This window comes from Phacochoerus africanus, chromosome 2, assembly GCF_016906955.1.
Source record: "Phacochoerus africanus isolate WHEZ1 chromosome 2, ROS_Pafr_v1, whole genome shotgun sequence".
NCBI classification, from domain to species: domain Eukaryota; kingdom Metazoa; phylum Chordata; class Mammalia; order Artiodactyla; family Suidae; genus Phacochoerus; species Phacochoerus africanus.
In genome coordinates, this window is record NC_062545.1 from 116,225,315 (window position 1) to 116,288,104 (window position 62,790).

At 43.9% G+C, this 62,790-nt stretch overlaps 1 protein-coding gene across 1 annotated transcript; it reads right to left on the bottom strand.

The window, feature by feature from the left end:
• Positions 1 to 51,302: 51,302 nt before the first annotated feature.
• POLR2M (RNA polymerase II subunit M) lies at positions 51,303 to 59,987 on the bottom strand. Its single transcript, XM_047766263.1, has 4 exons — positions 59,743 to 59,987; positions 57,138 to 57,782; positions 54,134 to 54,338; positions 51,303 to 52,457 (listed from the first exon to the last, which is right to left on the bottom strand). The coding sequence occupies exons 1-4, from the start codon at positions 59,853 to 59,855 to the stop codon at positions 52,311 to 52,313; spliced, it is 1,110 nt and encodes a 369-aa protein (XP_047622219.1). The 5' UTR covers positions 59,856 to 59,987; the 3' UTR covers positions 51,303 to 52,310.
• Positions 59,988 to 62,790: the final 2,803 nt, after the last annotated feature.

Genomic DNA, 62,790 nt, shown 5'->3' on the forward strand with positions numbered 1-62,790 from the left:
CCTGGGGAAGGCTGGGGGATCTCTGGGTCTCAGACCTCAGTTGTTCTCAGAAATGTCCATTGTGGGCTGTTGGCTCTGTTTTTTTTTTTTTGTTTCCTTGATCCAAGATCCCATTAAGGAACACACATTGTATTTGGTTAGAACAGCCTGTCCATCTGGCAGGTTTTTAAAGAGGATTTAAATTTATCAGGAGGAGTCTTGCCCCACTGGATAAATAACGTTAAAATATGTCTGGTGACAAGATAGCTATTCAGATGAGCTGGGAAAACTGTTGAAATATTTCAAAGCCTCTAATTGTAAGTCTGCAACCACCTTGCAGAAATCTTTAGAACCTACAGAACAAAGAAAAAACTTAGAAAACACCTAATTTCTTAATTTTACAGAAGTGTGGCCTTATGTAATTTTTGGAACAAGGTGGAATCAGTCATTTTACAGATGGAAGGACTACGGCTCACAAAGACAAAAGGACTGCATATTATAGCTTGCTTTAAAAAAGACGACAGAAGTGCCTTCTTAGCACAGTGACATAGGCTGTTTTAATACAGGCTCTGCCATCTTTTTTATGAGGCTGACGCGTTGTCTCATAAAAAAGATGGCAGAGCCTATATTAAACTTTGATCAGCTTTTTCAGCATTGGGTATCTGGATTTCAATCCAGGGCTCCTCTCACCCTCTAGACCCACACTGGTCTGAGGTACAGTGTTGAGGATGAATGTCTTGGCCGGCTTCACTTCATGGTCGAGATAACTACCCCAGACTCTGGAGAAACTCCCTTAAGGGCGAGCACTGGGGTGGACAACAGCTGAGGGGCCGCTGCAGCTGCCTGTTGTTTCCCATGAGGAGGGAGGGAAAAGCCAGAAAAGCTGTCGGAGGCGTCCCACCTACCAGGCCTCACACAAATGGCCTGCAGTTTCTGCTGGCAGACTGCACTGCTCCACATCCCAGATGATTGACTTTGGACAGAAATTTACTTGGACTTTTTTCATTGCTCAGGAAGGCAATCATGTCCCCGGGAAAGAAGAGCTCTGGTCAGCTGCAGACCATGCAATCCTTTTTTTGGCCTCACAGCAAAGGACATTTCTCAGAAAAGGCCATCACTGGGAGCTGGGCCACAGCAACATTATCAAACAGCCTGTTATGCTGTCTTTAGTCCCTTCCTTTCTGCATGGGCTCCACTGCCCAGGTCCTCTCAACCCCCAGGTACCCAGAGACCCTGTTCTACCCAGGGCTTCTCCAAGGCAGTATCAAAGCTACAAAACCATTTGTATTCCCCTCCCATTTGCTCAATTTTCTGCTCCCTCTGAACTCTTTCAGAAAAGGGTGTTGAGAACTAATTCAGTTGGAAATGACTGGGAAGGGGACTTGCATTCTTGAAGTAAAGCCTTAGAGAAAAGTCTCGCACCTTAAGGCTCTCGAGGGGATTAGTGTACAGCCTCTGAGACTGCGTTCTTTGCAGCTCCAGAGTTCTGCAGAGGGGCTCAGGGGCTGCCACCAGGCTGAGGGCTCTCAAGTAGGCAGGAAACTCCACCTGGCTTCCATCAGAGCACCCTGCTTCTATCTGTGTTTTATATTGAGGTCCCACCCATAATTTCTGTTCAGAGCAGTTTGCTTTTCAAAAGAAAGTTTAAAAGCCAGTGATCAATGCTACGTGAATAAACCTTGAAGACGTCACACAGAGTGAAAGAGGCCAGACACAATGGACAGTATGCATACCCTGTAATTTCATTCATCTGAAATACATAGAACAAGCAAATCCATAGACACAGAAAGTAAAGCTGTGGTTGCAAGGATGAAGAGACCTCTTTAATACCTGCGTACCTGAAAAGAGCACAGCCCAAAGTCAAAAGTGGATCCCTAATCAAACTTTAGACTTCATGGTAGAACTGTACACAGCTTTGGAAGATTTCCTGTGTCCTTCAAATCACATGACAGCCTCATAGAAGGCTGCCCTTAAGCAGAAAGAACAATGGTCCTCCCTATGTCCTTCCTCCTGTAATTTACCCATGTGGCAGAAAGATGCTGCTGTAATGAGAGAGAGCACAGGATCTAGACAGAAGGCCAGGATGAGAACAGAGTTTTGTGTAGGCTTATGCCTGGTGGGAAGAGCAAGTGGGACCTATGCTCCACTCACCAAGCCTTGGCCAGACTGTAGAACTGCTTCTGCACTGCCTGTCAGCAGTCCTGCTCCTGGTACCTGTGTGCTGCATAACTGAACAAACAAACAACTTCATCTCAGAGTTGGGTTCCTTCCTTACAAAATGCAGCTGATAATAATGCCATCAAGAACTGAATGAGTTAAGGGAAAGTTTTAGTGCAAGCATTGTTGTTTTTACTACCCTGTGAAGATGCTTTAAAAGGGCCTCCATGCCCAAGGGCTGTGTTCTGTTTGTGTACCGACCACCTGTCAGGTAGAGACTCAGAATTGCATGTTAAAAATGCCCTAGATCCTAGGGGAAAAGAGAGGGAGCTGGGAAGGGAAAGATAGCTCAGAAGAACAGGATTTGCTACAGGATATAAAAGTTACATTTTTTCAACGTAGAATCAAACAGAATCTCTTTTCCTTATCTTTCTGCCTTAATTATTTAGAGCTGTAGCCAAAGGACTGAGGCGAAAGAAAAAGTCTGACAAGCCAAATTCCACAAGTGCATCTGAGGGCCCCGGGATAGGGTGGTGATGTGGTGGGGGAGGGAGAGCAGGCAGAGCTTTCAAGTAGGTAGTGATGCTTGAGCTGGCTTTGGAAAGACGGGAAACATATTCGACAAAGAAAATTGAAGAAGGCCCAGAGGTGGCAAACTCCAGGAGCACTGCCTGGTTAGAGGGGCCACATCTTAGGATAGCTGGTGGGAAGAAAGCAAAGCAGGGATGCATTTGACTTTCCTCAGGGCCCCTCCGGGACATGCTCTGAATGGTCCTCCCAGATAGAGCAGGGACGGGCAGAGAAGTGGAGCCTCTACTAAATTCTGACCTGAAATCCCTTTGCCCTGAGGGGAAGGACAGGAACCTCCCTCCAGACCCACATGGTTCTCATCCACAATTTGGGGTGTCATTTGATAGATACATTTCTATCACAATGAGCTACCTCCTAAGAATCCACTCATTTTAGGGCATCTTCCCAAAGAAAATGTGGGCTCTAGCCCCACAACTTCAGTCCAAGGGACACCTCTTGGTGCTCGGGGAGCTCCCACTGTGGCAGTGGATTAAGAGTCCAACTGCAGTGGCTCAGATGGTTGTGGCGGCAAGCCCTGCACAGTGGGTTAAATGATCCGGTGTTGCCATAGCTGCAGCTTAGATTCATTCCCTGGCGTGGGAACTTTCATATGCCACAGGTGCAGCCATAAACAAACAAAAAAAGTTATTTCACTATGGTATATGGAATGACTGGCCATTGGGGACCTGCAGTATAGCACAGGGAATTCTCCCCAATATTCTCTGATAATCTATATGGGAAAAGAATCTGAAAAAGAATGGGTGTGTGTATATATATACATATAAAACCAAATCACTTTTTTTGTACAGCAGAAATTATCACAATGTTGTAAATCAACTATGCTTCAGTAAAATTTTAAAAAATGGGAAAAAAAATCAGTGCTCGAGAATGGCCCACATTTCCAAGCTCCCAATAATCTGCTTTCTTTGTGAATGTGAACAGTGGGCTGAAGGAGAGGCCTCTAGGTGTTTTCAGGCATCGTGTGCAAATCTTTTAAATCAACAAAGGGAAGAAACCAGGCTCGGTCTCAATGGGCACCTACACTATAGATTATTAAAGATCCTGTGGCAACCACTCATATCATGACATTGAATCAGCCATGCAGGCCCTCCTTAGCAGCAAAAAGACTTGTGTAGTAATTCCCTGGCCACCTATTTGGGGAGCTGTGTGAAGGGGAGAATCTGCCCTGGCCACCCCGGTTGTCATTCAGTGAGCTTCAGTTGTCAGTAATTTGGTGGGACAGGGCAGGGGGGTGTAATTTACTCTTACGTTTACCAAAGTCAATTCCTAATTTCCCAATGGAGTGGACAATCAGGAGAATGGAATTATCACTCAGGTTAGCAGGGAGAAAAGAACTATAGGAGTTTGCCCAGACTGAGAAGGTGGGGCATCCCCTTTCCATGTAAACCAATGTCAAAGGCCTGTGGCTCAAGGTCCCTGAGGATGGGAATTGTGTACATCCCCCTGAGGACAGGCCTTCAGCACCTCACATGCACTTGGCCTCTTAAAAGGGGCCCAGTGGAGTTCCCTGGTGGCCTAGCATTAAGACACCAGAGCCTGGCATTGTCACTAATGTTTCCCAGGTCACTTTTGTGGCATGGGTTCAACCCTGTCCCAGGAATTTCCACATGCCATGGGTACAGCCAAAAAAAAAGCTCAACCAATTGTCATTAAATTCAGGAACAAACAAGCGGTTGTGTGAAGCATTATTTTCAGACACACATGCACATCCATATGAAATAGAATCAGTATGTTGTATCATATAGGTAAATAAGATTTATTTGGTGCCTTGAGTGTGTTGAGTACATAACGTACTAGGGGTATATAAGTGATAATACGTGTCCCTCTGACTGGGAAGAATGCAAATCAACCTTCTTTTTCTAAATGTCAGCTTGACCACTTGAACATAGAGTTAAAATATTTGGGGCCAGGAGTTCCCACTGTGGCTCATTGGCTTAAGAACTTGGCATAGTGTCTGTGAGGATGCAGGTTCAATCCCTGGCCTCACTCAGGGGGACTGAGCTGTGGTGTAAGACATAGATGTGGCTGGGATACAGTGTTGCCATGGCTGTGGTATAGGCCAGCAGCTGCAGCTCCAATTGGACCCCTAGCCTGGAAACGTCCATATGCCACAGGTGTGGCCATAAATAATAATTTGGAGCCATAGAAACTCAGGACTACAGACACTAGTCTAAGAAATCCCTGAGAACTGATGGCAATCTAACCCCTGCCAAAGATTCATCTGGGATATAGGCCCTCTTGTACAAAGACAACCCAAGAACATGGAAAGCAAGCGTTGTTAGGATCCCCAGACTCTACTCCTTTGATGAGCTGGCTCTGGCTGTCCAGTAGAATAGCCAGTGGCCTCATGTGGTCATTGAATCCTTGAAATGTGGCTAGTCCAAATAGAGCTGTGCTGTAAAATATACATCAGAAAAGATGTCATATAAGAAAAGAACTTAACATACATGATTAGCAAATATTTTATATGGACTATATATTGAAATGATAGTTCTGGCTATATTCAGATAATTTTTAAAATTCCTTATTTCACCTAGTGTTTTGGGAACTTTTTTAATGTGGCCACTGGAAAATCTAACATTACAAATGTGATTCACAAGAGCCAAATGTGGAAGCAACCCAAATGTCTATAGACAGGTGAAGGAATTTTTTTTTTTTTTAATTTTTAAATTTTATTTATTTATTTATTTATTTTTGTCTTTTTGCCATTTCTTGGGCCGCTCCCACAGCATATGGAGATTCCCAGGCTAGGGGTCGAATTGGAGCTGTAGCCACCAGCCTACGCCAGAGCCACAGCAACGCGGGATCCGAGCCGCGTCTGCAACCTACACCACAGCTCACGGCAACGCCGGATCGTTAACCCACTGAGCAAGGGCAGGGACCAAACCCGCAACCTCATGGTTCCTAGTTGGATTCGTTAACCACTGCGCCACGATGGGAACTCCCCAGGAATTTTTTTCAAAATGCGGCGTGTACGTAATACAGCTTTTAAAAGGAAGGAGATGCTGACAAACTACAACAGGGATGAACCTTGAAGATGTTATGCCAGGTGAAATAGGCCAGTCACAGAAGGATAAATAGTGCGTGATTCCACTTAAACAGAGCACTCAGGGTAGTCAAATTCATAGTGATAGCCCAAGGGTGGTTGCCAGGTACCAGGGGAGGGGGCAGAAAGCAGTCATGGTTTAATGGGTGTGGTATTTCAACTTGGAAAGACAAAAGAAAGTTGTGGAGGTGGATGATGGTGGTAGTTTTACAACATTGTGAATGTACTGTCTCTGAGCTATACACTTTAAAATGGTTAAAATGACAAGTTTTTTGTTATGTATGTCTTCACCACAATGCAAAAAAATAAGCATAAAAGGAAACTAAAAAGAATACGATGAACTGAAAAGACTGTGAGTTCCAAAAGTGAAAAAATCGATCTTACTAGATCTTCAGTTTCCAGGTCAATTAAAATGGTAACTTCACTGCTTCTTAAGCATCAGCTCAGGACTCTCTCACTGATAGAAAGCAGAGTTTTCTAGATGGTCCAAGGGAGAATTCCAAAGTTTGCCCTTGGCCATACTGGTGAGGCAGGGGCTTCTGAATGTGACTGTGGGTGAGCTGACATGAGTGAAGATTCCCTGGCTGGAAGGAGGAGGAAGCTGCTGTTGTTGATGGCAGGCTACACTAAGAGAAAGCGATGAGAACAAGAAACATCGTCATGTGGGGCCTGTTCCAGACAGGGCTCTTGGGACTCCAGCGGGGAAAAAGGAGTTAGGGCTTCTGGAAGAAAGAATAAGCTGTTGTCAAGAGGAACTGTGTGAGATGTAGCAAAAGCAGGGCCACTTTGAAACCCAGGTAAAAAGACAGCACAGAGCAGGGGACAGGTCTCTTCTCACTCAACTTGGGCACACCTTGAGGGTGACTGTGAGCAGAACCTCTCTGGGCACAGAGGCTGGCATTGCCACCAGCAGCAGTGACTTAAAGGCAGCAGAGAGAGGACCATGTGGTGACTACAGACAGACAGCAGGTTTGTGGCCTGTAAGGGCTTTCTCTTTGTTAAGTCACAAAACTATTTGGAGAGGCTTTGTAGGAGGCTGGAGGCATGCAGCATGCGGGGGAGCAGGAACAGGAACTCAAGAGTTATTGATGGAATGGGACTTAATTTGTACCCAGGCTGCTGAAGCCCGGGAGAGGGGTTATATTACATGTGAGCTCCAAAGGTGCCCCAGTTTCCCTCTAGAGGGAAAAATACCCCTTAAAGGCCAGAGAATGGTTGGTAAAATAAAGTTCAATTCCTGAACAAACAAAAATCCAAAGGCAGAATGATTTAATTCAGTTTGAAAAGACTGTAATGAATAACAAAGAGGAAATCCATTATCCAGAGGGGATTCTCCTTAGAAAAAAGCGCCAAAGCAGGAAGCTAGGAGCACTTTTCCCAGTGAGAGAAGGTAGACGGGAACATTTTCTAAAGTAGGAAGAGCGCAGATGACCTATACCCCTGGCCAGGGGCAATATGGCCAGAGATGCCCATCTCATCCAGCACTAGAACAGCTACCAGCCACCATGAGCTGTGGCCCAACTTAAAAAGATCAGGAGCAACCCTATTGCAAATAATGCAAATACAGAACAACCAGTCAGAAAGGAAGTAAAAGCAAAAGTGCATACTGGGAAGTAGCAAGATGATAAAACAAAAGGAAATCCCTCTGGTCCTCTCCCCATAGGCCCCTCAGTCTTGTCCAGGAGAAGATACAAATTTGGCTGAGTCAGACCCAGGACCCTGATTGCACCGTGCTTTCCAGGGACTCTCCCTATGTATCAGGAAGAAGAACCTGACTCTGTACTTCTTGTCTTGCTCCCAGGCGAAATTAACCAGGGGATTGGCCTGGACCAGAGAGAAGACTGATGTTTAGTAGTTTCCTCCTTTTCTGCTCGGGGCATCACTGTCCTTTGGCTCTCCAATCCATGTTCCTAATAATATATAGAAAATTAATGTATGCAAATTCTTAATTATAACAAGCAATAAATCAAGGTTTGAGGCCACTACTATTTTCAGTCATTAATATTCCCTTCATGGTGATCATTATGGCCCTTAACAAACGTGTACCAAAAGTCCTGAAATGGGATGTTTATTTCACGAGATGTTTCCACATAAAAGAGAAGAGCAAGATGGTCAGAAGGAACTCAGACACTCTGTTCCTTCTAGAGAAGCCAAGATTTCTGCGTATCATCAGTACCCACTGATGCCTGTGATTTTGATCCTGCAAAACCTTGAAGGCCTTCTGAGTCATTAAAGAAAACTTAGAATGTGCCTAGTTGATTTGTTTAGTGGTAAGCGTATCTCCTAGTATTTGGATTCTTTGTAAATCTGTAATCTGCCTGTGGAAACTGGGTTAATTATGGAATCTTCACTCCATTAGCCAACCAAGCCAGATGCACTTTGATTGTGACCCAGACCACCTGAGTGTTCATGTCTGGCTCCAAAGGCCTCCCTGTGCCTGAATTTCCCTGGCCTTATCACGCAATCCAAGGGTGGGTCCTCAGAACAGCCTTCATCAACATGCAGATTAAATGAGAACAAATCCAGTTGCACAGATAATGTTGCTCTTAATCAAAGCCCTTTGGAAAACCATGGAAAACCATGGCAACAGCACATGGGGTTCTCCAAGTGGGGTTCCTGATCCAGCTGCAGTGGGCCTTCCCTGGGGCTGGCTACCTGTGCACTACAGGCACCCACCACGTCCTCATCCTCTGGAGGTGTATGAGCGTCTACCCACCCCTCAGAGGAGTCCATCATTTTCTTTTCTTTTTTTTTTTTTAATAGTTATTTCCCCAATACGATTTTTTTCCTACTGTGCAGCATGGGGATCCAGTTACACATACATGTACACATTTCCATTTTCGCACATTATCATGCTCCATCATAAGTGACTTGACATAGTTCCCAGTGCTACACAGCAGGATCTCATTGCTAGTCCATTCCAAAGACAATAGTTTGCATCTATTACATTATTTTCCTTTTTTTAAAATTTGTCCATTTAAAACAATTTCAGGTTTCCAAAAGTTTGCAAAAATAATACAAAGAATGCTCACTTACCCCCTTCATCCAGATTCCCCAAATGTTAACAGCTTACCTAACCCCAATACAATGGTCAAATTAAGAAATTAACACTGCCACCAGACTTACTATCTACACTACAGACCTCATCCAAACGTCATCAGTTATCCCACTAATTCTTTTTTCTGGTCCAGGATCCAATCCCAAGTCACATATGGCAGTCAGTTGTCATGTTGCCCTTATCTGATGGAGCCCATGTCTGTCTCCTCAATTGCTTGCACTGTGGCCCCAAGGAAAGTAGACATTTTGTATGCCCTGGGCATCACTAGCGGGAAGTCTCTCTCACCACTGAGCAGGGCAAGTGCTGAAGGGAGAGACCTCTAGCCAGTTGGGGTAGGGATACTCTCCTCGCAGATGTCAAAGAGAGGGTGGATTTCTACTAACCACTCCCACTGCGACACCATAAGGCAGTAAAATTCCACCAATGGACTCTCTTGAGTATGCCAGATCTGGGGAAAATCTGTAGGATTTTCACTCTCTTGCCTTCCAGAGCTCTTATAGAGCACATTACCCCTTTTCTTTTCAAATAAATGGATTTTCCACAGAGACATTTCTCACCCATTTGCAATGGTGTTTAACCAATACAGGCTGCTTTTTCTCCATGCTTTCTTCAACCCTTAATCAGAATATGATGGTGTCAAAAAGTTATACTTACTGTCCCCATTCATATGTACACACAATCTTCTGAATGCATATTAACAAGTTTTAGTTATTGTTAAAAGGCAACACAGCATAGTGATTGAATGCCACATTCTAGAAGCAACTGTCTGAATTCAAAACCCAGCTCTTAGCCTTACAAGCTCTGTGACCTTGTGCTTCAGTTCTCCTTAACTGGGGACAGTAATAGTGTAGACATATGTATCTGTTAGAAGGAATATATCTTTGTAAAGCATTTAAAACAATTTATGGGATATGGTTGACACTATATCAGTGTTTGTTAAACACGTGTTTTTGTTTTTAAAAAGAGGCCAGTGAGATGACTACAACTAATTAGTACCCTTAGTATTAACATGCTTTTGGCTATAAATCTCCCTCAAATGGATCACATCACTTACATTGCTCACTCTTTGGTTGTTGGCAACAGTCGAAACTGGCAGTTCCCAGCATGTGTGTTCTGCATGCACATTTTTTCATTTGTTTCTGGGCCAACATTTAAAATGAGAGATGTCACAAAATGAAATTCTGATGTTTCTTAAAAAGTCAGTGTTACCTACATGGAGCTTATGTTCCCCTCAGAACAACAACCACAAATAGAATTCACCAGAGGCAGATCCCCTTTAGGGAGGGACTGGATAGTGCAGTCAGCCACAGTCCCCACCACTCCCTATAGTCTTCCTGATACTTAAATGACAGTGACTTGGAATATATGATCCTGTGTACATTATTGTTTTTCATAGAGTGGAGAAATAGTTTACTTTCCCTCTATCAAGAGTAGGACAAAGAGTTTAAAAGGCCAACATTTACAAAAAAAACATAGAATGCATAATTATTTATAGTGACAGAACTTTTTCCTACACATTTTATAGGCAAATTGTTTCAGATTCAAAAGAGTATAATCAAAGATGCCATTTCTTATACTGGACCATTTCACTCTCCATTGCATTATTCATTCCTGCCTGCTCACAGCAGGTATTCAATTTGTGACCCCTGTTGCACAGAATAAATCATTGATATTTGGCAGAGGATTTCATGCCTTTCATGACCTCATTCCATGGTGCCCCTCAAATTTACTCCCCCCCCCACAAATATCCTATATTCAGCAATTTTAAACTATTTTTGGTAATGTGACTCCATATCTTTTACTTTTCAGTGATATGCTATAAAAGGAACATTGAGCTACAAAATGGAAATTTTAGCCTGATGTTCAACCTTAAATCATGGGTGTTTGTCAACCTTTACACATTCTGAAATATCCATGAAAAAAAAAAAAAGATGATAACATTTGGTTTAATCATGTACCCAAAGTCATTTTGATGATAAATCGAACCTAGACCATCAAGAGAAAAAAGTGTCTATAAGTCTTCAAGCATAATTCATCCTGACTATCATATAGTAAAAACATGCATTAGAGTGCAAATACAATCCCATGGGCCACACAGCGATTTAATCAACTGACATAGACTATTATGAATTGGAAAATACATATGACAGTATGTATTTTGAATAGTATTAGTAACATGCTGACATTTCCTCTTGGAGGATCAGGCTATGTATATATTACCAGAATCATCTTAACCCAAACAAAATTGATGCTGGTTTAGGAAAGATCTTGACGTGGTGGAGAGTTCAGAGTAAGTGGAGAGGGTGCTGAAAAGAACTTATTTAATGGATATCTGTGGGAATAAGAGGTTGTCTGCTAACACTGTTATCCACATGTCATGTCCTTCAGGCAGTGGAAGAGGCCTGGGGTTGGGGAGGGGAGGGACAGGGCACGGGTTCTTTGCCCAGCCCCTGGCAGCTTGGTGGCTTAACAAAACTACAGTGTAAAATGAACAAAGGTCCCTGAAAGACATGAGATCTGGAGAGACTTCATCTAAATTTACACATCATTTTTAAGTTCTTTTTTCAGATGAGATTTGCACTTGCCTGAAAACCAACAACTAATGAGAGCTCTGATATTTAAACTCCAGGGGGTGCTGATCACAACCCACATTTGCTTCCTTTATTTGCCCTGCAGTAAAAGGGGACATTTCAAAACTTCATCTTTTCTCTCATCTCAAAAACTACTGCAGTGCTCAAAGTCTCTACTTCCTTCATCCTTGGATGACAAATGATACAGGTGTAACATACACCTCACATATGTAAATAATTATCACCATTTATCAAGCGGCCACTATGTGCCAGTCACTGTGTATATGTCATTCCACTGAATTCTCACAATAATCGTATGAGGTCAGTAGTTCTGAGCTCATTTTACAAGAACAGGTTTCAGTGGTAACATAACCTGTCCACAGGACAGTTTTCAGGTTCCTCTGACTCTAAAACCTGTACTCTTTGCCCTTCACTACCCTGCCTCTCCAGATCACAGAGTGTAATAATCATGACTCTTTCTTGACCTTCCCCGGGCCAGGCCCTGGGCCAGATGCTGTACTCTGTCTCTCAGTCATTCCCACAATGCTGTGAGTTGTGTATCATTGCCTGTTCACGTGTAGGAACACATTTTCTATGAGAGGTTGACTCACCAAGGTCCAGAGTGTATTTGAACAAAGATCTCAGGGTCCAAAGCCAGGCTTCACTCTAGCAGGGCTCCCAATGTTTGATGGAACATTCCAAATGTAGCAAGCAAGTTGTCTAGACAAGTGGTTCTCAAACTGACTGCATTTACAATCAGTTCGTCAGCTTTTAAAAATTCTGGCACCCATATTTTTTAATGGGTACAGAATGTCTGTTTGGGATGATGAAAACATTCTGGAAACTGATAATAATGATGGCTGCACAACAAAGTAAATATACTTAGTACCACTGAATTGTACATATTAAAAATGGTTAAAATGGTAAATGTACATGTAGTTCACCACCAAAAAAAAAAAAAAAAAAATCCATGCCCCAGGCCCTTATCTTAAAATTCCAGGTGCTGGCACCTAGATAAGAGGACTTTTGAAAGCTCTCCAGTTGTTTCCAATGTCCAGCCAACATCCATCACTTTTACTTAGCACAGTATCCCTCAGATTTCAGTGTGCCTATGAGTCACCTGGGGAATTTGTAAAATGCAGCCTTAGATTCAGTAGGTCAGAGGTGGGCTTATAATTCTGCATCCCTAACCAGCTTCCAGGTGATGATGCTGCTGGTCCATGGACTGCACTTCTAGTAGCAAGGCTTCAATCTGGTTGCACAGTACATCACCTGGAGACCATTTATTTCCCCAGGAGTGGTATGAAACGCCACTTCCCTAGGAAGCTAATGGTTCACGTGATTTTTAGAAATTTTATAATTAAATGGGGGAGAAACTGGGTTAAACAGAGCTAAGGCAGCATCCTCTCAGATGCCACGGTGATGGGTAGTGTGCAGCATCTCCCAGGCATGCCTGACCCAGAAATTGCAGAGCAAAGAAGAGCTGAGGTGGGTGGTGGCTGCTCTGCAGTGTCATACCCTGAGGAGGCTGTCAACTCCACTGTGAGCTGCAGGAGGATGCCCTGAAATTACTTCTGATACAGAGAGACACACCTTGGGGCAGGGTGGTTGGGCAGCAGGCCAAGGGCAGATCAGGTGCCCCTACCCCTCAGTAAGTGAACACCTCCAACCCCAACCACTCAGGTTCACCTGCCTTTGAGGTCTGTGACTTTAAATGCATCTCTTGTACTAGAAGGACCTCAGCTATTCTATCGGCACACGGAGGAGGGTGGGAACAACTCTGAGGTGTCCCTGTCACAGCATTAACATGGCAGTGTGATTGGGTCCAACACCAGAGCTAGCAAGTAGCACCATCACAATGTGCATATGTGGTGGGGGAGGAGAGTCAGGTCGTGTGGGTGAATCTGAAGATTTAGTAGGTTTAGAACAATGGGCTTATTTTAAGCTGATCTAAAATCCTCAAAGAAGACATTTTAGCTTAGAGGTCTAAGATCAAACTGAGGTGTCAATCGCTGGCTTTTCCCTCTGCCTCACTCCCAACCCCAAACCAAGTCCTGCTGGTCTTACCTGGAATCAAGCTCCAGCATTGCTGGCCTGGAAACCCTACTGGTTTCAGCCACTTTCCGAAAGCCAAACTATCCTCACCCTGCCCAGAGTGCCCTTTCCAAAAGACCAATCTGACCAGGTCTGTCTCAGGCTCAAACCCACCAGCAGGCCCCGTGCCCTCAGGAGAAAGTTAATCTCCTTGGCCTGGTTATGGGGCTTGGCATTGGTTCCCGGATGCTGGGCTCCAGCTCCACTCTGTGTCTTGCAGGTTCTGTCATGGCCTGCCCTCTCACTACCTGGATGACACTGCTGGTCCTCCCTCAGCCTGTCCTTCCCTCCCCCACCACCTTACCTGGACAAGGCTACTCATCTACTAGGTCTCAGCTGAGGAGTCATCCCTCCTTCCAAGTCCTTCCTGGGCTTCCTCCCAGCTCTGGTCAGGGACCAGCCCTGCTCCCACATTGGAGGCCGTAACCACGTTGTACTACTGCCCCCAGCACTCAATTTTTTCTCCCACTGGACTTGGGAACAGGAACTGAATCTCATTCACGATTAAATCTGGAGCCCTGTCCCAGTACCTGGAATAGAGAGGGTGCTCAACATAAACTTACTGATGTGTTCAAATTCTGACTTCTCAAGGCCCTGAGGAGGCAAGATAAAAGGTCTTCTTACCTGAGGTCTGTTGGCTGCCTTCCCTGGAAGTGCCCCGGTCCATCAGCATCCACCAGCGAGTCCCATAAGGAAAAGGAAGGGAAACAGTGGTACCTGGGGCTTAGACAAGACAGCTGAGGGCCTGTGTTGTACCCATAGCGATTTCACCTGTGCATCTGATTGTGCTGCTCCCCTGCACGGGGACAGTGCTTCCCAGATGTACATCCTCCTTCCCTACTCCCACCAGCCTGGCCCCTACACTTCTTGCTAACCTTTGCCCACTCTTGCCTTCATATTCCACAGTCCAGCTAAAGAAATACCTCCATTTTTCCCATGTACCAACAAGTTGCCAGACTCCGAGCCTCCCCTTGGAATACCTGCCCCATCTCCCTGTACAAAAGTCCAATTTTTCTAATTATTTGTTTATTTGGCCATGGCTTGCAGAGGCTTGATGTGGGATCCCAGACCAAGGATTGAACCCCAGGCCACAGTGGTGAGAGCACCAAGTCCTAACTACTAGCCTACCAGGGAATTTCCCAAAAGTCCAAGCTTTCTTATTCATCATCCCTACATTACCTGCACACGGATCCTTTGTCCTTGCCTCTCTCATATTAGTGGCCCTTCTCATAGTTTTCTGTATATTTGTTTTTGTCTCCTACCAGAGCCTTGGTAGGGAAATGCTTTATCTGCTTCACAGCACAGAGCCTTGCACGTGGCAGACTCCAAGATACATATTGAATTAACTAATTCATTAGGTGAGCAAGTTAAATAGTAAGAAGAGAAACTGTGAGAAGGGAGTAAATAATACAACAATCACAACTATAATCATACTTTCTATTTGTGCAGACTTCATACCTTTACAGCACTTTGACCAATATTAAGCCAGGCAAGTCTCATGAATATCTTTAAGGCCAGCAGAGTAAATTCTAGTCTCCCTAATTTACAGGCTGGGAATAATTCTCAGGGGCTCAGTGGCTTGTCCAAGGTCCCCCAACTGGCCAGTGTAGGAATGGGATGGGAATCAGGTCGTCTAAATTCAACCTCACCCTGTTTCATTAAACCATATTGCGCATGTCACAACATTTGGTCCACTCCTACCTTTTTAGTAATACAAGATCTACAAGTATACATTTTGTAGTTCCTGATCCAGGCTAGCAGGAAACCTGAAGGGAAGGTGATTCTCACAGTAGAGTCTCTTAAGTCAAAAGAGGCCCAGCACCATGGGCCGACTAAGCTTTTCTTTCCTACCAGTGGCGCTGCCAGTCCTGGCCTTGGGCCCAGAAGCATGCCAGCTGGGTAATTGTCCAGCTCTGGACAGGATTAGCCTCTGTCTCCCACTTCCCGCAAAGCCTGCCCGAGACAGTTTTTGCACTGTCTGTTCTCCATCCTGCTTAACAAAAAAATAAAGGGGGGAGGGGGTCTGGTTTTGCTTAATTTTAATCCTGGAAATGAAGGAACATAGCTTGCTTTTGGTGTCTACCCAAAAAGGCTGTAGGAGTCTAAATCAGCTAAAGCCTACAAGTAACCTACAAGCATCTCCTGCATTGGGTAATTCAAACAGCCCATCTGCCATGTCCTGCCCTGGCTTGAGTACTGAGGCCCACATGTCCAGCTCTCCTTCCAAGGCCTTTGTCTGTTCCACTCAGACCCACCCGTCTCCACACTCCTTCTTCTAGGAAGGCTACCCCCTTCTGAAGATGGTGCAGGAGAAAACACTGCCCACTTGGGAACCAATGGGCCTCCGAGGATCCCCAGGGGCCCTCTCTGGCTTGGATGAACCTGGAGTTGCATCCTTCCCAGGGCCAGGGCTAGAGTAAAGTGAGTGAGACACCCTCCTCTGACAAAATCGAAGGGGGCACCAAAACACAGTCAGTCATCAAGACATATAATAATTAAATGTAACATCAAAAAATCCAAATTGGAGTTCCCGTTGTGGTACAGTGGTTAACGAATCCGACTAGGAACCATGAGGTTGCGGGTTCGGTCCCTGCCCTTGCTCCGTGGGTTAACGATCCGGCGTTGCCGTGAGCTGTGGTGTAGGTTGCAGACGCGGCTCGGATCCCGCGTTGCTGTGGCTCTGGCGTAGGCCTGTGGCTACAGCTCCGATTCGACCCCTAGCCTGGGAACCTCCATATGCCTAGGGAGCGGCCCAAGAAATAGCAACAACAAAAAAAGACAAAAAAAAAATCCAAATTAATGAAAAAAATCCATGAGGGATAAAATATCAAATTTATAAGTAAAAGCAAGATGGCGATTCCTGATTTTCCTTTTGCCTCAGGCTCCAATATGGTTCGACACTGATACTGACAAGATACTGATCTTGTCTTTAGTTAATAGTTTAAATAGTTTGTTCAGTGTAAATTGTTTGTATTAACTTTATAAAATATTAAAATAGTACTTATGTTGATAACTGTGATTTGAGGTGCCCCCCTAAATCTCATGCACAAGGCAAATGGCCTACTCACCTCAACCTAAGCCCAGCTCTAGGCCTTCCTATACAAGAGTAACGTGCCTTGTGTTGGAAACCAGGCCATATTCCCAGGTCAAGGCTCTGACCATCACAGAAAACCTCCAAAGCCACTTCTTTATACAGCTTACCTAGAAGCCCCTTCTATAGCATTTCTGACCATGGTCATTTGACCTCAAGGTCAATCAATGGATTTAAACCTTGGCTTCACAGTAGAATCACCTGGGAAGGTTTTGTTTGTTTGCTTGTTTAAATCCTAAGGCTCATTTAAAGCAGAATCTCTGAGAATGGAACCTAGCATGAGTCAGATGACCAAGCATCTGGAGTTGCCCAGAACAAAAGGGTTCCCTGGGGCCTGAGACTTTGAGTGCTAGACTTGGGTCAGTCCCTGGAAAACTGGGATGATTGGTCACCCTAGTTGTTTCCTTCTCAGATGATCTCCATGTGCTGGATGGTTGAGAACCACTGAATAAATACTCCTCATGTCAAGGAGCTCATTACCTAAAGACCATAGCAGTAAGTTCTCAAATCTTGGACAAGATCTATTCCCACCAACCAAAGCATAAGTAGGAATGGCAGGAAACCACTGCAGACTTGAAGCCTCAGTGGAAAGCTGTGAGGAGCAGCAGCATGGGAAACATAAAATCCAAGAATCGAGCTCTTGTGAAGCCAAGTTTGGCAGCAAAATTACATAGTGTGAGGGGCAAATAGTATGGAAGTAATAGAGGCATTCCCACATCCTGGCAGTACTGATCTGGCTCAGGCCATACCTGGGGGTGGGGCAGGCAAGAATGCCGAAGGAAGAGGGAAGGAGAGTCAGCTTAGAGATTACATGTCATAAGCAAAACCCTGGGTCAATATCCACATCCAAATAGTATTTGGCCACAAACTCCAATCATGCCTTTTTTTCCCTGAAAATTCTGTCTTATTCTTTGACCTCATTGTAGTTGTCTGTGGTCGCAATCAGAGGGTTAATTGAATACAATGAAAGATAGATTCGAGGAGACAGCCCTAAATTAAATTAGGGGAAAACATTCCCACGGTTTTGATTTACTTCACAGGAAGAAGCAAAATATTGGACATCTTCTATTATTTCACTGTTGCCTGGAGGGTAAATGTAAGATAAACTTGCAGAAAATTCTAAAAAGGTTGCTATAATCCCTACCCATCTCTGAGATGATGTTTTCATTACTGAGAATAAAAAGTTGTCTTTCAAATGTAAATGTGCCCTTGGTAAACCTCTCAAGAATCTACTTCAAGGCCAGTAGATCTCACCTTTTTGGTTCCGGGACTTCTGAAAGGAATTGCAAAGGGAAGGGTTGGTTTTTTTCGTTTTTTAATCAGAAAAGTTGTTTTAAAAGCCAGCCCGCTTCTGCTGTGGCACAGGGATGTTTGCTGTACTGCTGACATCTACTGAGGGACTGTGAGATAGCATTTCTTGAAGTAAAGGAAATTCCAGCTCCGCTTGAGAAAGCTCCATCTCTAACAGGTAATGCCATCTGTAGCGCATCAGGGACCTCTGAGCAAGCACTCATCGATTTCCACGGGAGGTCAGAATCCTGGAACACTTAGCCAGGCAGCTTGTAAAACGAGAATGGGGCTGCGGCCCTTGTGGGAGGAGCGGTTCCCATCTCAGGGGTCTCTGCCAAGGGAAAGGCACCCACCATTTTAACTGCTGAACACTTTGCAGTCAGTCTTCATAACAACCCTTCCAGGTTGTTACAGATGTGAAAACTAAAATTCAGGAATATTGGGAGGCTTGTCTAAAACTACCCAGCTACCAAATGACAGAATGAGAATGGACACTGGCTCCATCCCCATCCTCCGGTCCCTGCTTCCTAGCCCTCATGACACTACAGATCCAAACCAGACCCTAAAACCCCCAGCCCTAGGAAATATGTCTGTTCCACTTCATTCCTGGGAGAGCCCTCTGGAGCTATGGAAGAGAGACAATCACCAAGCAACTTAAACTCTGTGATGAAATCATTACAGGGTTTCCCTCCAAAGTTATTATTTTTTTAATGACAAAGATATGCCACTAAAAAAGGACCTAGACACCGTGACCTTTGAGAAGATCTGTCAGATGACAATCATATTCCAAGTAAGGGGTTGCGGGGACTTGTTTCTCCCTTATATTTTCTTTCTCCCGTGTGACATGGGTAGAAAGTCGATTTTATTTGTTTCATCATTAACCACGTAGACACCTTTCCCCTACCTCTGAGTACACTCTTTGGAAATAAGCTTATCCTTCTGCAGGGGAACCCAAGCAGTCAAGCACTTCTTTCCACATGGAGAGGCATCTGTTTGTAAATGTTAGAGGCCGTCAGCCTAAATGCAAAACCGTTTTTAATATCTAGCATCCTGTTCAGTTTTCTGTATGTGGCATGACTGGTAAAATAAAAGGGCGCAGGGGTGAAGGGTTGAAAGATTTTACTTCTTTATTACAAATCACGGTATTAGGGGATTCTGTTGGTTGGCCTGCCAAGGGGATGGAAAGTGGCTGAGGTAAGAACACTTGTTTCTTCAAGTTGGGTTGGTACGTTTTATTTTCTTTTGGAAAGATGGGCTCTAAAAGACTACACAGAGGAGATAGAGGGCTCAGTAAGTAGTTGTTTTTTTCATTTATTGGTATGAATGAATTACTTTGACGGTGGTAGGTAGTGCGTATACGTAATCTATATGTCAAAAAAAAAAAATACAGAAGGTTCCACAGTGAAAAGCAAGTCCTGCTCTGGGCCTTACTTTCCTGAATGCAATCTTGCCAGCTTTTTTATATCCTTCCAGATATAATCTATACATACAGATACAGATATTCTTAATTTTTAAACCATCTGTACATATAGTGTGCATCGTTTTCCACCTTGCTCTTTTCTCTGAACAATACATCCTGGAGATCCTTCTATCAATAAGTGGACTCTAAACAAGCAGGACAGTCTGCCGTGACTCTGAGAGCACCGGGTAACCTTAGAAGTCTTTATGCTTGGTTGCCAAAATGAATGTTCATCCTGGGAATTAAAAGATCGCTTTCTCTTTTGAGACCCCACTCACCTTTGGCTGCAATGCTCTGGGGTTTTTCTCATCCAAGGTTTCTAATTCTACCTTCACTTATTAGACAGGACAATATATGTCCACTGTATTGTGTGCATTTCTATTTAATTTTCTTCCTCAGTGAACTTAGGAAGAGAGTGACTGTGAATCAACCACTCAGTAATGAAGGTCACATCAAAGTAGACTCGTGTGGGATTTTTAACATTTTTGTTAAAAGCCAGTGGCATTCTCCTGTAGTGAAGCAGGTGCTGTGGGAAGAGGTTTTTAGAAGGAGGCATTGGTGGAGGGGGACAGGGGCACTCTGCAGAAGGTCACACCTCGCTATATCCCTAAGGTTCTTTGGCTTTAGTTCCTCTCCGTTAGTCTATAGAGGCCATGTTAGACAGTTTTACTGAGGCTTCATACATTTAAAAGGAAAATGCGTGAAATATGTATAAATGGAAATCAGCATTTCCAATCAAGGAAAAGGAGTCTGTTTCATTCCCAGGTGATCATCCATGGGGACACTCAGCCCCAGGTCCACAACTTTGTCTTGCTCTTAACACTGACTTTCTGTGACCTTAGACAGTCGCAGAAGGTCCAGGTCTGGGATAATGACAGCTCCAGGTCACCTTGCCTCAGCTTCACCACATGCCCTCAGCCCTAGCTCTTCCACAGAAATGGCACCACCACCCTCCATACTCATCAACCTAGATTTTACCTTCATGAGAGCATTTTTGTTCCTTAAAGCTGCTAACAGTGACAGTGGGTGTCACTCTGCAGACGACTGGATTGTTTTTGCCCATTTGCAAACAGGCCTCTGGCCAAGTCTAGAGAGCAGCTCATCTTCTGAGCTTGGCCTGCTGGAAAATGGACTCTCAGAAGAGAGACCTCAGTTTTTAAGTCCATTCAGATCAGAAAGGGTTAAAAGCCCCCTCAAAATATAATTCCCCACTCTGTACGCAAAGTCCTTCAATTCCTTTGGTTCCGGAATACTAAGTGGCAGAGGCAAATCCTGACCTCTGACCTTTAACCTGCCAATGTTCCCATGTAACAACACCCAAAATTCTGGTTGTGGGAATTTGAAGTGAGCAGTAAATCTGTCATGGTGCCTCTGGGTTAAAAGCACACACAACGTTTCCTCAAAAAAAAAATTAGATGCCCTTGGAAGCATGTCAAAATATATTACATAATCCCCAAAATACTCTCCCAAAGATGCACCCAAAGAAAGTTCCAGACTGTCCTGTGTTCCATGAAGATCAGGGCAGCTCAGACTAATATCAACATTTCACAGAGTCTAATAACAAAATGCTCTACACACACACAAAAAAATGTTGTCTATCAAAAGTACATGAAACAAAGACTTGCAAATATTAAGACCAGATGTCAGAAATGCTGGAGAAGGCGCTTACTTTCGGCATACCCAGTGAGATAGAGAAAAATGTATGCAATAGCAAATGAATATATCTTTCCCTGAGTTTTTTTCTCAAATACTGACCAGTAACAAAGCAATTTGTGCTTAAAGATTTAATCCCCAAAAGGAGGGTTTGGTTTTTTTTGTTTTTTTTGTTTTTTTATTTTTACTTCTTGTCAGGCACCCCTTTTAGCATTAGGCCATAATAGCTCAATAAATAAACAAAGCCACCTTTCCCTGTCCAATGTTTGAAATGTCAAGTGCTAGGGGAGGGCAAATGGTTCACCTTCTCTCAAGTACCCATCGATTGAAATTATAATTAATCCCCTGATGACAGCCCAAGGGGTGATGGAGAATATAAGCAGGGCAGTCCCCAGGGGGCTCTTTCTGTCTCCCTTAAGGAAGATCCCATTAAGAGAGGGTAACCAGGGCTTAGTGGCTGGACTTTCTTTGGGGAGTCAATGCCTTCCCCACAAAGCCTCTAAGAAGGCCAGGGGGGAGACGGGGTCTGGGGCAGTGGGGTCCTCACAAATGGCAGATCAATACTGGGCAAAGAGCTTGGCCCACAGAGAAGCTCTGGGACCAATGACAGCAGAGTCAAGGGCACACCACCACACCCAGAAGCCAGCCCAGCCCCAGCCCGGAGAGAGGCCAAAGACACTTCAGTGGGGGGAAGTTGGAGCTCTAAGTTTCCAATTTCCTGGCTATTGTCAGTTTGTGTAGTGGACCCATATTATCTACATGGAAGAGACTTTACCTTTTTTACTGTGTAAGGTAGTCATAGAATGTGTATTTGTCAACCTCTGTGCTTGGGGCTGAGGGCAGCGTGAATGGACCATGAACTGAGGCTTAGGGAAGGAGAAGGGGATGAGAAGGGGATGGTTTCCTCTTGCTAAAATGTCTGTACCACCCCAAACTCCTCACTGCCCCCCCACCCTCCCCCACCCCCAACCCCAATCCTGCCTGCTCAGGCTGATCTCAGGAACAAAAAGCTGTCAGAAGGAGCAGGGTTCACTCTAGCACACCAGGCCACTTCAACACTCCCCAAAGCTGACCAGAGGCCAAACAGTCATCTGGTCCTGGGAGGAAAGTCCAGAGAGGCCTGCTGGGCAGCAGGGTTTGCTAGCAGATTGGCTCTCAGCTGGAGGAGAGGGTCAGCAAACTATAGCCTAGGGCCGAGTCAGGCTCACTCCCTGCGTTTATAGAGAAAGATGTATCTCAGGACACCAGCAGACTGCAGGATTTGAGAGTCGAGTTGTTGGCACATGGCCTTCAAAGCCTAAAATAGCTGGTATCTGACCCTGAACAAAAAACGGTTGGCAGCTTCGGAGCAGAGAGGATGCAGATGTCAGCTAGAAGGTTGTTCCCATGATCCATGCTTGCTGGAAGGAAGGGTAGTATATTTAGGGGAAGTCTACAAAGAACTGTATTTAAGGGCCTCTGTTGTATCTGTGATCCAAGCCAAAGTGACAGAGGTCACCGGGAACTGAGGAAGCTGACGAAATGACCTTCGGCTTCAGGGACCTTCGGCTTCAGGGACCTGAGCTGGGCAGGAGCAGCATCACCAGAAAAGTCTGGTGTCTCTTGGGAAACAGAGATTGAAAATCCCCCAGACCCATTAGGAGGCCTCTGCAGAGCAAGGGGCCCTTAACTAGGAAACAGTGGAAAGGGGTAATACTAAGCTCCTATTTAGTGCTTACTGTAAGTTTTGTCTATATAAACTCCTTCTGTCTTCGTAACTCTATAAGGTAGGCCTTATTATTATCCTGATTTGACAGGTGAGGAAACAGTCACCGGAAGGGTAAGTGCAAGAGGTCCACAGCCAATTCCACAACAGAGCTAAAATTCTAGCCCAGTGAGCCTGACCCCAGAGCCCACACACTAAACCACTGGGCTGAAATAAGGCTACAGAGAATGGATGGGGCACCAGGGTGGACTTTTTTTTTTTTTTTTTGTGAGAATTGGAGTAAATTGTTGACAGTAGTTGTGTAGGAAAATTAGCCTGTAATGGAGAAAAATTCACAGTCAAGGGAGACAGAGAAGAGAGTCACAGTAATCTAGGCATGAGTGATTTGGGATTGAACCAAGACAATGGCAGTGGCGATGGGGAGGAAAGTCAAGGCCAGCCAAGACTGGGATTTGCCTCAAGTATCAGCTATTGAATGCTGTTGTGTTGAAAGCTCAGCACCCTGAACACCTCTCTCTAGTGACTCCATGTGGTTATATCTCTTCCTTCCCTAGACTGGGTGCCTTAAGATCTCTCAGTGACTGGCATTCATCTCTCTACCCTGAGCCTAAGTGTACTGCCTGACACACAGCCGGCATTCAATAGACTGGCTAGCTGACTCCAAAGTTGCTAACCAAGAATTCTGGAAAGCCCAGCAGGAGCCCTAATGGACATGGAGACGTGGCTGAGGCACCTGCACATCTTGAAGGGGGTGAGCAGGTGGAGAGGGCACTGCAGGCGCATTGAGGCTCGGGGGCTTCAGGGTGTGAGTGGAGATGTCCTGTCAGCAGTTGGAAATGCAGTCTGGGGCACAGGAAAGGGTCATGACTGCAAAGCTAAGAGGTACTAATGAAAGCATGAGAATAGACAAGCCATAAAGACAGGCATGGTGAAGAGGAGGGCAAGGGCTCAAAGCAGCCATTGTTGGAGGGCAGGGGAAGGAGAGGCGCCTACAGGGGAGCAGCCCCAGAGGTAAGAGGAGAAGAGTAAGGTCAGGTTATGGAGCACCCTTCTCTTTGCAAGCTGACAGACACCCTTATCAGCTAGCACAGGAACTCCCTCAGCCAGCAGGGCCCCAAGCTTCCCACCCTGAGATCTTTCTGCAAAAAACCATCCCTTAGGGAACAACAAAAATATCCACGCAAGGATGAGCCTAGTAGCTCTGAGTAATTTCAGGGGGCTAAGCAAGTTCTGCCTTGCCTGAGGATGCCTGAAATCCTTCCAACAAACCCTGACTATAAGGCCCCAGTGCCAGTTCAAACAGGTGGCACCTCAGAGGAAGAGCACTTTGAATTGTTTACGCCTGGGGGTGAACGAAGTCTCTGCAAGTTAAGTGTTGGTACCATGGCCAAGGGCAAGTGATAGGTCCCTGGGCTCCTGAAGGCACAATGCAAAGAGGCAGGACAAGCCACAGAGCAGATAAATGTTGCCTACTTCATCATTTTTCTGAAGTACCCTCATGGCATGATTTTCCAGCCCTTTCTCATTGTTTTTTTATTGACTGTCCAGTCAACATGGCAACAATAAACTCAAGCAAATTAGCAATATTAATTCAAAATACAAAATGCAACAGCCTACATGTGGTTAAGCATTTTTGCCAATCTGTGGCATGGGGCATGTGGAGTTGGCAGGAGGCAAGATTGCACACACACCGCCAGTGCTTTGAGTGTGTACTGCTTGGTGTTAGGAGTCATAGGAGGATAAATTGCTGGACAAGTGCTTGCAGAGCTGACCCTTTAGACGGAAAGGTGAGACCTCTGAAGTGCTGCCAGAGAGTCAGGGAGGTGAGGTCCTGGAGATGGTGGCACAGCTGGTGCAATTGAAGTCAGGTCCTGGTGGTTGCAGGGGTCTTTGGCAGAGGGAGAAGGGCCTCCAGCTGGTGGTGCAGGTAGAGTGCAGTCTGGGGTGATTAGGGGGAAAAGACAGGGGACTGCAGGGGACTGGCTGTTTCCTTGACTGTGGAAGGCCTTGAAGGGCGGACAGAGATAAGGCTTTGGGTGGAAGGGAACTTGAGCATCAGAAATGGCAACAGGTACCTAGGCCTCCAGCAGAAGTAGCATGTAACAGGAACAAGAATATGAAACAGAGTTCAGCCTCAGTCTGCCACTGACAAACTGGCATCTGGGCATGCTCCTTCGCCTTGGAAAGCCTTGGTTTCCTCACCAATAAAATCAGGATGAGTGTAGTACCAATTTCAGAGGTTGATAAAAGGAATGAGTGAGAGAAGGCTATCAAATGCACAGTGCTTCTCACATACTGAATATTCTATCCATGTTACCTGAATGACTGAAACCATCTGTTTATTAAGCAGATGAACTAAGCCCATTGGGCCCTACTTGAAGATTATAGATTGATAGATCACATTAGGAGTATGGAGTTCCCCATGAGGTTGTGGGTTCTATCCCTGGCCTTGTTCAGTGGGTTAAGCATCCAGTGTTGCTGTGGCTGTGGTGTAAACTGGCTGCTGTAGCTCAGATTAGACCTATAGCCTGGGACCCTCCATATGATACAGGTGCAGCCCTAAAAAGACAAAAGACCCCCCCCAAAAAATGCAGAATTCCGTGGTGGCTCAGTTGGTTTAGGATCCAGGGTTGTCACTGATGTGGCTCTGGTTACTGTTATGGTGCAGGTTACATCCCTGGCTTGGAAACCAGCATGCTGTGGAAATAACCAAAAAAAGAATCTGCCAGAAAAAAAAAAAAAAAAAAGATTATCTCTTTGCCCTTTCTACCCTGCAGCTGAGCTAGTCCACTTAGCCAAGTGGGCTTGTGTACTCAAGGACCCTAGCCTGAGTATAATGGGGACATGGCAGAAAAGCATCACTAGGAACAGAGGGGAATGGCTGGACCTCCACCAGGTGGGTGCAGAGTGGAGCGAGGCAGGGGGTGAGCATCTGGAAAGGGCAGTGCACATAGACATTAGAACAGAAGGGAAACTTTTGGACATGATTTGCTAGCTCCTCTCTCTCCTGCCCAAGAGGAAGCTCCTTGAGGAAAGGAACCAGCTGTGTTGGCTCCCTGAAGCATCCCCAGGCTCGGGACCCTTCAGGAGAGCCCTTCAGTGAATTTCACCACCATCTCATGAACTTTCCAGCCCTGCTGCCAAGGACACTTAAGGCCTCCTTCATGGTCATGCACACTGTCCTCAAGCAGCCTTACTGGGTGGCATTAAGTCCAGATCTGGGAGTCTCTGTCCTCGGGCCTAAGGCATTTGGATGTGGAAATGCAGGGGAAAGTGTTGAGGCACAACCACACTGGGTCATGCTTGTAATTAAATGTTGTTAATCACACTAATAAGAAGACCCAGTATTGACCGTGTCTCTGATAGTGCTGATCACTGCACTAAGTGCTTGGTATGAATCCTATTATTTCATCTTCACAAAGCCTATTTACAAGTAAGATAGCCGAGATACAGAAAGACTGATTGACTTGCCCAGGATCAGCCAGCCAGCCAATACCCAGCCGGGACTTCTGATCTAAGGCCCTCTGGGGGCAGGGCCCATGGGAAGCAAGTCAGGGAGGACCGCTGCTGGGACAGAGAGGCAGGCCCCATGTGGGTGGCCTTGGGCGCATCTGTGCTTTACCTGAAAAGATGGGGACACAGGGGACACAGTAAATAGTGGCCCCAGGGCCTCCCTGCCCAGACCACTCCCTCAGTTTTGCTCTGTAAGTTGGCACCTGTCAGGTTTGGGGTCTGCGGGGGTTAAATGGAGGGTCTTGCAGGTCCACCTGTTTTCACTGGATTTTTCCTCAGTTTTTGGAAAAACTCAGAGCTAATAGTTAAATGTTAAAAGCCCAAGGATAGTTCTCAAGGTTTAAAAAAACTATATTTGGACTTCGGTTGGCAGAGTTCTAAAGATAGAACTTAAAATGCATTCTGTCCAGACCAGAGATGACAAAAATCAGCCGTTTTCAAAACTCGTATCCTATGTTATTCTAACCTGCATCTGCCCTCTTTTCCCCTTGGCTGTCCCCACCATATGTAAGAGACCTGGGGAACAAGTCTGAGGTTCTGTAGACTAGACTTAGCTATTCTGTCTCTCTTCCCTGGGAGTGCAGGAATATCACAATTGAAAAGTTAAGACCAGAGGAAAAATAGCCACCACGGGGACAAATCGTATGAAAATCTACAGTTGAGACCATTTCCAAAATTTCCTATGATTTAGGATGGAAAAGAAGATGGTTCAAGTACACTTGATAGCCATCTACCTCTCCGATTTGTTTTTTCCCCTTTAAGATGAGAATATATTTCAGCCTTCAACTTTAACATCAGAAACACTAGTGTCCTCTCCTGGGCTACATTAGGCCTTGGCTTTTGCCTGTCAGATCCTCCGCATCCCTTCCCGCCCCACCTCCTGCACTTCACATATAATTCCAGGTGTTGCAGGAAATGACATCAACACGGAGGTAAACATACATGTGCTTTCAATATGTCACAGCAACAACAAAATTGGAACCTTGAATTCTGGAGAAACGTAAACTGTGGAAGCGTTGCAACTCGGAGCTCACTAAGCCACACACACACATCATCCACAAAGTGACCTTCAGAGTAGAGCCTGGGGTCTGCAGGTCAAAATGAAGGGTAGGACACTGGTTGGGTCACTTCTCACCCATACATGAAGGAAACACTTCAAGAAGTACAGGGTCAGTTGGAGTCCCATCATGGCGCAGCGGAAACGAATCTGGCTAGAAACCACGAGGTTTTGGGTTGATACCTGGCCTCGCTCACTGGGTTGAGGATCCAACGTTGCCGTGAATTGTGGTGTAGGTCACAGACACAGCTTGGATCCCGAGTTGTGGCTGTGGCTGTGGTGTAGGCCAGCAGCTGTGGCTCTGATTGGACCTGTAGCCTGGGGACCTCCATGTGCCGCAGGCGCGGCCCTAAAGGGAAGAAAAAAAAAAAAAAGTACAGCCTTAAGCTTCTCTACCGCAAAGAAACCAAGATTCCTTCTCGTTACTGCAGTTCTTGGAGAATTATGCTCTTTTGACCCTCATCATCGGGCATGATAGTAGGAAAATGAGGATCTGAGCAAAAAATATATTAGTTTATATTTACTTAGTGGTTCCTTCAAAGACAGTAGAAGGGAGAAACCCTTAGATTATTTCACTTTTTCAAAATGCCTAAAGAAATTGTGCATACATGTCTTTGTGTTTGGCTGGAATTATGTCAATTCTGAGTGAAGGTGAATTGTCACAGCTGAAGTAGGGAAGTTGGTGGTTGATGTCTTTAGGTTGGTAACTAAGTTTGTCCCCACCAAGTAAATCAAGTTTGTTTCTGAGGACAATCTTTGAAATCATGGGGTGTCTGAGGCGAAAGTGAGTAACTGAGCCATTACTGATCGAAAGATGGGGGAGTTCCCGTCGTGGCTCAGTGGTTAACAAATCCAACTAGGAACCATGAGGTTGCGGATTCGATCCCTGGCCTCGCTCAGTGGGTTAAGGATCTGGCATTGCCGTGAGCTGTGGTGTAGGTCGCAGAACCTCCATATGCCACGAGTGTGGCCCTAGAAAAGAAAAAAAGACAAAAAAAAAAAGAAAAAAAAGAAAAAAGGAAGAAAGATAGGGAAGCACTGGGTGAGCCAGTGTCATTCTGGGCAGTGTCAGCCTCTAATGTGGAGAAAATAAGGACTTTTGCAGAAGACTAACTTTTGTTCTAACGAATTTTCAAGTACATTCTCTCTGTTCCTGAAAACTTGCTCAAGGGTTGTGCATAGCATGGCTTGTTTTACAGTCTAGATGCTGAAAAGAGCCAGAGAAGTAGATTGGGAAGTAAAAGATATTTAATTGAATTGCCTTTTGTTTTGACAGATGTTTTATACAGTACTTTGTCTCTTAAGAACAAGATGTTCCAATAAATATTGGATAAGTGGGAGAGAAAATTTACTACAAGGCCATAAATCAATTGGCAAGAGGTCATAAACTGCAAGATTGGTGCTCAAAGCATTTATTAGATTATCAGAATCTAAGATTGATCTGTAGCTTTATCTACCTTCCCCTATCCATCATTTTTATGGGACATGAAAAAGAGTTAGAAAGGACAAATTGCATTTAAAAAATTATAATACAGGTTTTAGACAAAGTAGTGCCAGGATATGGAACTAGATTAAAATAAGTGATAAATCAGGAAAGCTCCAAAATAGAAATATTTTTGTCATTTGGCAGGAAATAAGTGCCAGTTTAGTAGGGAATGAAATGTTAAGATAAGAGAACTCATGGAAGTTTTAAAATTCAGAGGAGTCTAGAGATTGTCTCCTCTGATCCCCAACACCTTACAAACAAAGAAACGAAGGTCTACGAGGTTAAATGACTTCTACAATAACCCAGCCAGTTAATAGCATCAAAGACCTTGTTTCCACTAAAGATGGTGCAGAAAGTTTTGTGACTATTTTTTCCTTTTTGGAAGAATCTATTTTGTTAACAGAGAAATGTATCATTTTAACTTAAGATACTTACACACCATAAACTCCTTGAGGACTGGAACTGATTCTCATTTTTACAACCTATTTCCTAAATATTTGTAGACCTCAAATTTTGGGAGCTCTTCTTCATACCTAGACTGGGTGCTTCACAACATGCTGGTCGCCCCACAGACCCAACTAGAAGCACAGTCCCAGGATCCACACGTTGTGGATGAGGCACAGGAGTCACACACAAAGCAGCGGGGGTTGGGAAACCCTGTTACTTGGGTAATCCAGGCCTGTTTTCTTTGGGGCCAAGCAGTAAGTGCTCCTTCCTTCTCCAAGAGTCTCAGCCAGACTAGGGGGGAGCTAGCAGGGCACTGTGATTTAAGGAGGTACTCCCTCTCTGGGTCGTGCCAGTTCAGAAGCAGTACTTGCAGGACCCTGAGAGTGAGTGCGTCCTTAAATGCCCTGGAGCCTGGCTGCCAGGCAGAGGAGAATTGCCAAAGCAAAGGACAGCTGGAAGCCTCAGGGAGGAGGGGGTTGGAAGGACTTCCTAAGCTTCCTAAGTGCCTTCAGGCCCCACTGCCACACCTGAGAGTCACAGTGCTGAGGGGACTAGCACAGGAACAAGACAAATTCTCCAGCCCCAAGATGCTTTCAGGCAAATCAAGGAAATAGACGTGCATCATCTCACAACACATAGAATGAACTCATACCTTTAATCTGTTCATTAGTCTCAAATAAAATGCAATGGGGATGCAGAAGAAAAAATGAGGAAGCTGTGTTGGAAGATGTCATTGAGAAATGTGACTGTGGTATTTTTAAAAGGAGAAAGAAGGAGATGAGATGGGAACATTGGGTTCTGCCCAGCCACTGGATTCTACTGGTGGGGAAATGGGGGGTGGGGGTACTTGCAATGCCAGGAAGAGCCTGGAGGACACAGAAAGCTTGAAGGCTGGCTGCTTCCAGACAGAAGGTTCTACCACCGTCAAATGTTGGGCAAACAGGAGCTATGAATATAGGGTTGCCAGATGATATGCAGGGCCCTTCATTAAATTTGAATGTCAAAGAATCAACAAATAGTTTGTTAGCATAAGTATGTCACAAACATGGAATATGAGGCTAAAAAAATTGTATTTATCTGAAATTCAAATTTAACTGGCTGTCCTGTTTTGTTTAGTTTTTCATGTGCTAAATCTGGCAACCCTATCTGAATAGAGCAGGGTGGAAAGGATGGAGGATAGTTAAGGCAGGGGCCTAAGGAGCTTCACAGGCAGTTCTGGACTGTCCCACTGCAGGGTAATCCTCTGCACTCAGAGGAAAGTGGTAGCAGGAATCCTGGAGCGGTGGTTCTCAATCCAGGATGCACATTAGAGTATCCCAGGAGAACTCTTAAAAACCATCAGTGCCTGAGTCCATCCTCAGAGACTCTGATTTAATTGGTTCAGTGTGGCCTAGCTATTAACATTTTTAAAAGCTCCCTGGGTGATTCTAATGTAAAAAATGGATTGAGAACCACTGCTTTGGAGACCACTAAGCTCTATCCTCTGAGGCAGAGAGTCAGACAGAGTGGGGTTTGAGATCCAACTCTATCACTTCCTGGCTATAACCTAAACTATGCCTGTTTCACCCTGTGTAAGACAGAGATAGCAATTATTCCTACATTGTGAGGTTATTGTATAGACTGCTTCAGACTTCCTGCTAAACATTGTAGACTGGTGTTCCCGTCTTGGCACAGCGGAAACAAATCTGACTAGGAACCATGAGGTTGCAGGTTTGATCCCTGGCCTCTATCAGTGGGTTAGGGATCCGATGTTGCCGTGATGTAGGTCACAGATGTGCCTCAGATCTGGCATTGCTGCTGGCCTAGGCCAGCAGTGACAGCTCTGATTAGACCCCTAGCCTGGGAACCTCCATATGCCATGGGTGTGGCCCTAAAAAGACAAAACACACACACACATACACACACACAAGAAGTAGACTGAGTGCATGCATTTAAATTCATTCTGCCCTGAAGCCCTACTGAAGTGATAGTAGAAGAGTAAAAATGATACCAACCCACGTACCCACCCACCTACTAGAAAAGGGAAAGATGATCTGTGACTGTCTGCAGAAAGAAATTAATGAAAAGGAGGCCAGTTTACATCACCAAACCCCAGAAAGGTTCAGAAGAGGAGGGAGCAGGATTCTCAGCAAGTAGGTCTGAGAGCTGGGCTAAAAGCTAGAAGATTCATAATGGTGAGTGTACAGGGTAGATAGATGTTCAGACGCCCTCCTCCAACCCTAACACGCAGTGGTCACCCCTCTAGAGAGAGAGACCAGAGGAGGATAGACTCAAGGACACTTAGTGGGCACTGAAGGACACTCAAGGTACACAGTGAAAGTGCAGGGAGGTAAATAGGATAGAGTGAAAGATGGCAGCCTATTGTGAGAGTCCTAGTACTCTCCCCTGAATACTGGCAGCCAAGAGCACACCCCAAAGGCAGGAGACTTTCTGAAGAGTAGCCAGTGTGAGAGAAAGAGGGACAGGTGCTGAGGAAAGATTGGGTGACCCCATCACACTAGGCCCACACGTAGGACTTCCACTCAATTTTTTAGTAACTCACTAGAGAGCCAAGATAGAAGAGATCAGAAGAGAGTCACTAACATGACAGATCAAAAACAAAGGCGAGTAGAGGGGTGGGCACAGCTGGGGGGAGGGGGGGAAGCCTGGAGCAGGGAGAGCACATGAAAGAAACAGATAATTCAAGGATCAGAATTGAAAAAAACTGTAATGAATATGACTAAGAATATCACCATCATCTAAGAAACCCAATATCTGACTAATAGTTCTAGAATGAGAAAATAGAAAATGGAAAGGAAAAAATTATCAAATAACGAATACAGGAAAATACCCCAGCAATCAAGATATATTTTTCTAGATTGAACAAATCCAACCAGTAGCAACCTTCTGCACATAAAAAAAAAAGTGTTGGGAGTGGGGTGGGAGATGATACCAAAAATCATCATGGAAAGTCAATATCCTAGGGGTTAAAAAAAAAATTAAAAAAAAAAAAACTTAAATGTAGAGATGAAAGAGAGAAAGAGAAGTCATACAAAAAATTGCAAAGACTATTCAAAGAATGTGGGATCAGAATGACACGAAAATGCTGTAGATTCATGAATGCCTTCAAATCCTAAAGGAAAATGATGTCCTGCTTGGAATTCTATACCCAGCCAAACTATGAATCAAGAGTAAGGGCTGTATAAAACCATCAGGCATGCAAGGTATCAAATGCTGCCTTTTGCTCCTTCTGTATGTAATAGAATATGTGTTTTACCAAAACTTGAGGAAAAACAGGAAGGCCAAAGACAGAGATCCAGAAAACAGATCACATACAAGAATAAAATAAAAGGAATTCCAGAATGAGAAGGAAGGGAAGGCTCAGGGTGACAGCAAGTGACAGACCAAGAGCCCAGTCCGTCCAGAGTGGAGCAGGGCCAGGGACTCCAGCAGGAAAGGCTCCAAATGATTGCCAGCTGAGGTTTATTGGATTTGTTAGATAAAATGGAGAAGAGCTTAATGCTTCTGCTGGAAAGTTTGAGACTCCATTTTCTAGGCACATAGAAAATCAAGCAAACAAAGTGATTACGAATTCCAAAGCAAATTCAAGTCGTGTAAAAAACACATGGAGTCCTTGAATACTTGAAAAGTGTTGTCAATAGAAAATACTATTTATATTTATTAAGACCTAAACACTGAATATTTAGTCAAAAATGTGAGATTAGAGGAGCAGAAATGTGAGAGAGTGGATGGGTATAGGAGCTAAACCACACTCTTTGATCAGTAGACTGTGTATTTTAAAAATTAAACAATAGCATCAGAAGCACATTATTGAGAAATATGGAGAGAAAGAACTGAGAAGCAAATCAAGTAGTGGCTTTAGGAATGAGGTAGGGAAGAGGGTTGCTGTTTTTCACTATAAACCTTCTAGTTCTATTTGACTTTTTATGTTATACACATGTAGTTCTTTAATGTAGCTCTTGATCCAGTGCTTTGTATTGAATAAGAGCTCAATGAATGTTGGCCCCTATTATCACATCCTAGATTTAAAACTGGACAATGGAGATATTGCGCCTTGCCAAAAAATTTCTCCTCTCAAAATAACTAGAAGGAGAGCTACGATCTCTTACTCAGAGCAGATTTTTGTTGTTGTTGTTGTTGTTGTTGTTTGCTTTTTAGGGCTGCACTCATGCCATATGGAAGCTCCCAATCTAGGGGTCAAATCAGAGCTGTAGCTGCTGGCCTATGCCACAGCCACACCAGATCCAAGCCTCGTCTGCGACCTACACCACAGCTCACAGCAATACCAGATCCTTAACCCACTGAGCGAGGCCAGGGATAGAACCCTCATCCTCACAGATTACTAGCCAGATTTGTTTCTGCTGAGCCACAATGGGAACTCCTCAGAGCGTTTTTCAAGGGCATCCTCTTGCCAGACCCAGGGATGAGCTAGTCCTAGTCCCTGAGTTTTCAGACTGGTCAGATTGGGAAGGAACAAGTATGTACATCATAACTCCACAAACACATTCTGCTAAGTGCCACATAACAAGCTTCTGATGGTCATTAAGCCAGCCACTAACTAAGCAGGCTCTCTCTGTGTCACACTCTTCATGCCTGAGTGGGTCATAAATATTGAGGGCTGTCCACTACAGAGGCTAAATTTTTGTTGTTGTTGTTGTTGTTGTTGTTGTTGCTATTTCTTGGGCCGCTCCCCCGGCCTATGGAGGTTCCCAGGCTAGGGGTCCAATCGGAGCTGTAGCCACCGGCCTACGCCAGAGCCACAGCAACGCAGGATCCAAGCAGCGTCTGCAACCTACACCACAGCTCACGGCAACACCGGATCGTTAACCCACTGAGCAAGGGCAGGGACGAACCCGCAACCTCATGGTTCCTAGTCAGATTCGTTAACCACTGCGCCACGACAGGAACTCCAGAGGCTAAATTTTAATGCGTGCGTGAGAGTTTAGGCTCTCCACAGGTAGTAGACACACTTCATTATATTTCTCTTTTTTATTTCCAACTTCTTGGGGAAAGGCTGTATTCATATTATAATTCGTGTATGTTCCCCAGCAGTCAACAGATCTTTTGAGTAGCTTTGGTTGTGCATCTCTTAGTTATTTTACTTCCATTTTTTTCATGCAGTTTGGCTCTGTGGAAGCATCCCCAGTAGGCTGTCCTTCTGGTTCCTTTCCTGACTAACTTATGGCCAAACAACTCAAAACAATCAAAGAAGTTTGGTAAAGGGACCAAGGAAGTCCCTCTTCCCCCTTTTACCACCACTGGTGTCTTCACTGGGGACCATGCTGCACAAGTTCACAGAACAGCAGTGCTGAGGGCCGTAAAAGAGTCTTTCCTGAAAATAAAATAATAAAAAAAAAAAAATCAAGCTCAGCTGGATTCTGATTTAATAGTATCTGGCAAGCTAACTGTATTATTTTTGAACACACAGACATAAATTTGATATGAATAATAAAACTGAACTATAACATGGACAAAGGAAATATAAAATTCACCTAATCTTCAAAAGAAATTCTATACTTGAATAATTAACTATGCTCTATTTATAAAACTAGAATAATTGAAAACAGGATTTTCAGTTGATTCATATAGCCTCTGAAATATTTATTATTGCAAGTCGAAAAGATCTGTCTGGGGTTTGTCACTGAAAATGTCTAAACTCAGTGTCCAGATGTTTATTTAAGTTGCTCCCACAGAGTTCTAATGTCAATAACAGGGGTTATCAGAGAGCATCGCTGTGTATCTTCCTTGACTAATATTCTCATTTCTTCTGCATCTTTGATGTTTTCTTTCATTAAAATTCCTGGCCCATAGCCACAAAAATCTGCTGAGCTTGCATTAAAAATTAGTCTGCAGACTTGACATATGATGATGCCCCACGTCTCCACAAAGATAATATTTATCAGCAGCTATCATTTGAGCATTACAGTCAGCAGCATGGTCAAATTTACAAAATCAAAAACAATACAGAATCCGGATTTCAGAATGCCTAACTTGCTGATTCAAACTTCTTGCCTATTCTTTTTCCCTAATGTTTGATAAGGCAAAATTAGGACAAGCAATAGTATTTCTCACCATGAGCCCATGTGCCTTCCTTTCCTCTACTTCAATCCCTCATACCCTGTCTTCTTTTGAAAACCTGAAGTCAGATGACTTTAAAATAAAGGAAACCAGGCTCTCTGTCAAAACTCACTTCCTACAGTTCGTACAGAAAAAGATACTTGGGATGCCCTTTCCCTTCATGTGAAAGTGGCAAAAGGCAAAATGAGTCTATCTTAGAACTGATCAGATGGGTTTTTTTAGTTTTTAATCAGCTATATAAAAGAAACATGTTCTAAAATTTCCTCCTTCCCAAAACTAACTGAATTTTACCCAAATTGTTAAAGCATCTAGGACACAAAGAAAGGAGGCATGGGTAAATGAAGTTTATGTGAACATTCCAAAAAAAGCACTTGTGCATCTGAAGCCGTGGTCAAGCCTCTGATAGGATCCAGTGTGCAGTTAAGAAGCATGAGGTTAACACTGCTGACCTGCTGTTGTTTGCTATATTCTTTTAAAAGAATTCAGTCTGATTTGAACTCCTGTACAATGTGGAGAAAAAATTTGGCACTGATGGGAAAAACCATTAATGATACTAAATAGTGCCCTCTGGAAGCTAGGAAATTACCCCTGGGAACTGCAGTCCGATTAATTAGAAGGTCTTATCTGTGGAAAAATCTCCATCGACACTGTTTAATTGATGAAATCATGAGATTCATAAACTGTTGTAACACAGCCCGAGAGGTAACTTCCTAGCACAAAGTAGGCGCTCAATAAATGTTTATTGGCTTTTCAATGAACATCTAGTCTAACATTTCTATATTAATAGGTATTACATAAAATTGGATCTCCAGGCAAATACATTTGGGAAATGCTGAGTTAAATAAAGTTAAACAGGCTTTTCGCTCTAGGACCTATCAAAAGCTTTAATATACTAAAGTGAATTTGAATTCCTGTGGGATAGGGGGCGAAGGGAAGGGGGATTATGCTGCATTTCCCAAACTCGTTTGACCACTAAATTCCCTTTTCTCAGGACTTCTGTTTTAAGAGACATATTTTTAAAGGCCTTAACCTGAGCCTAATGCCTTCATTTTAGAAACTGGACAATTCAAATTCCCAGCAGTTAAGTGACTTGGCCAAGCACTCGGTTTATTAATAACAGCAAAGCAGGAACTCTGTACCCTCCCACTTTTAGCTCCCCATCTTCCCTCTCCCAGCCACCCAATATATCTTGGTACAAGAGCCTCCGACTCTTCCTTAGAGCACTTTTATTGCTCTCTTGCTACTATATTTATTTTTCAAGTGGAGCCCCATGAGAACACCCTTTTAAACCCATAGTTGAGATAATGCAGCATTACCTAGTAACATGCTGCAGTCATTTAGCAAGAATGGTCTCTTTTGAGAGGACAAGCATAAAGGCAAGAGTTGACCCTTTTATTAGAGGGAAGGTGAGTAGAATTCAAGCTTCCCTAGCACACTTCCATCATACTTCCCGCAGAGGTGATTAGCATTCCCCACTAGACTTACTTGCAGGAAGTCAAGGAATTAGACCTCCAGTCTGTCAGTGCCCAGTGGGTAATAGGTGTTAGGGAACATCAGCTAAATAAATGAAGGAAGGACCATGGAAAAAACCAACTAGCTGTGTCTTAACGCCTTAGCTTTTTGAAGGAAAGATGACTAAACACCCTCCTGTCCACCAGCATCAGAAGAAACATAGAAAAAACTGTTTCCAAAGAAGATCCAGGCTGGAACAAGGGGGCTGACACAGGAGACCAGGCAGGATGGTCCCCAAGGGGCCTCATGGGATGACATTTCCCTCGGTGACAGAAGATCACCAAAACAGTGTGGAAAGTGACCACTTAGATCAAAGTTAGCAAACTAGTTTTGTGGATGTGTTGTCCATAGTTTTAAAGTATAGAATTAGGGAGTTCCATTTGTGGCTCAACAGGTAATGAACCTGACTAGGATTCATGGAGGATGCGGGTTCGATCCCTGGTCTTGCTCAGTAGGTTAAGGATCCTGTGTTGCTGTGGTTCTGGCGTAGGCCGGCAGCTCTAGCTCTGATTCGACCCCTAGCCGAGGGGAGCTTCCGTATGCCGAGGGTACAGCCCTAAAAAGCAAAAACAAACAAACAAACAAATAAATGTACAGAATTACATGGGAAGAAGGGGGTACATACCAGAGAAATCTGTTTAATGTAGGTAACAGTACCAGTAATCTGTGGCAGATTACCTTGTTGCAGTGTTAACTTGGCCTGAAAACATGGAAATGAGTAAGACTGTACTTGGACATCGCTCGGTGCCTAATTCAGGTCTAGCCCTCTAGTGGTGGAATTCCACAGCCTTGTTCTTAAAGGGCCCTCTGGGTGGGGAGGGCTTGCTTGTGGACATTTCTGGATGGCCACTGTCCTAGTCCCAGAGTGTGTCCCTATGAATTTTCCCTCAGATATTTTTTCTCCTTCTTCTCTTTCTGCCACACCCACAGCATATGGAAGTTCCCTGGGCCAGGGATCAAATCCAAGCCACAGCTGCAAACTGCACCACAGCTGTGGCAACGCTGGACCCTTTAACCCACTGTGCCAGGCTGGGGATCAAACCCACACCTCCATGCAACAGGGGCCTCTGCAGTGAGATCCTTAACCCACTGTACCACTGCGGGAACTCCCTACCTCAGATTTTTGAGTGGAAAAGAAAATTCCTTTTAACATGAATAACTTGCACGATGTTTCTGTATGCAAGTTCTTCTGGGGGAAAAAAAAAAAAAAGCGTGCGTCCAATCGAGGAGCTCTTGCATTCAGGTGTTGGACATGCCAAGCCAAAATTCTTGAAAAATCGATGTGGTTAAGAGCATTTAAGCAATCTCTGTATCATCTGTGCTATTCTCCATGAAGGGACAATTATTAAGGGTAAGAACAGTTTCTTTCTTTTTAAATGTCAGTATAATGCAAAGGGAACAGCAACATACAGACACACACACACCCTGAACTCAACCCAGGTATGTGTTCCTGGGATGCAGAGAGGGGGCAGTTCTTTGGAAAGGAATGTGGCAGGACCCTCTGATGAAAAAGTGCATCTGGGACTTGAGAAATCTGGATCCAATTCTTGGCTCCGTCTCTAGCTCACCACATAATTAAGAGGGCAAATCAGCTAATCTCTCTGTCCTTCACTCTGTCCTCTTTAAAACGATAGTGTCTGGCCTGGCAGCCCTCTCAGGAATGCCTTGTCAGCAGATGCTGGGAGTGGGGCCCGCAGAGCCAATTAGCTGTAGGCAGAGGGGACCCGTGCCTACCCGGGCTGCCCCTCCTGCCCCGGCCTGTCTCGCAAATTAATGTCTTTGGTCACACGGACTCTGCCTGTGAGAGTGTGAATGAATTTCAGACAGCTCCAAACTCTTCCCTTCAGATGACAAGGCAAAGTATAACATTTCTTTTGTGAGGCACAGATTTTGTTTCACTGCATAAAAACACTACCTGCCTCATGAAAAGAAGACCTGATTAAGCATATACGGAGAAGGGGCCTAAACTGTCAGCTGTAGGGCCTTGGATATACCCCCTACAATAATATGTACTGTCTCCTGGGTGCTTACAATATGCAACATACAGGTGTCAATTCATGCACCAGCATGCCTGGTGTGTATAGGGTAAGTGCTCAATAAATGTTAGCTACTACTACTGTCATCTAACTTTGTATTCCAGCCTTATGAGATAGGTCTCACTGTTATTCCCATTACGTAGACGGGAAGACTGAGGAACAGAGAACAAGCTGTTACTACCACCTTGTCCAGATCCTCTTCAGGAAGGAAGAACTCACTCCCCAGGCTGCTAGGAGTGGTTTCAGACAAAGGCCCTCAGCAGTCATCCCTCTAAGGGGACTGCCCCTGTTGCAGAAAGCTGGCTCGCCCAAGGCCAATCTTCCTTCCAGGGGCTGCCCACATCCAGTGGCTGGTTATAGGTAGCTCTGACCTCCTGTACTAGTCTCTTAGGGCTGCTGCAACAAATTGCTACAAACTGGGTGGCTCAAAACAACAGAAGTGTATTCTCTTACCGTTCTGGAGGCAGGACGCCTGAAATCAAGGTGTCAGCAGGTTGGTTCCTGCTGGAGGCTCTGAGGGAGTCCATTACAGGACTCTCTCCCAGCTTCCAGTGGCTGCAGGGAAACGTCCGCCTTCCTTGTCCCTTGTCTTGTAGGTGTGTCACTCTAGTCTCTGCCTGTGTCTTAATGTAGCCTTCTCCCCTATGCTTCTGAGCACTGAATCTTGCCCTCTCTTCTCTTATGAGGATGCTGATCATTGGATGTAGGGCTCACTCTAAATGCAGGATGAGTGAGTTCCCATAGTGGCTCAGTGGTGAACGAATCCAACTAGGAACCATGAGGTTATGGGTTTGATCCCTGGCCTTGCTCAGTGGGTTAAGGATCCAGCATTGCTGTGAGCTGTGGTGTAGGTTGCAGACACGGCTCAGATCCCAAGTGGCTATGACTATGGTGTAGGCTGGCGGCTACAGCTCCGATTGGACCCCTGGCCTGGGAACCTCCATGTGCTGCGGTAGCAGCCCTAGAAAAGGCAAAAAGACAAAAATATAAAATAAAATACATGCAGGATGATCTTTAAGCATGATCCCTGACTGCATTTGCAAATCAGGTCACAGGTCCAGAGAGTTAGGACTCGGAGATAAATTTTTTTGTGGCCACTCTTAAACCCTCTAGACACCCTCCCCCCCCCGTAGGGAAACTGCTCTGCAGGGCTCTGCAAGCTCCCAGCTCCCTGGAAGCCACCTGAGGCTTTTGGTGAGACCACTGCACCCCCTACCTTCTCCCAGGCCTGATGCTGTGACTGTCTCTTCACTTCCATGGGTACTCCTTCACATTAATCTCCGTCTCGGCATCTGCAGCAATAGTGTTCATTTCCAATTCTCCCCAGACTTCAGTCTGTGACTCATATTTTTTTTAAATGCTTTTGAATTCAAATCCTGTTCTGCATTATCCCATGGCTTCCTCTGGCTGGATATTAACCACCTTCTCATTTTCTCAGACGTCCTGAATCCTCTGCCTCCTGGTGTTTGCTAATGCCATGTCTGCCCATTTCCTCATCCCATCAGTTCACACCCCACCCATATATCAAAGCCTAGTTCAAACTCCCTCCCTCGCACAATCTTCCTGGTCCCCATGCCTGGAAGGACCTTGGTCTGTCTTCATCACTTAGCCCTGTACACATTGGATAAGAATTATTCATGCACGTGGCAGCTCTGTAGGTCAGTGGGGGGCAGGATTTGAGTCCACTCCAAGGCTACTGCCAGTCAGCCCTGCCCCCCACCCTCTACTGTGCTTCCCATGGGTCTGTCACTGATCCTTCTCTGCCTCCCCTGTGCTCTCCCTAGGCATCAAATCTGTGGTCTCCAACCATCTTCTCTATATGGAGGGGCCTCACCCTTGGTTCCAGTTTTGACCTGTTGCCCAGTGGTTTGGCCTGCTTTTCCTAATGGCCCACTAGACAAATCTGCAAGATTCCCCACAGGTGCACGTCCAGTGCTGAATGCTTATGTTGTCATCCCTCCAACTCTGGTTTCTTTCTAGACCCTACTTCCTCCACTCTGGCTCCTGACTTTAGGAACCATGATGCAATAGACCAGCCTCCATGCATGAAGGAATGTTTAGTTCTTTCTCTTTGAATGCTGCTGCCTCTGTGAAATGTAAAATTAGAATCACTCCTGAGGACCAAAGGGCAAAGCCATGCCCCATGGGAGGGCTCCAGCTGGGCAGTCTGGCACCTCTCTTCTCTGAAGCAGTGATTCAGAGAGTGGAGTGTGGGCAGTGCAGGAAAGGGAACTCTCCTCAGAAAGACAGACTGGAGGCAAGAGGAGCAACAGCTAAGAGTTGTGTGTTATGGCTCATCCTCACCACAAGCTTATGACAGTGACACCACTCTTATCATTCCTGCCTTTCAGATGAGGAACTATTAAGTAACATTACCCTGGGAGTAAGTGGCAGGTCTGAGCTGCTGGCTCAGGTTGGGTCATAAGTGCTGGGCAGGGCCCTGGGGCAGGCAGGGGCTGTGGAGGCAGAATCAGAGGAGAAGATGAGAAAGAGCCAGAGGAGAGCTGTCATCGGGGCTGTGCTCATGCTTTTTGCCCTCTGTTTCCCCTGTCGTCTCTCCTCATTAAAGAAAATATCTGTGAAAGGTACAGCGTGTCACAGCACTGCTGTCAGGACCAAAGGGAGGGTCCACCCTGGTAGCATGAGGCGTGGTGACCTTACTTTTTCCCCCAGGAAAGCCAGGCGCACTGGCTCTCTGGAATTCAAGCCAACAGAGCAAATAGGAGAGGCAGCATGGGAAATTGAAAAGGGCGCTTTACTTGGAGAAAAACAGATGCAGGTCTTAACAGTGAGCAACCTTGAGAAAGCCTCGCGCCTTCTCTGGAAAATGATCATGGCCCTGGGGAGTTGGCACCAGGATCCCGTGTGGGAGGGAGGGGCCCTCAGGCATGCACAGAAGGCAGCTCCCAAGTTCCTGCTTCCTCTTCCATCTGCTCATTTTCTCCTCTAACTTCATTCACCCACTCATTCGGTCATCAAGATATTACTGAGTGCCCACTATGTCTGGCAATATTCTAGGCCCCTGGGAATTCAGCAATAAACCAAACGAATAAAAACTCCTGCCCTCACACTCTAGTGGGGTAAGTCAGGCCATAAACAAACAGGAAAACACTATCCTTTGGAGAAAAATAAAGCAGCTAAGGCAGGGGGTGGGGTTAGTTTGTATTCATTGACATCCATGATAAGGAGACTTTGGGTACACACTGGTAGGAGATGAGGGGCCAGGCCCCTGGAAAGAACATTCTAGGCAGAGGGAATTGCTCTGTGAAGGCTCTTAGTGGAAGCCTTCTTCACGCATCAGCAGCAGCATGGAGGCTTGTATGCCCCTTCAGACAGCCAGGGTGGGGTCATGTGGCATCCTGTAGGTCATCATAAGGAATTAAGCTTTTATTCTGAGTGAGGTGGGAGCCACTGGAGGGCTTGGGGCGGGGAAATGACCTGATCTGAAATGTCGTTAAAAACTCATGATGGATGCTATGTTGTGATGTGGGCAAGTGTGGGAGCAGCGAGAGGAGGCAGGAGGCCCCAGGCACAACCAAGGCAACAGGGCAGGGTACCTTCTTGAACCATCACATCCCATTTTGTTCATGATTTCTGTGTTAAGACAGACATTTTTTGGGGTCTTTTTAGGGCCACACCTGCAGCATATGGAGGTTCCTGGGCCAGGGATAGAATTGGAGCTGCAGCTGCCGGCCTATACCACAGCCACAGCAACTCCAGATCCAAGCTGTGACTGTGACATATACCACAGTTCACAGCAATGCTGGATCCTTAACCCACTGAGCAAAGCCAGGGGTCAAACCTACAACCTCATGGTTACTAATCGGGGTCATTACCACTGAGCCACAATGGGAACTCCCAAGACAGATATTTTGGGAGATGCTAACCCATTCTAACTCCCTCATTTTAGAAACTGGGACACTCAAGTCTCCAAAAGTTAAGTGCCACTGATAAGAATATTAATTTTATTAATAGCAAAGCAAGAGTTCTGTTGCCACCACCATCATACCCTGATTCCTGGTCCAGGAGTCAGAACTCTACGCAGAGCACTCCTATTGCAGCTGAATATGACTCTGCAGTTCAGAACTGGAGATGAGAGCTTGGGAGTCATGATCTATCAACAAGTGTAAAACCACAAGGTGGGATGAGGTTGGCCAAGGATTGAGCATAGGTAGAGAAGCTCAGGGAGAGAACCTGGGCATGTGGATGTTTCATGATTGGGATGATGAGGAGAAACCTGTGAAGAAGACTAAGTAAAAGTGGTCATTGAGTGGTATTCCTGAAACCAAGATAAGTGTTTCCAAAAAAACGTGAAGGGTAGATCTACTATGCCAAGTGCTCCAAGAGGTCAAGAAAAAGTCAACCCAAGCTTTAACTATTGAGTTGAGTGACATGAAGGCCCTTGGTGGTCTTGACAAAAGCTTTTGGGTAGAACATTGGGAACAAACACCTGATTGGAGTGGGTTCAAGAGAAAATGGGAGGAAAGGAGCTAAAGACGGAGAGATAGACCACTCTTGCAAGCTATGCTTCCTTACATCCAGGTCTCCTGCCCATCCTTGTTCCTTTCCATCTTCCATTTCCTTTCTTCCCTCCCTTAACACTTGCCTGTTTCATCTCCTATCCCCTTAAGCCCTACTTTCCTCCAAGAAAAAGTCATCCAATGAATTGCTGTCCACTGAGAAATTAATAAGAGTTTACTGATATTCTGCTCTCTTTAAGAGAATGCAGATTCTAACATGACAAACAGGCTTTTTTCCCAGAGGAGATCATGGCAGCCATAGATGGGAGGAGGGAAAGGACCCTGAACCATGGACATCGTATTGTGACTCCATCCATCAGTATCCAAAAATCTAATTTTGACTTTAACAAATAGAAAATCTAAATTTTTTCATTTTGAAATAAATTTTCGTACTGAAGAAGTGGTACAGAACTTTGAGGTCATTGACTAGGGCAGTGCAACTTTAGGGATGGATCAAGGCTGCCATGAATCTCCACCACTGGCAAGGCAGGCTAATCCTAACAACATTCCCAAGTAGAAATGGTTTCCTTTTGTCCATAAACTATCTGAGGGACCCCCCCCCCCACCATCACCACCATACTAATAAGGCTCTCAGTGTGTTCTCTTTGGAGATGGAAAAGGCTAAGTGGAGTTACTTCTCATGGACTGAGACCTACACATAACCATAGCTGTCTAGACTACTCCTCTGGATAAGATTGAGAGGTGGGTCTTATGAATAACAATGCTGATTACAACCCTGGACAATAAATTAAACCATTATTCTTTTATGATTAAGAAGCCAGGCACAAGAGGCAATCTGAGAAATGATAGTCTCAAGAATACCAAAACCAGAGACTTTACCAGAGGAAGGCAAAGAGGCCTCATTCCTCCAGTCCATGCGTCACAAATTCCTTGAAAGTATTGATCACAGAGGTGGCTGGAATCACAGAGCAGCACATGAGAGAGAGGGAGCAGCAGGTGGAGATGGTCTTCCTGCCAAAGGACGACAGAGCTGAAGATCCAGGAAGCTCTGAGAAGTCCATGTTCCCAGAAAGAGAGAGAGAACCAAGAGGGGCAAAATCAGCCCCCTCCCCCAACCATGCTGTAGTCACAAGACACATCATTACCATGTTAATTCAAAAGGAATTTAAGGGGGAGGGAGGATGAAATGGGGGAAGGGAGTCAAAAGATAGGAACTTCCAGTTATAAAATAAGTAATCCATGGGGATAAAATGTACCACACAGTGATTATAGTTAATAATGCTGTATTGCATATTTGAAAAGTCCTAAGAAAGGAAATCTTAAAAAGTTCTCATCACATACAAAAACCTTTTGTAACTATGTATGGAGATGGATATTAATGAGACTGAATGTGGTAATCCTTTCATAATGGATACAAATATTGAATCATTGTTGTACACCTGAAACTAATTTAATGTTATGTTAACTGTCCACGGGGGAAAAATGCACAACATGAGAGTGGAGGATTAAGTTTTATTTGGGGCGAAATGACTATAGTCTGGGAGACAGCATTTCAGAGAACTCTGAGAACCTGCTCCAGAAAGATGGGGGGAAGGTCGGTATATATGTGATTTGGGTGAAAGAAGAGGTACATGCCATCCAGCCTACATTTTGTAGACGGTTACTGCTAGTCACAAGGAGCAGATGCCACCATGAAGGATTTTAGTGCTTTTCTAGATACAAGGAGATGCAAGAATTGGGCTGGTAACATATTCTCCTGAAAATAATCTAACCATCTGAAGACCTCTTCTGCTAGTTTTTCCCAGAGTATAGAGTGCCTCACTCCTGATCTCCACCCTGAACTCCTCTCAGGAGGTGTTGAAAGTCAGCAGCTACGGTGGCTCAGGATTTAACCCTTGTAGAGGTAAATGGCAAGTACCAATCTCTAGTCAGCACAATTTTACCTAATTAAAAAAAAAAAAAAAAAAAGAATTTTCAAGGAAGGTTTACTCCACTCAAGTCTACCTGCTTCACATAAGCCATTAGACTTCATGGAATTTTTATTAATGATGGTAATTAGCCAACAGTGATGTTCAAGCCCCAAGACCCTTGTTATCTTGGGAGGGGACACAGGTAGAAGGCTGAGTTCCACAGAAGGGCTGGAAAGAGGTGTGATGAGCCAGTGGAAGTCAACCTGCTGAGGACTGAAGGAAGAGGAGTTGTGAAAGTGGGAACAGTCAAAACAAACCAGGCCAGACAGTGAAAAGGACAAACAAATAAATGAGAAACCCATCATCTATTCTATACATTATCCATTTTTATTTCAGGAAAATTGTAGTCATTGAACCTAGTTACCTTAGTTAAGATGACCTAAAGAAATTAAATAGTTCTATAGTTTAACGTTAGGAAATAGATTTCCGTCGCTACTTTTTCTGTACTTTTGCCAAAATGTGCTAAGTAATTATAAATAGACTCCACATGAGGCTAAGAGAGTGGAAGGGGCAGAAAGAGTTGGCTCTGTCAGAATCAGCTGCACAGCTGTAGGCAAGTCTCCACATTTCTCTGTGCCTCAAGTTTCCCATTTATAAGATGTAGAAAAATTATATTTAATCTTCCTTCCCTAAGAACTAAAGATGCTAATTTGAGATAAGATTTGCCTTCTCTTGCTAGTTACAGTTTCCTGATGTGCTTCATTTTGACTCTACTCAGTGTAGCTGAAGGGGAGAGGAAATCTTTATTAAACATCTAAATAATCAATAGAAGATATGCTTTCATTTTTACAACACACTCACTAGAAGGGCTATTTAGTTCAATACCACTATATGTGGTACTGATTAAGAGAACGGATTATTTACTAACAATATTTTTGGACAGAGTTTATAAGCACCAAGCTGAGCCTCCATGTTTCAAATAGCTTTTCTGTATGCTCTGAGTAAGGACCTGATTTATAACTCTCATTCTTTGCTTTAATAATAAGAAGTTTTTTTCATATGAAGCTGGATCTCTTAGCTTGATCTCTCTCCTTAGCTCAACGTCCTAATTTCCCCTTGTCAAAATAGTTTTAGTAGGGAGTCTCTATTGTTTTCAGTTAATTTTAACACTAAATTAAAAGTTTCATATGGTGGTGATTTTAAAACATTTTGCTTCAGATGCCAAAAGGTACCTCCTAAACTACTTCAATCATAATTGTTACCATCGTTACAATAAGGTTTTCATAGAGAAGCTCTTTTAGACCTCAAAGTGTTCTATAAAGACCACACTTTGAAATTTTGTTCTCTCAAAACATACCCCATACATTAGATAAGGGGTTGCTGACCTCATCTTATGGACTAAATGGTTGGGAGAGTACATAACTTCCCACTGGATTCAAAGGAAATAGTGGCATTTAAATCCTAAATCAAATTATCTAATGCTATTCCAGTGGCTTACTGTCTTTTTTTTTGCCTTTTTTTATTTCCAAGTTTTCTAAAATCATCTGGGAAGTAATAGATCATATTTAATTGTTCAGGCTTTTATGCTGTGCTTTCAGAATCACTTCTGATTTGTGGTCTGGCTCTCGTTCAGTATTATCCAACACAAGGTTTATTTCATCGGCCCTGTATCAAAGCTTCCTCACTTTAGCCAGAAATTAAAATAATAGCTCTAAGCCTCCCCTCCCTGTCAAAGAGCTAGTCAATAACGCAATTTGCCACATTTTGTAGATGACTCTATATGCTCTTCATAAAAGCTGGATATAGAATCCTTGCATTTATTTAGCTAGGCACCCTCAACTTTTCCTTTACAAAGGCAGAATTTTTTTTTCTTTTTTCCTGATGACTTTACTTTCTTTTGAGTGTTGTCAGTGGTCCGGAAGCCTGCAATGGGTCAACAGCTAGATTTTTACCTGATCCTCTGAATAAAGTGCATGGTACCTAGTATCACCTTCTCTCGCATCTCTTCTCCTAAAAAGGCTCATGCAGCCAACTACCAAGTGAGAAGGGAAGAGCCAAGACACCAGCAGTGACCAAAATGGTCCCCACTTGTAAGATGATTAAAAATAAAACTTCCAAATACAAAAATTATCAGGAGAAAAGCTCTTTTGTAGTCTGTGTCACAGAGACCTAACACATACCCTCAGAGTAACCTGAGCTCTTGCTTAGCATTAACACTTTTTAAAGCCCAGAGGCAACCTTGATTTGTGGTATTCGAGTGCAAGGCCATGCAGTCTGGTGCCCAGAAATCTTGAGGGCTGGGTTCTTTTCTTGGCTGCCTCTGAGTGCCCTTGAACAAATCACTCCAGCATCCCCATTACAGGAAACAGAATTCCACAAGCTACAGGCTTCCACCTTGACTCACAGCTCTTGGCTCCCCAGAGAATGCAGTGTGGATTAGAGCCAGGCCCTAAAAATGAAAATTGCCCTTTAGATGACTATTATATAATGAGATTAATCCTCATAACATCTTCCACAGATCAGGTAAAGCCCCAAACTTTAGCACGTAACTTTCTTCTCAACATAATTCCTTTAAAATTAAAGGTATGAGTTCATGACTCTGGATACACCCAATTTTCCTGGTTTAAATATTTATATATAAAAAAAATTCTTTATGGAAGTTCCTGTGTGGTACAGTGGAAACAAATCCGAATCCTAGTATCCATGAGGTTGCAGGTTTGATCCCTGGCCTCGCTGACTGGGTTAAGGAGCTGGCATTACCATGAGCTGTGGTGTAGGTCGCAGATGCAAATCAGATCTGGCATGGCTGTGGCTGTGGCATAGGCCAGTAGCTGTAGCTCTGATTGGATCCCTAGCCTGGGAACCTCCATATGCCTAGGGCGCAGCCCTTAAAAAAAGGCAAAAAAACAAAAAAAACCCCACTTTTTCTTGATTCCTAACTCTTCTCAATCAAAACTGCACACTACTTTAAATATTCAAACTAAAAGTATTCTACATTTTTAATTTAACTTGTATAGGCTAAAACTAGTCATTCCAATGAAAGTGTAAGTTTCTAAATGGCAAAAGTTCCAAATCTCCTATCTTCTAAACAAAAAATTAGTGACAGATTATCAAGTATTTTTTTGAAAAGGGAGATTTGCATTACCAAGGAGATATATATATATATATATCCTGCTTTGTTTTATAGAACATGGCACCCTGATTCTAAAATGTATTTAAATTTAAAAATGCAAAGGGCCAAAAACAGCCAAGCCACTCTTGAATAGGATGGCAGCCTTTCTTTCAGCATTATCATAAAACTATCATAAATAAAGTGGTGTAATATTAGCACAAATAGATTAATGGAACAGAGAAATAGAAAGGATGCAGAAGGTAACATAAACATATATAGATATTTGATGCAAGGCAGAAGGGCACTGCCCAATGCCAGGACAAGGGCTGCACAGAAGGACACTTCCTCACATAGTCAAAGACAAATTCCACAGGGAATCGAAAACATAGTGGGAAAGGCAAAACTATAAAGCATTTTTTAAATGAAAAGATTTTAAAAGACAATTATTTTCATGACTTCAGGATAAAATTTCCTTAAAAGACACAAAATACTCTAATTATAAAAGAATGAAAAATAATGAAAGTTTTTTTACAGCAAATGTAACTCAATGATTAGTATCAAGAATATATACAAAACAATGAATAAAAGACAGCTGACATGAACACAACAGAGAAAGTATTGAAACGAGTACTTTCAAAAGAAATCCAGTGACCAATAAACATAGGAAGATGTTCAATGCCATTCCTAATTAGGGAAATGCAAGCTAAAACTACAATGAATGTCACTTTAAAAACATCACATTGGCTAAAATTAAAGCCTGGCAATATCAGGTACTGACCTGGAGCTCTCATACATGGGGAGGGGAGATGTTAAAGATAAGTCTACCTTCTAATTCTAGCAGTTAAACTCCTAGGTAAATACCCTACAGAAATGTGTTTATGTGCACAAAGATGCTCATTGCAGCATTACTTATAACAGCCAAAAACTGAAGACAACACAGAAGTGCCCTCACAGTAAAATAATACAATAATACAATAAAGTGGTATTGATGAAATGGCACATCACAGCAAAGAAAATGAGTAAATTACATCTGCAGGCAATGTGAATTGTATAAGCAATGCTGAGTGAAAGACCACAGACACAATGCACAGTATGATTCCATTTTTATAAGTCAAGAGTCAGCAAAACTAACCATATCATTGCACACATAACCGGCAAAACCATTTTTTAAAAGGGGAGAAGTATTGCCATAAAGTCAGGACAGTAGGTACCTTTGGGGGAGGAGCCTAGCAGAGACACAAGATTTTAGAGAGCTGGCAGTAGCTTTTCTGCATCTGGTTTGTGATTACGTGGCTATTTGCTACACAGCTCCACTAAACTGCACTTCTGTTTTATGTACTTTTCTGTATGTTTCACAAAATTTAAAAGAACAAGGGAGAACTTGTACTACCAAATAATAAGTGATTAAAGCCATAATTATTAAAATGGGAAAAACTAGAAGGCCCAGAAATAGATCCAAGACACAAAGACATAGAATTTAATATTCTATATCATTACAGTTTAAATGTTTTAAAATTATATCTCCTCTCAAACCATATTTCCAAATTTGACATGGATTAAAACTTTCCTTCTGAATTCAAGTTAAGTATAAAAGTGAAAATTTTTAAATACTGAAAGAAAATAAGGATAAATCCATACCCATCCTTGGGGTAGGGAGGGTGCATGCTCTAACACACCTGTAAAAGTAGATGCCCAAAGAAAACAACTTCTAATCAGAAACACCATCGATTGTATTAAAAGGCAGGTGACACATGAAAACAGTAACATATGACAAAAGATGGACATCTCAATTAAAAAAAAAACTTAGGGAGTTCCCGTCGTGGTGCAGTGGTTAACGAATCCGACTAGGAACCATGAGGTTGCGGGTTTGGTCCCTGCCCTTGCTCAGTGGGTTAACGATCCAGCGTTGCCGTGAGCTGTGGTGTAGGTTGCAGATGCGGCTCGGATCCCGCGTTGCTGTGGCTCTGGCGTAGGCCGGCGGCTACAGCTCCAATTCGACCTCCATATGCCTCGGGAGCGGCCCAAGAAATAGCAAAAAGACAAAAAAAAAAGCAAACTTAGAAACCAGTACAAATGGCAAACTCTCCTGAGGACTATAGGAAAGATATGAATAAGCAATGCTCAAAACAATGAATGTTAACGGTCAATTAACATAAAAAAACACTCACCCTTCCCTAGTAATCAAAGAAACACACATTGTAAAGGTAGTCTATTCTGTAATTATTCAATTTGCAAGTATTTTAAATAGCAACGTGCAATTCTGCAAGTTTGATATATTGCTAGAGGGAATTCAGGGAGTCTTTGTGGTGAGTGACTGATATTCTCAAAGACTTAAGACTCTCACCTAGCAATTCATTTCTAGGACTGTACCTTTTGGAAACAAGTCACTTTTACACAGTGTGATTATACTTTTAAGATATTGATTGCACCGCTGTTCTCAAGTTACATTAACAAATTGTGAAACAAGTTGCTTTTAAAAGTTACAGTATACTTATAAAATGGAATATTCTGCAGCTATCTAAAACGCAAAATATTTTATATGTGAAAATGGTTACAAAATATTGATCGGAATACTGGTAACCAATTTATAGTGTGACTGCTTTATTAAAAATGTAAGTGTATAGCTATGCACAGAGAATTATGCATGTAAACATGTATCCAAGTGTTAACAGAGGCCCTCCTGGGGGTAGGACTTCAGGAGACTGCATGTACATGCATGTGAGCCCTCCGTATTACCTAGCTTTCCAGAAACAATATGTATTTATTCTGTGTATACTTTTCATTTGCTTTTTGCAGGGGGAGGTGGCAAAAGGGAGGTAGGAAGCAGTGCTCACTCCTGGGAGGACATGGCAGAGAACTGAGTCTCTCCTACTGCAAGGACATCTGCCTAAATGTATTTTCATTCAAATTCCATAGATGAAAATTCTCTTTTAAAGTTAACATTTAATCAAGCACCAGTAAAGCATCACCATTAGCATTTTGGAGTTTCTCTGATTAAGATTTTATTCTTTCCACACTGTTTAAAGGTGCTAACATATTAGACAAAGAAATCTTGGCTAACACGGGTGTCGATTTTTCTGGAGACAACCACATCATCCTTTAAAATGACATATGAGATTGAGGTTTCTGCAGCCCACATAAGCCTCTTTTGGTGACGGGAGGGAGAAGCAATATATTGATAACCAATCGCAGCTTTTAAAAAATGTTTTCGGTTTCTTACCAAATTGAACCTATCATCTATTAAAAAAATGAAGTCAAATCAGGCCAAAGCCAACTATTCCTTTCACCTACATCAGTCATCTTAGACTTTTTCTTGACCTCATGTTAATCCAGGCAAATCTGGTCATCTAGAAAGGTTCTCCACCCTCCATCAACTAAGTACCACTTATTCCTAATCAGAAGAAAAATACTCTTCCTAAGCAAAGACAGAAGAAGGAAACATTTAAGCATTTTCTGTGTCTTCCCTGGTATTTCACATCCAATTCTGCAACAGCCCCATGCAAACATACACAAAATTCCCTAGACTGTTCCCTTCATTATGCAAAAAAAAGGAGGGAACTCTATTTTAGTAACTCATTTTAGGTAATCCCTGGGACAGCGAAATAATTCACCAAAAGACATGTAATAAATGCTATCTGAAAGAGGTAAGAATAAGAAAAAGGCAGTTAGTCACCAGCTTTCATTTGGCTTAGAGGGAAAAAAAAACCGTGCTCTACCATTCGATAAAATATCTGACCAGTTAACTCATGACACACTGCCAAAACTTGAACACAATGTGATTAAATACATTATTCAAATATTAAACTTTTCAAGCACATGAAAGTTATTTTCTGAAAGTGGGCTGTTTTTATAGCTTCCTTGGGTAACTTTGTGTTGCAATTCTTTCAACGAGCTCCAACATTGATCTTGATACTTGTTAGAAAGGCTGATGTGAGATAAGGGATCTCAACAGGCAGAGACTTCGTAGACGATCCAAGTCCCATCTTTAGCATTCATCGTCAGAGGACTGATGATCATCTTCATCCCTTACTTCTCGGTATTTCCTCAAAGGCTCCCCTTCTGGATTATAGCTCTGCATTTTAATATTCAGTCTTTCAGCTAATTTTTGGGCTGCGAGCTTGGCTTGCATTTCCTTTAAAACAAAAAGTGAAGCCAAAAGTTACACACATCTTTTCCCTACAATTTTTCAATGGGAAGTCATTACAACAGAATGGGCATCCTGGTGCAGTCAGTGCTCTCCACATCACTGATGCTACAGACACAAGATGCCACACAGTGAGGCTGAGGACAGCTATCAGATGCTGCAGTGGTGGTGACACACTTCCATGAATAAACAATGTGCACCTCTATGTGAGAAATGGAAGCATCAGCTTAGCATCACAATTAGAAACACAATACCTGTTCAAGTATGTGTGCAAAATTTGAGCTATCAAACATCCAAAATCACTAATGTGTACTGATGCTCCCATTGGGAGAAGCTTCTTTCCTCGCTTAAATCATCGCTTCTAGGCATAAGAGTGACATTTCAATGCCACAATGAAAATCAAAAAGTGAATGCTAAAAACTAAGTATCCCTCTCCAAATTAATTCCCATGACAACTACTATGCAATAAAAAGTCCAGGTCAGTCTGAGACACTGTCATTGTGCTTGCAGACACCCAAGGAAGTCATCACTGAATGATGGGGGGTGGCAATGCTCATTCCCAACACGGCTCTTCATTTGTCTCATGCTCTCCCCACTCCTCAGGCCACAGATGGATGGGTATGTGGGACTGAAGTGGCAGCTACTACTGCTCGACCAAGGAGACCAATTTCTAACTGAAGGGTTCAATGCAACCCCAAAACATCTTCAGACAGGCAGTGGGATCAAATAGAGAATTTAAAAAACAATTCCTCAATGCTTAGTTAAAACTAGGCAATGATTTAATGCACTGAGAGGGAGAAAACTGGCTTTTAAAAAGGAGGGCCTTGAAAATACCAATCCATGCCAACTGAGCTTTTATGAAAAGCCAAGGCAGAGTAACAACCTAGGTTTGTATTAACTGTTGTACAGTGCCTGATTCATCCTTCCAAGCAATACTAGGAAGTTTGGCTGTTTTCCTAAAGGCTCAAATTATCACTAAGTATATTGGCTGCTTTCTTTTCTCCCTGTGCTCCTCACACTTACTTTCTCCCATCCCATTATTTTGTACACAAACTCTCAACATACATATTTAAAGTTTTATGCAGAACACACAGATCTTTGAACAAAGTGCTACTCAAAATGAAGTGACCAAAAGAAGATTCTTCTCTTGTCACAAGGGCCCACAGATGGGCTTTTTAAGTGCAGTGTCCACTTGTGTGTTGGCAATACACACTATTTCCCCAGCTATCTTATGCTCTCCCTGTACTGCAGGAGACAGAAGCCTGGCAATCACACTTCCCTGATTCTCAGTGGGGTTCTGGGCTAAACTGCACCACTGACAGGTTCTTGCTGGAGTTTTTCAAGGTGGAAGATCTAGAAGCCATGCTACTGCTACCTGAGGGTCTGGGCTTTCAGAGATGTGATATCTTGCAGCAGTCTTCCCACGCTTCCTGGCAAATAGCACTTTGATGGTGCAGGTAGCTGTGATCATCTCCAGCTATTCTTTGCAGTTCCAGCAACCTCAAGGCTGCAAGCTGGAGTGCACATCTGGCAACTAATGGCATAAGCTGACCAAGGCTAGCACCTGACCCTTCTACTAAATTCCATTTTCCTTGAACCACCTGGAGTAAACTCTGACTTATGGAAGCAGCATCCAACATGCAAATAAATAATACTCTAAATACCTCATAACTCTGTTTCTGCTGTTTCTGAAGTGCCAACGACTCTTCTATGGAGAGCAGCTGTGTGGGCATGTGGTGTAGTGGCAGAAGCCGAGCTGCCGTGATGTCATCCAGATGCTTCCTATCCAGGCGCCGCCTCTCTTCTGAGGATATAGGGGACCCTCTCCCCTGACAATGACTTACTGAATCATGCTGTTGTGAAGGTAATCTGAAGGAGGGGACACTTAGGTTAAACCACCAGACTATTTTCTTTTTATAGATACACACTCACATGGACAAAGTGGTCTTTCACCTTAGCAGTGAATTTTTCTACAAAGGTAATAGTAAGCATTTACCACTATTTACTTGTACAGATAACTTTCCTTTGACATATTTACCTCAAAAGAGAGAAATATTTAAATTGGCATCTTTGGGGAGAGTAATTTGCTAACTCACTGCTCTAACAGGTAACAGGTATAGATAGATAGACTCTTTGCCTTTCCTGTCTTTCTTCAAAGCTTATAACTGAATACTGTTCATTTTTTCACTCAGTAACATGTACAAAGGCGCTTACTGTCCAGGAGGGAAAGACACTTGTAACAGTTCCAGTGCAGTGTAATATCACAGGTACCAGGACAGAGGCCTGCACACGGTGCACCAGTAAAAAAAGAAGGAAATGGCCAGTTGTAATAGGAGACAGGGAGGCTGCCAGAAGACCTTCCAAAGAGTGTGATTTGAGGGGTGCGAATAGTAAGTACTCAGCATGTAAACAAAGGGAAGGGTGTCCCAGCAGGAAGTGAGTGAAGAGGCTACAGCACAGGAAGCACACGAGGTGGAGAGGAAGAAAAGTGGCCAGATTCGGCCAGGGCCAGCCCACAGTGCACACTTCTAGTCTGTGTAACACATTCAGCCTGACCTTCTACAAACTGCACTTGGGCAGGAGTGGAGAGGACGGACTGGTAGAGTTAGACAAGATCAAGACAGACACCAGCTATGGCCTGAGAGAGGGATGAAAACCTTCACTTTGACAGGAGAGAGAATGGACATAAGAATGATTAGAGATGGAGTTCCCATCATGGCTCAGTGGTTAACGAAACTTACTAGTATCCATGAGCACTCAGGTTCAATCCCTGGCATTGCTCAGTGGGTTAGGATCTGGCATTGCCATGAGCTGTGGTGTAGGTCACAGACATGGCTCGGATCTGGCATTGCTGTGGCTCTGGCATAGGCTGGCAGTTACAGTTCCGATTGAAGCCCTAGCCTGGGAACCTCCTGCCAAGTGTGCAGCCCTAAAAAGACAAAAGACAAAAAAAAACCATTAGAGATGAAGGTCAAGGAAATATACAGTGAGGTCCTTATGGACAGCAGATGAGGAAAGGAGGGAAAGAAAGAAGTGGTGGCACTACTGACGGAGGGGCTATGGGAAAAAGCATTACGGGAAGAAATGAGTTCTCCTTCATACGTGATAAACCTAAGGTGCCACAAAACAACCCCAACAGGGTCAGGTTTCACAGGTAACTGGCTATGCAAATCTGACCTGGGCTAGCAGCAGATGAGGGGCAGCCTCTAGCATCCAGAAGAACATGTAGAAGGCCAAAGGAAGAGCAGGAAAGGAGCCAAAGGACACCCTCATCTCACCTTCCAACCTCCATCTGAGCTGACTCATCAAGGCCCAGCCTTTTCTGATAACTGCACCTCTGTCTGTCTCCCTCGTAAATATCACCTGAGAGCCCTCACTGATATTCTCTTACCCTCCTCCACTTCCAGCTAAATGACCATAATACAGAACCAGGACCAGTGTATTCTCTGTTGTATGTATTGACTAGATGATGCTTCTCATTTTATGCCTCCCTAAAAGTGAGGAAACATACTTCACCACACACAAGATAAGCAATTATTTAATCAAAGTTTACTTTAAAAAAAAAAAAGTAATCCTTTAGAAGATTAAACTTTAAAGTCTCTATAACAATTAAAATTGTTTTTAGGTATTTTTACCTATAGGGTTTCAGTTTTACAAGGAAAGGCAGTAGTGACTGGACTGTGTATCTGTGTTACATTCTTATACATCTACTCCTTGACTTGATATTGTTGCTGCTCTAATTTGCATGCTGTTTGCATATAAGTAAACAATATGCCTTTCTCTTCAAAGAGCTTTTGTTTTTCCGGAGATCTCAGAAACCAAACTCTGAAAAGGGACTTAGGAGTTTCCATTGCAGCTCAGCGGATTGAGAACCCAACTAGTATCCATGAGGACTCAGGTTCGATCCCTGGCCTCACTCAGTGGGTTAAGGAACTGGCGTTGCTGTGAGCTGCAGTGTAGGTTGCAAACTCGGCTTAGATCTGATGTGGCTGTTGCTGGTAGCTGCAGCTCAGATTTGACCCCTAGCCTGAGGAACTTTCATATGCTGCAGGTGCAGCCCTTAAAAAAAAAAAAAAAAAGACAAGGAATTTAGAAGCAGGGTTAATCTGCCCCTCCTGCCCAAATCTATTTCCAGTTTTTTTAATCCCTTCTCAGCTCCTTTCCCCTTAGAATTATACAGTTTAATGTTCTTCCAAGTGTGAAAGCCTAGCATCCTTATCTAGATGCTAAATGAGGAGCAGAATCTTTACTCTTATGCAGCCACAGCACCCGCAGCTTACATGCAATGAGCACATGAATAGTTTTTACTGAGAAGGCCCATCAGCTCCTGCAGTTGTTCTCCCCCTAGCTTATAGTCTAATCAAAGGGGGAGCTATATGCCAGAAAATGGTTTGGAAAAAATCATAATGAATTCTCTGTGTTTAATGTGAAATATTCCCTAAGGATCCTGAAATTTAATACTCCATCTGCTTTTTAAAACCTTTCAATTATTTGGCTAAAAAACCTAAAGCATTTTCAACATGAATCCTCCACTTCAGCCAGGCTAGTTTCACTATTTCCACAATAAGCTCATTCTTAAGTACAAGCAGTTCTCACACCAAGTCCACCAAATTTTGGAGTTGAATAATTTCATGCTCCTGTGACAAGCCTGCTTCCGATGGTACTTACACATTGGTTTTAAATTTATGTGGTAGGGGCAGAGGATTTTTGGCTCGCATTTCTAACACTTCCATGTAATGAGGCTTCTTCTGTGGCCCACGCCAAAGGCCAGTCAAGTTCTCCAGACTCGGGTTTCCTTCTGAGTGATGTTCACCAGGGTCTGTAATAGTGATCCTTTGCAATCTTTCAATAAACAGGTTCTCCGAGCTGCTAGAATGATCCTCTGCTTGACTTGAAATGTGATGCTGAGGGAGTCGCTCACTGGCTTCAGATGAGGAAGGCACAGCGGCTCTGCTGCTGGAAGGTGGGCACTTGCTCACTGAGTGTTCGGGCTCAGGTGCCTCTGCATTGCCTCCATGAGTAGGATGGACCAGGCCCAGCTGTGAGGTTGTCTGAGATGACATGATGGTAGCTATAGAGGAGCAGCCAGGAACTAGTGATGAAGTATCAAGTATCTGGTCAGAATTCTGGGCCGTATCTGTGGCCACATCAACAACTGTACTTGCTTTTGTCCTCCACTTACAGTCTAAATTAACGGGATGAAAGAGGTCACTTCCCCCTCTAACTTCTTCATGTTCTTCAATGGCAGCTTTCAGTTTGGCGACAGAGTCTATGATCTTTTTACCTTTGTCGGGCAATTTGCAAATGAATTTTCTGGCAAAAGGAAAAGAACAGGCATATGTGAGAGAGCCCTGTTTTTAAACTTGAGATATAAAGACAAAGAATTATTCTCAAAGGGAGAAAAGCTGATCTTTAAGTAAAAAATCTGATTTCCAACTGGCCCCAATTAGGAATGAAATAAGAGAATCATTATCCAAATACTCCCCCCCACAAAAAAACAAGTGGCTGCATGAATAGGAAATATACCTCATGTGTCTCATCTAATTAGAATTTCAGCAAAAGTATTTTAAGCATATGATACTCATTAAAAGACATCCCCCAAATTAGCAATTTTTAGAAGTGTGATATGCAAGACCTTCCTGGGGAGGGTAGGTAGATGGACCTGCAGGGTCAAAACTATATAACACTAAGACACTCTTTGCCATTTTCATTCTCCTTTGCTTACCATCAGCACAGGAAAGGTTTGCAGAGGCCACCTCATATGTGATGATACCACTGCTCTGAGGATTAATAGAATGTGTGTACTTGTCTTTTAAAGATCCTCACTTGTAATTCCTAAGGCAATGATAAATATCAGTAGATATACCACATATAAGACAAGAGCTCTTCAGGATGCTTAAGCGTAAAAGTAGTCTGGAGAACAAAAAGTTAATTTGCCACTTATAGATTAAAAACCCATTCTCAGAGCTCCCTTCGTGGCTTAGCAGAAAGGAATCTGACTAGTATCCATGAGGACGCAGGTTGATCCCTGGCCTCACTGAGTGGGTTAAGGAGCCAGCGTTACCATGAGCTGTGGTGTAGGTTGCAGACGTGGCTCGGATCTGGTGTTGCTGTGGTAGTGTAGGCCAGCAGCTACAGTTCTGATTTGACACCTTGCTTGGGAACCTCCATATGCTACGGGTGTGGCCCTTAAAAAAAAAAAAAAAAAAAACTATTCTCACGAAGTCAAAATAGTTGTCTTTACTAGGAAGCTCCCAAGTGATCACTTGTCCCTTTTGCTGAGTGACAGAAGTTCCTTTTCTGATTTTCTTTTCTTTAGCCACCCAATAAATGGGGAGGGAAAGTTACATCTCATGCCCTCTACTCTTTATGACACTACATTCATGCCCCCAATTCTAACTATTAAACATCGCTCTCCAGTTAAGATGCCTATATTTTCCCATCCTTCTTCTCTCTTAAGCCTCATGACCACTTCTCCAGTTTTTAACCTGATAGAATCAACTTCCATCAACCCAGCTCCCCTAAGTGAAATCAACCTCAGATCTACTCCCCTCCCCAACTTTTCTATTTTTATTACTAGTGCCTCCAGTACAGGCAAGAAACTTCAGCCATCTCTGTCAACTACACATCAAATTATTCCATATCTGATGTAATTTTCCCAATCCTACAATGACCCTTATAGTTAGTTCACTTTCTTAAACCTTGTCGAGAGGCTCTCTGAAAATATTCTCCTACTGTCTTCTGCCTCTTACTCCCTCAAAACTATCCTGCACAAACCTGCTAAAATAAGGTTAAAAAAAAAATCATGTTCATTATATCGATCCTCTGCTAAACTCCATTAACTCTATCATCTAAATGTTAGCCAAACTTTCTTTGCCTATTAAGCCATTTTTTTAATTCCCCTCTTCTCACTTCCTGTAAAAAGAGAATCTAGAGATGAAATTGACAGGATGTTTGGGGCACGACTGGGGTGGTGGGCAAAGGCAAAAAAATTGGGATACAGACCGTCCGTTCGGAAAACCGACACAGGAGCTGAGTACGTAAAACGAGGAGGAGCACGGGAAGCCATCCCACATGCGCTCCATGCCTGGCTGGACGCGGTCAGCTCTACGGCTGTAGGCCGGCTACTCGCCCGCGGACCTGGCAAAGAGCTGACTGTGACAAGGTCACCTTCCGGGGAAAGGATCGGGGTGGGGGAGGGGAGGGGCGCGGCGCGTCCCGGCTAGCCCGAACCCAAGGAGACCGGCGGTGACTCCGCGGGACCCAGGCTTACACGTTGCGCAAAAGTCTCTCCTGGCGCTTCAACGTCTCCCGCAGCTCTGCCAAACTCCGCTGACCCAAGTCCTCGGGAGGTTGGGGCTCGAAGCCGCGAGGCAGCGAGGACATTCTGCGGGAGCTGAGGCTGGCGAGGCGGCGGGCACTCGACGTCCGCGACAGCTCCCGCTGCGGGCGCCGGATCCGCGGCGGGCAGGGACTCCGGCGAATGAGCGGGAGTCGCCATTTTCCCGGAAGAACAGGGCTTCTTCTAGCCGAATCGAGCTTTATTGAAACGCCGGAAACAAACACGGACAGGGAGGAGAGGGTGGCCGGAGGGGCGGGAAGAGGCGGGAGTTGCGGTGTGACGTCACACGCCGGCCGGGCATGTTTGGCGCGGTCAGTCTGTTAGCTGTTTCAGCTCTTCGCCTGTTTATTCAGAAAGTATTTGGTGAGTGCCCCGCTCCCAACTATTAAGGTGTTTACCGCGTGGGGGAGAGGGTCAGATGCTTATCAGGTGACAGTCAAACATATAATTGTACGATGGGCCCTGGCATCTGAGAAGTACAAGAGGAAATCTGAGTGATGAGTTACCATTGATAATGTTGGGGAATGTGCCGGATAGGGCATGGGAGGCCCCGGCTCATGGCGTGGCCCGCCTAGTCCGAGGTTCAGTGAAGTTAGCAGATATTAACGTTGGAAGAAACTTTAAGGACCACCAGCGTTTCTTAGTGAGGCTCCGGCGTTTGGAGCAGGACTCTTCTTTTGCGGCACTGCCTTAGGCATTGCATGTCTGGTATTTGGCTTCTGTGCATTAATTGCTTTGGCACTCCTGAGCCCTTATAATAGTACCAAACGCATCCCGCCCACTACCATCCCCAGCACGCTCATACACACAATTCCAAAGGCCCGCAAGAGGTGATGGGGTGGGTGGTGCTGTACAAGCCAGTTGAGAACCTCTCACAATTCCGTATTTTCTTGCAGAAAAACAGACAAAAACTGATGTAAGTTTTCCCAGGGCACGAAACTAGTAAGTGACAACACCAGATATTAAACTCAAAAGCCCAGCTGCTCTACCACACCAGTCTGAAAATCTTCCAAACTGTAAGAAGGTGTTTTAAGCTGTTGAGGAAAGCAATGCAGTAAGCATCACATCTAGTGCTTAGCTTCTCTTAATAGTTAAGCTAGGAGGGCTGTTTCCCAAAGGAAATAGGAAGCATGCTAGAGTCACAGCAGACATCACTTGGGAGGTTTGAAAAACCCCATAACCTCCAACACCAGCCTCCCCCTTCTTTGATACGGAAAATTAACATTTTCTCAGTCTTTTGTAAGGTGATATGATAAACACAAGCAATTCCCTGCCAATCAGACAGAAGCTCTAAATAAAATCGGAAACTGCTTCAGGGTGCACAGTTGAAACTGTTTTTGTGTCCTTGTAATCTGGTCCATTCTGATCAGTTTTAATTAATGTATTAACAGTCTCAACATAAGGCCTGCTTTTAAGCCCAAGGATTTCACTAACCTGCTCCAGCCCTGGCTAAGTGAGAAACATTTGAGTAAGGCCTTTATCAGTTAGCTGTCCCCTGGCAAGCTCCTGCAAAACCTTCATCATCCTGACCCTGGACCTCACCTGAAGGCCTTTATTCCCTGCCATGGTAGTAATTCCTTTTGATCCTGGGCCACTGGTGCCCTCACCTTGCCTTTCTCTCAAGCCTCAGAGAAAAGGATGCTTATCTCTCAAGCCTAGGGATTTTGCCCCCAGCTGTTTTCTTTTTGTAGAAGACTGTTGCTTTTCCCCTAGCCCATTATAAATCTTAGCTCAGGTCTCATCTCCTCCCTGAACCTTCTTAAGTTATTCCAGCCCAAATTGGTCTCGAAGTATAACTAGTGATTAGACCATATGCTTCTCCAGTTGTGTTGTGCATGATGATTTCTTTTCTAACAAACTTCCAAAGTCGGAGAATTGTGTTTAGGAGCTGTACTTTTCTATCTCCCTAATGCACATAGCAGGTACTAATTGGTGGAATCTCCCTCTAATCTTTCTTTCCACCTTTCGCCCTAGTCCCCTTCTTAATCTTAAACTTTTAGTGTAAACATTAACCATAATTACTATGAAGATATTTTCAGTAGTAGTAGAATGTTTTACACAACATAGCTTTGGATTTGGAGCTGACATAATAATATGAATTCTTAACAAGGAGTACACCAGCTGCCTAGTTCTCTAATCGGTAATCAAGAGGCTTAGCAAGTGAAGAAATTTGGTCAGACATTATTCTAGATGTTTCCGTAGATATTTTTTTGGCTAAGATTAACATTCAGGAGTTCCCATTTGTGGCTCAGCAGGTTAATAACCCAACTAGTATCCATGAGGATGTGGGTTCCATATCCCTGGCCTTGCTCAATGGGTTAAAGATCTGGCATTGCCGTGAATTGTGGTGTAGGTCACAGATGCAGCTCAAATTTGGCCTTGCTATGGCTGTGGTATAGACCAGCACCTGCAGCTCTGATTCCACCCCAAGCCTGGGAACTTCCATGTGCCAAAGGTGCAGCCCTAAAATGGGCAAAAAAAAAAAAAAAAAAAAAAAAGTGGACTTTGAGTAAAACATATTGCCTCCCCCACCACCCACCGCATAACGTCAGTAGGCCTTATCTAATGGATTGAAACTCTTAAGAAAGATTGACCTCCCCCGAGCAAGAAGGAATTCTGCCAGTAGGCAGCCTTCAGACTTGAACTGCAAGTTCCTGGGCTCTCACCTGTAGGCCTACCCTGCAGTGATTATTGTGTGAGCTGTTCCTTAAAATGCATCTCTCTCTCTCATAATGGCTGATAGGACTGTGTGTAGACACAAACTCACATACTCTTGGATCTGTTTGTCTGAGGAAGCCTAACAAATACAGAGCCCAGTAGTATCGTTAGAAACATCAAGGCGTGATTGATGACCATCCTTCAGGGTGAGAGAACTGACTGAGGAGAGCTACTATGTGCTGAGCATGTCATGAAGAAGCAGTGGAAACCAGGTGTCATAAACAAGCATGAAACAGACTGTTTTCTTGTGTCTATGTGTGT

Excerpts from the sequence above, each read along its gene's own strand:
- POLR2M (XM_047766263.1), bottom strand. The coding sequence starts at position 59,855 with ATGTCCTCGCTGCCTCGCGGCTTCGAGCCCCAACCTCCCGAGGACTTG. Across the intron at positions 54,339-57,137 it reads CATAAATTTAAAACCAATGT|ATTACCTTCACAACAGCATG; the intron begins GTAAGTACCATC and ends CCCCTCCTTCAG. Across the intron at positions 52,458-54,133 it reads AGCAGAAACAGAGTTATGAG|GAAATGCAAGCCAAGCTCGC; the intron begins GTATTTAGAGTA and ends TTTGTTTTAAAG.